This window comes from Convolutriloba macropyga, chromosome 14 (assembly GCF_964194025.1).
Source record: "Convolutriloba macropyga chromosome 14, txConMacr16.3, whole genome shotgun sequence".
NCBI lineage: Eukaryota > Metazoa > Xenacoelomorpha > Acoela > Convolutidae > Convolutriloba > Convolutriloba macropyga.
Window position 1 is genome coordinate 11814341 of NC_134481.1, and position 72089 is coordinate 11886429.

General features: G+C 33.1%; 2 protein-coding genes across 3 annotated transcripts; both read right to left on the reverse strand.

Moving 5' to 3' along the window:
- Window positions 1-11692: 11692 nt before the first annotated feature.
- LOC142353056 (cilia- and flagella-associated protein 157-like) lies at window positions 11693-59749 on the reverse strand. 2 transcript variants are annotated; one of them, XM_075405251.1, is made up of 9 exons: window positions 59316-59749; window positions 52004-52125; window positions 45739-45985; window positions 29980-30319; window positions 29427-29593; window positions 24840-25058; window positions 22382-22509; window positions 20315-20447; window positions 11693-12128 (listed from the first exon to the last, which is right to left on the reverse strand). In XM_075405251.1, the coding sequence occupies exons 1-9, from the start codon at window positions 59329-59331 to the stop codon at window positions 11806-11808; spliced, it is 1695 nt and encodes a 564-aa protein (XP_075261366.1). In that variant the 5' UTR covers window positions 59332-59749; the 3' UTR covers window positions 11693-11805. The 2 variants fall into 2 exon arrangements, with proteins under 2 accessions (XP_075261366.1, XP_075261365.1); XM_075405250.1 differs by lacking the exons at window positions 29427-29593; window positions 29980-30319 and adding exons at window positions 31727-31893; window positions 32633-32972 and having other exon boundaries at window positions 59316-59729.
- Window positions 59750-61667: 1918 nt separating this feature from the next.
- LOC142353309 (uncharacterized) lies at window positions 61668-66346 on the reverse strand. The gene is made up of 3 exons (XM_075405541.1): window positions 66250-66346; window positions 65351-65577; window positions 61668-62029 (listed from the first exon to the last, which is right to left on the reverse strand). Exons 1-3 carry the CDS (start codon window positions 66335-66337, stop codon window positions 61832-61834), a joined length of 513 nt encoding a protein of 170 aa, XP_075261656.1. The 5' UTR covers window positions 66338-66346; the 3' UTR covers window positions 61668-61831.
- Between the last annotated feature and the right edge of the window lie 5743 nt (window positions 66347-72089).

The window sequence follows — 72089 nt, forward strand, 5'->3', positions numbered from 1 at the left end:
GAGACCATTTTACAATTTCAAAAAGTTTTTTTTCGAAAAATCAATTTCACTGTTTCGACCCCTATGCTGCAAAAGTGAGAAATGTGAAGTCAGAGAAAAATCATTTTTAGTGCTCTTTTATAGTGCAAAATCCAATTGACATCATTTTACGGTTTCAAATTTTTCAAGTTTTTTTTCAAAAAGTTAATTTTTTAACTGTTTCAACCCTATACTGCACAGGTGAGAAAAATCACCTTTTAGTGCTCTTTTTTAGTGCAAAATCCGTTTCAGACCATTTTACGATTTCAAAACTTTTTCAAGTTTTTTTTCGAAAATTTAATTTTTTCACTATTTCGAACCCTATACTCCAAAGGTGAGTAACAAGAAGTCAGAAAAAATCTTTTTTAGTGCTCTTTTATAGTGCAAAATCCAATTCAGACCATTTGAAGATTTCAAATTTCTCAAGTTTTTTTTCGAAAAATTAATTTTTTTTACTGTTTCGACCCCTATACTGCACAATAGAGAAAAATTAAGTCAGCAAAAAATAACCATTTGCTCTCTTACGGTGCAAAAACCATTTCAGACCTTTTTAGGAATTAAAATTTTTTTCAAAACTTAAAAAAAGTTTTAAATTTTTCCTAGTACTTCTCACATGATAAATGCGTTGAATACGTTGAAATTATGTAAGATCTCGGCTAAATTCAACGAAAAATATGTAAAATCTAGGCTAAATTCAACGAAATATATGCAAGTTCTACGCTAAATTCAATGCAAAATATGTAAGGTCTACGCTAAAATCAACGCAAAATATGTAAGATCTACGCTAAATACAACGCAAAATACGTAAGATCTACGCTTTATAAGGATTTCGGCTCTTAAGGAAACCAAGGTACGGTGGCGCAATGGTAGAAGAGGCGACAAGTAAGCAGGAGGTCAGTGGTTCGAGTCCTACACCCAGAGTTCTACGCGTTGATTTTTTGTAAGATCAACGCTAAATTCAACTCAAAAACATGTAAGATCTACGCTAAATTCAACGCTAAATATGTAAGATCTACGCTAAATTCAACGCTAAATATGTAAGATCAGCGGCAACTAGCGTTGCCAAGTCGGAAAATTCACCGCCATTTCTTACATAATTTTGCGCTGAATGCGTTGAATTTTTGTCTTTAAATTCAACGCATTCAACGCAAAATTATGTAAGAAAATTGCGGTGAATTTTCCGACTTGTCAACGCTAGTTGTCGCTGATCTTACATAATTTTGGCCAAATTCCTCGGCCCGGGAAGGTACATTAAGCTTTGTTGTTTGTTGATATCGGCCTTACCCTTACTCCTGTTTACGTGGCCATATACTGGTTTTTTTAGGGTAAATCTGCTCGCTTTGTTAATATTTTCCAATCACATGTTAGACGGTTTGGACTACAAGCTTGTCTGGAACTTGGTTGCAGTACACAAACTGAGTTCTTCAGTAAATGTTCTTCAAGTTTGTATATGTCCGACGCTAGTTTCCTCAATATTTTACTTCGGGCTAGCCTGAAGAATGGTGACAATACTTCGTAACTAATTTACGCAATGTAAGTTACTGTCTTGACCTCTCTTCAATGGAACCGAAAAGGGAAAAAAGAGTGAAGAATATAATAATTTTTAGCTCATTATTTTCAATTTTTTTGGCTGAAGATAATTGAAGATCATACGAATAAAGTGGGATCATCGTAGCCTCCAAATATCGTGGGAGATCAAGTAACAATTTCTCCATGAGCCGTTGTGTTTGGGAAGGTTTTGGAGCTGTAACGGCTGCTCTCCCAATCGATTGCGCCGAGGAAAGTTTTACACCGTCCAGTTCGTTTCAGCGGTTCAAAATCTGTCCGGATACTTAGTTTTCGCAGTTCGCTTTTGTAACTATATACTCGCTATGTTCTTACCGTTGGATTAAGTTCTCAGTTTGTGACTATTGGCTAATATTAGCTTTTTCGATAGCAAATTCGACTGGGTTTGCCAAAAGTCACACAATACGGGATCTCTTTATGTATAGCAATTCAATCCGATACATGAAAGAAATCGAAGACAAAGATATAAGTCTAAGACCTGTTTATGCAAAAAAACTAAAACCTTAACTAATGTCGGTTTTGTCTTGTGTACTCAGGAGTTGAAGTACCAGAAGCTTGGGTTCGTAATAGCTGAATTACATCTCCAATAAATCGTAGATGCAAGACACAGTACCAAACATTATACTGCTCAAGGATAACTTTCAATCCAGGACACAGTAACAAATTACTGCTCAAGAAAATTTAGGTCAGGTACTGCTCAAGTCAATTTGATTTTGCAGTATGTTCTTTATTTTAATGAAAGAAAGCCGTTTTCTGTGACTTCTTTAGCTTTGTGTTTTTGTTTTGCTTTTTTTATTTCCACATTTGTCTCCGCATCACGTGACAATGACTGTTCTAGTAACTATAAATAAAACTGACACTATTGCGATGACTAATGGACAACTAATCCAAAACAGTTTACCTGATCTCAGTTTTTTATGCCGATGCATTTTCTTAAGCATGCTGTGACAGCTCAGCCTCAACAATGACGGCCCTGTTTTCTTTATTGAAAACATCTTCGTCAATTGGTAGTACTGGAGCGAGGTTCACAATAAGCCTCCTGTGGAACCCAACTCTCGTTAGATTTGTTGCTGATTGGACTGTTCAATCAGAACCTGCAATTTTTTCTGTATTTCGACCAAGTTTGTAAGGCCCTCAGTTGTCAATGTTTTCGATCAACCAAATGAGATCAGCTTGGTAGAGGTTTTTGTCTGATTCTCGTTTGCAATTTTTTCGCTTGTTGAAAGTTGGCAGATACTCCTTTCGAAATTTGTCCCAGATACGGTTTGAGTAAGCTTGTGTTTTTTGAAAGAGTTTTCGACAATCCACAAACTCTTCTGCGCACGGTGAGTATGGCTGAGAAACGTTCTTGTTGCCAAGCAGGAAGTGATTTGGGGTAATAGCTTCGAAATCATTTACATAAAACCTGACTGGTGTCAATGATTTTGCATTCAATGTTTTCTAAGAAGACACATCCTGTTTGAGAAAAACATCTTCCGTAATTGATCGTTTCCCCTACACTGGATATATTGCTCTCTTGCAATTTCTGACTAGTCGTTCCCGCACTCCACCAAAGTAAGGGGCTGCGGGTGGGTTTTGAACAAAATGTTCCCTAATCCTTTCTTGGTTCCATACTGCGACATACTCTTTGAACTCTCAATCTGCTCCAACAAAATTTGACCCCTTGTCACTGATCAATTTTATCGCTTAGCCATTCCGCGCTATGAACCGCAAAGATGACAACTGTCAGTATCCAGCTTTGGAAATATCCCTACATGCGCGGCTCGTACTATTAGTCATGTGAAAAAACAGCAAAACAACACCATCGCTTTTCTTTTCTGCGGCCAATTTTCACTGTAAGATGGCCAAAATAATGTACGTTCACCGTTTGCAAAACCTGCTGAAGCTTCTAGCCTTTTTGTAAGTAGCTCTGCCATCATGAGCCATTTTTTGCAATCTGCTTCTTCGGCACATGATACATTTATTCTTTATTGAACATAAGGCATTTCTCACGCCAATAATTGAGAATATTTGCTGAACTATGTTTTTTACATGTTGAGTCCCTTCATGGTTGTTTTACTTGTGCTCATTACGCAAGAATAACTCGACAACGTGATGTTTGCAACGTATTAAAATTTGATGCTTTGCACTGAAGTCCGATTGATTTTTTTTCATATTCTGCTTTCCGCACGAATAAATCCCTTTTGTCAAAAAAGATGTAAATAAAAAAACTTACTTTTTTAGAAACTTCTTCTTCAATTTTGAGAGATTTCATCTCTTCTGCAAACTGTTGTTGCTGTAGTAATCTGAAGATTGTTGCTTGGGCACTTTTCATTTCCTCAATGCGAATTACCTTTTTTGGTGCTTTTGTTTTGCTCAACGCCCGCTGTACGTATGCCATTGTATTTTCAAGCCGGCTGAATTTGCTTAATCGTTCCAATTGAGCGATTGGCCTTTTTCTTCATTTGGGGATATGAAAACAAATTGTTCGATGGTTTCGTCGGAAGCGAGTGTAAAATTCACCTGTTCAGGCCCTTCATTGTTTGGTTGCTTCAAACAGGCCGGCCCATAGTGCCACTCACTTTTCTTAAGCTCGTCAACTGTGATGGCTGTTGTCCCGATATCGGCTGAGTTGTTGATACCACTCACATGACTCCACTGTGAAATGTCAGTTGAGTCGAATACCTCAGCAAATCAATTGGAAAACAGTAGGGGGTGTCTGTCCAAAAGTTACAACTTTGAGTCTTTGATTTATGTTCTTTTATTATATCTTCCTTTAGTCTAACTGCCATGACTGCCGCTTGTAGTTCCAAACGTGGTATCAAAATGTGTTGCATTGGTGCGACTTTGCATTTTCCAACTACAAATGCTACGTCTGCTGAGTATTCCCTGGGCTACAAACGTAGGTATGCTACCGCACAATTTGGGTCCACCGATGCGTCAGCGAAGACAGGAACTTCCTTTTTGTTCTTGGTTGTGCTGAAGTATTGTTTACCAATGCTGGCTCCGGCAACATCCGGAAGCTGACCTTTCCATTCAGAAACTCCTCTTCTTCTTCAGGTTCCACTGAGTTGTCCCAATGTTTCCCCTTTTTTGTTTAGAAGCTCTTCACGAGGCGTCTCAATTGAACTCTGAAGGGTGCTAACATTCCAACAGGTTCAAACACTGAAAAAACTATAAACAAGATCTTCCTCTTGGTGATTAGTGTTTCAACTTTTTTGCTACTTACTATGCAAACCTGCAAATTATCTTCAGTAACAGTCGACTGAAGTCCAAGCACGGACGAACCAACCTTATAAGGTTCCATTTCAACTTTCTTCGTGTCGCTGATTTTTCTCAAGTCCTCAGAGTTTTCTTCAGTAAATCTACTGCAGTTGGTGAACCACGTTTTCAGTTCAAATCCATGTTTCAACAGGAAAGGCTGTAATGGTTAAAAACATTGATAGCTTCTTCAAGAGTGTCGTCTCACTTGATTAAATTCTCCATGTAGAGGTTGTTTTGATTTGCCTTCGCAGCAATTGGAAACTCGTCCTCATCGTCAATCGCCACTCGCTTCAGAGCGTAGTTTGCACATGTTGCTGAACTCTCTGCGTCAAAAACATGACGTTGATACTTAAAAGTTTGCGCATATTCAATCATTGTTTGTCGCCAAAGAAAACTCAGGTAGTTTTTAACTCGTTCAGGAACTTGCACTTGCAGAAACATTGATGCATAATCTGCGGATAGGGCTATTGGTCGTTCCCAAAATCAAAATGTGGTTCCGATCAATCCATGTAGTAGATCGGGTCTGGCTAACAACTTGTCATTCAGGCATACATCTTTGTAATTTGCTGCAGCGTTGCAAACATGGCGACCTTTACCAGGTTTGTTTGGGTTCACAACTGGCGAATACCATTTCTTTCTTTAAGTGCCTATGACTTCCGATTTAACGAGGATCTTCTTAAATAATTTTTAAACAATTGACTGTTGATACAATATTTTCAAATTTGGCTCTCGTTGGCATCTTCGTTCCATAGAGTAGAGGTGACCTAGGGCAGAGCCGTAGTTTGGAGGATTAGGTTCTGGTTTACTCCAGAGCAGGCCTACTTCGTAAAGGTTGTCGTGGTCTCTAGGAGCTTCTGATCTTGTTGCTCTTTCTTTGATTGATTGAACACGTTAATTTTGGAGGCATAGGTTTCTATGTCCCGCCACGATTGAACAATTTCGGTCATTTTTACGTCGTCTGTGCTGGGAAAATGACAAACTTCATGTCCCTTTTATCCGCACTTTGTTTCAATTTGTTGGAGTTTTAGTTGGTGTTCCACAAAGAAATCGACAGGTGTACAAACGCCTCAATCGAGTGTTCCCTTGAATGTATTACTTTTTTAGGCACCTTTTCCGACTTCAGATCGTTCGTTCCGTGTAAGCCGGCTATTTCAAGTGTTAACTGGGTGTCTTCGGCTTTCCTCTTCTCTTGAACGCTTAGATCTTTTAATCATACCGTTGATACACCATCGAGGAAAGCATGTGTGTTTGGTCGGTTATTGTCACTCTGGATTAAGACGGGAATAGTCTGAAGACAGCTTGTCCCTTCGTTACTTTGACTCATTAATGCAACATTTTTGTTGACAGCGTGATTGCCCTTGTCCACTTGATTTTTTTAAGTGTAGCAACTGGTTGTGCTGCTTTTAGGCACTTGCATTTAAAACACACGCGTTGACTTTGCAATCTTTGATTGCATGTCCCTTTCCCAGACACCCATAACATAATCTTTGCTTCCGTATAGACTACTTCCGACTACTTCTTATCAATTTTTAATACACATTTTCTTGAATAATGGACAGTTCCAAAAATGATGGGTGCCATCACCAAGCGGACATTGATCGCTTTGTACTTGCTTCGTTTCCTTTACCTTGGAACTTGCACTGAATTTTGATGTCTTGGAGAACCGTTTTTCACCATTTGCATTGAGTCAGATTTCTTTGCGCCCACTTTTAAACATGAGAATCCTTCATGCACGAATGTCGTTCCAGATAGCCACTTTTCAAACATTTTTATGTCTGGCCAGTCCTCGACCTTGCCATCGACAAAGAAGAACCACTTCTCTTTGAGTGTTACATGCGTTCTTCCAATTTTTTTTCTAGATTGCTGCAGGCAGCATGTAAAATTTTCCAGAGTATCTCATTCCAAAGACTGCTTACTTTGCTTTGCCTGTTAGTAAGGCTTTCAATTGGCTCATTTTTTGTTTGGGGAACCGTGCGTATATCCACTGTTGCCATAAACATGCTAGACTATTCAGTCCACTCAGGGGGTTTTTGCGTCAAAACCATTCAACTTTATTCTTGGCAATCTGCTACTGCCTGAATGTCCAATTTTTGTGCCCATACCTATTTTGCGCAAAACATCTTTGTCTTCAACACTTGATGAACAGTCCTGAGAGACTAGATGTCGTGAATAATGCCTCTCTTCACTCCGTTAAGGAGTGACATCAAAGCGTGTTTTTGGTCGATTTGATGTTTGTGTTTCGCTCATTGTACTGGCCCACTCCGAGACATCTCTCTTTTTTTGTAATGCAATTGAAAAGCGACTTGTGACGAGCTTTTGTTGACTGCGAACGTACATCACCCTTCTACAATGTTGTGATTTGCAACTTGCTTTCTAGCTCTTGCTCCATTTTCGAGGTTGATGCTGCATCTCCAATTGTTTCATCTGCATTTCCAAATCCAGCTTCTTTCTCTAAAATTGCAATTTTCAAGTTGCTTTTCTCTTGTGAACTCATCTTCAAAATCCCTCATTTTTCTCAATCGTTCGTTTCACTGATGATGTTTCCGAAACGTTATCTGTTTTTTGATTGTTTTTTGTTCATTTCGTTTAACGGTGTTCACTGTCGCGCGGCTTGTATTGTCATTTGCTTCTAAGAGACAACAATATTGATCTGCCAGCAATTAACCAGTTTCAAACGCGATAGCAGTTGAATGATTTTGTTAATTTGACATACTTTTCTGTCCATAAATATATGGTAACCGATCGTTTTTTGTGCTAATTTATGTTTGTTATTCTAATTTGTGTTCTAGTTTGTTGGTATAATTTATGATTGCTCTAAATTGTTGTTCTAATTTGATGTTCTAATTTATGATTGCGAAGGGAAATCATCGCTTCGTGTTTCACAAAACTGTTGAAGGTGGTTGTCAATTGCTTTTATCTGTTGATAGATTGTTTTGAGTTCGCTAGAACAATCCCCGTTTTGAATTATGTCTTATCCTTCTTGCGTTTTTGCTCGAAGTTGGTGTAAGCAGCTCTGATTCTGCTGCATTTCGAGATTGCTGCGAAGCCTTGATTAAGTCGTTTTGTGCCGTAATTTAGGAAACAGCTTGATTCTTTACTGATAACCTCGTGGTCTGAGAATGTACGAGTTGACTCACTCAATGAAATTTACAGAAGTTCATTTTCCACTCTTAGGGTCGGCGAACCAAATGTAACGGCTGCTGTCCCAATCCATTGCAATGAGGAAAGTTTTACACCGCCCAGTTCGTTTCAGTGATTCAAAATCTGTCCGGATATTTTTTTTGTTTTTTCAGTTCACTTTTGTAACTGTATATCCGCTATGTTCTTACCGTTGCATTAGAATTTCAATTTGAGAATATTGGCTAATTTTAGTTTTTTGTTATCAAATTGGACTGGTTTTGCTACAGGTCACACAATACGGGGTCCCTTTGTATATACCAGTTCAATCCGATACGTGAAACAAATTGAAGACAAAGATATAAGTCTAAGACCGGTTTATGCAAATATACTAAAACCTTAACTAATGTCAGTTTCGTCTTGTGTACTTACGAGCTGATATACTAGAAGCTAGAGTTGGTAACAGTTGAATTGCAATTCCAATAATTCGTAGATAAAAGATACTGTAACAAAGAATATGCAGCTCAAGGATATCTTTAAATACAAAACACAGTAACAATTTACTGCTCACGATTAAACTGAAAGAAAAACACAAAAACACGTTATTTACTGCTCAAGTCAGTTTTTTTGCAAATCTGCTGATGTATAGGAAGAAAGCCGTTTTCTGCGACTGCCCCATCTGTGTCTTATAGTTTTGCTTTTGTTATTTCCCCTTTTTCTCCACATCAAGTGATTATGACGGTACTACTAACTATATCTAAAACTGGTTATATTACTATGACAACTGAACATCTAATACAAACGAGTTTCCCTATCACTGTATTTTATGTTGATGCATTTTCTTAAGCACGCTGTGAAAGCTCAGTCTGAACATGAGCCTTGGTTAGCACTGTTTATTAAGTGTATGCGTAGTTTTTTATTCCCTGATCAAATAAGTTTGCATCCAAACCATTTTATTTCTCAGCTTTTTTTGGAATGGTTCTTTTACTATTTGAAGCCAATAGAACAATACCTAAAACATAATACTGTCATCCCGAAAAAACTCTGGCTTATAAAACACCAAGATGGCGCAATCTTGAAAGTTTTTTAAAAAAGAATATACATTTTTTTAAAACAATTGGTCCAATTTCTAATCAAAACTAAGCCTACTGTCAGACTAAATATAACAAGAAGCCTAATCGGATTGAATATTTCGGAGAAATTATATGAAACCAGGGCTTGAGAAAGTGTTTCTATGACTCAACGTGTTTAAACACTCAGTAACTGTCCATGTCCTCATTTTCCCCCGCAAGATATGGTTTAACAAATTTATGAGGAACAAATTTAATAGAAAATCTATTAGAAAATCTATTGCACAAATCAGAAAATCTATTCCACAAAAAAATATATCTATTCCACAAAAAAGAAAAACTATTCGGCAATAACTTTACTCGTCTTTAATGTACTAGCATTGAGTCAATTGCACTCCTCGGTAGTTGTTGTTCACGCTATTGAGCAAAAGCTAATAGTATCCTTGAAAAAGCAACTAAAGTGTGCATTACAGGCAACATATTTTAGACAAAGTTTTCAATCTGCTTAAGATAATAAACGCCGTCGGAAAATACTCACCATAAAACTCTTTTAGCGAACAAAAAGATTACAAATAAAACAGTTACCACATGTTTCTACTCCATCAACTGGACACCCATTAGACACTTGGAGTATTCATGAGTCTAACAGGACAAAAATTATTTTCTAGCAAAATTCAGAACTCATTTGTGAGATTGGCGTTACCAGATTGGAATGAACTACAATGGAAGGTTGCTTGTTCAATATGGCGTGACTATAGGAACATGGCATGAGTTGGAAACGTCAATTGGACATGCTGTTTTGGGGTTGACGTATAAAAAAGTATAATCTTACCGTTTCTTTTCGTTTAATTGGTGACAAAAGTGAATAAATTTAACTTTTTTGCAATGTTGAAGTAAAAAGTAATTTGTAAATATTTACACTGCCAGAGTAACATCAGTTGTATACTCCTAGAAGTGGTTCGGAATGCGGTGCTGTGTTTTTATATTTATATTGTTCGAAATGTAAAAGTCCCAGTTCATAGTTCAATTGCTTTAGGTCTTTCATTGGTTTGGCATCGAAATATCCTGCTTGCTCTAGCATCTCTTACAATAATAACACAAATCAGTTGAAACTCTTGAAAATCTGTTGCTTTTTCGAAGCTCACCGAACAAAAAACAAGTTCTGAAAAGAAAAAGGACTTTTCCCTTGCCCCCCCCCCCCAGCTAATTTGGTACATATGAATTGCAAGCCCTCAAAGCGTGCTATAATGCTATGATATTTTACTATGTAAAGTCACGTGTTCCATAACTAAGGGGTGTAATCGAGACGTCCAGTGAATATCGATCATGCATGTCGCTACTTTCGACAATGTCTCTTGGCCTATATTACAAAGTTACAAGTCATTACAAAGTTACTAAAAATAACAAGAAGCCTAATCGGATTGAAAATTTCGGAGAAATAATATGAAACCAGGGCTTGAGAAAGTGTTTCTTTGACTCACCATGTTTAAACACTCCGTAACTGTCCATGTCCTCATTTTCCCCCGCAAGATATGGTTTAACAAATTTATGAGGAACAAATTTAATAGAAAATCTATTAGAAAATCTATTGCACAAATCAGAAAATCTATTCCACAAAAAAAAATATCTATTCCACAAAAAAGAAAAACTATTCGGCAATAACTTTACTCGTCTTTAATGTACTAGCATTGAGTCATTTGCACTACTCGGTAGTTGTTTTTCACGCTATTGAGCAAAATCTAATAGTATCCTTGAAAAAGCAACTAAAGTGTGCATTACAGGCAACATATTTTAGACAAAGTTTTCAATCTGCTTAAGATAATAAACGCAGTCGGAAAATACTCACCATAAAACTCATTTAGCGAACAAAAAGATTACAAATAAAACAGTTACCACCTGTTTTTACTCCATCAACTGGACATCCATTAGACACTTGGAGTATTCATGAGTCTAACAGGACAAAAATTATTTTCTAGCAAAATTCAGAACTCATTTGTGAGATTGGCGTTACCAGATTGGAATGAACTACAATGGAAGGTTGCTTGTTCAATATGGCGTGACTATAGGAACATGGCATGAAATTGGAAACGTCAATTGGACATGCTCTTTTGGGGTTGACGTATAAAAAGGTATAATCTTACCGTTTCTTTTCGTTTAATTTGTGACAAAAGTGAATAAAATAAACTTTTTTGTAATGTTGAAGTAATAAGTAATTTGTAAATATTTACACTGCCAGAGTAACATCAGTTGTATACTCCTAGAAGTGGTTCGGAATGCGGTGCTGCTTTTTTATTTTTATATTGTTCGAAATGTAAAAGTCCCAGTTCATAGTTCAATTGTTTTAGGCCTTTCATTGGTTTGGCATCGAAATATCCTGCTTGCTCTAGCATCTCTTACAATAATAACACAAATCAGTTGAAACTCTTGAAAATCAGTTGCTTTGTCGAAGCTCACCGAAAAAAACAAGTTCTGAAAAGAAAAAGGACCCCCCCCCCCCCCCAGCTAAATGGGTACATATGATTTGCAAGCCCTCAAAGCGTGCTATAATGCTATGATATTTTACTATGTAAAGTCACGTGTTCCATAACTAAGGGGTGTAATCGATACGTCCAGTGAATCTTGATCATGCATGTCGCTACTTTCGACAATGTCTCTTGGCCTATATTACAAGTTACAAGTCATAGCGCAATACTTTATTCGATGACTTTCTACTAATGAAAACAACTATTTTTTCAGCACTCAGCCAAAATATTTCATAAAGTCTTCAGCAGGTTTTAGTACAACTTCTCCTTTATTTTCTCAGAGGAGCGTGAAATGTTAGTGGATCAACTTTTTTCACATTTGCCTCTTTTTCTTCATCTTCGGTGAGAATTTTTCTTCGTGCCATGAAAATAGCCTTAGGTACTGAAACAGTTTGACAAGCTATAGATCGCATAAGTACTGGTTCAACACCCGCCATCGTGCTTCGCCTGGTTGCCGAAAGGGGTTCCCGTTTTGTGCGGAATTCGGTTGCGCTGGCTCGTTTGGATCCCGGTAGAGGAACTAAGCCCAGTACTCCCCCTTTGTAGCCAGCGTATTGTCTAGAAGCTTTGGTTCCAAAAATGTTGCTCGTATCTAGAAAAGTCGAAAACTCAAAACAACTCTATTCAAAAAAATAATCGAGAAGTTGTTACGGCAGAGAAATAAATCGTCAAAATTTGTCAAAAAAATTATTTGTAAATTATATAAATATTTGAATTGAAAGTTTAAATTTTTATTATTTAGAGATCTGAATTCAGATGACAGAAGATACAAACAATTATCATGAAGCAGTAAATCAATTCACCACCTTGGACACCATACAAGTGCCTCAGGAGGTGCCGATTTAAATTTTCTAATGAAAATTATATTTTCCTATAATATTTTACTTAATGGTAAATTACAAAAACAGTATACAAATAATGCACAAGTTACTGTCTATATTTATAAAGTGTTGCAAACAATGGATTCTAGGGAACTATTTGAAAACAATTAATCATTTTCTAAATAGAAGTTGTCCTTTGACCGTGAAATGTCTTGTTGAACGTGTTTGACTCTGAATGCATGTTACTTTGTTCCAACTCTCGCTAGCCGGGCTAAGATTTCAAGACTTTGCCTTCGACCAGTGCATGCATACGCGAGTAAAATGCAAGTCAAATTGCATTTCTTGGAAACGCAATGGAGGATTATTTGGAAAAAAATTGCAGCGTTGAAGAAAAGTTCCAACGCGTTACAGTAGTTACTAAAATGTCTGCATCAGATAGTACAGTCCAGATAACCTTTAAACCATCAGTCACTTCAAAGTATGTTCAATGAACCAAGCATACGTCTCCTAGAAGCCGGACCAGGCGAAAAAAATTGAAGAAGGATCCGAAAAAGTTAGAGATAAAAAAGAAAAACTGTCGACAGTCTTATTTTTAAGCTCAAAAAAGTTCTAATTTGGTTAGCAATTTCTTTAGATTTGATCAACAATGTTAATTTAGACTCTTAACTTGACGATAAGCGTAAAATCAAAAACAGTTAAAAAAGTATTTTAATGAACTCTGATAATTTAATGCGCTAAGTCAAGTGTATAAACATTCAATTATAGTGCAGGGCCTTTTTGATTTATCCAAAACAATTTGATTCCGTTCTTTAACTTTAAACGTTTTCCGGTCAATTTGCCCGAGGAATTCTCCATTCCATTTAATCGAGAGAATGAGTGATGAAACGAAAGTGAAAATTGTGACAAATGTAATACAAAAAAGTTTATCGAAACGTAAAGTCATAGCCGGAATAAAGTCATAGTCGACAAAATACGAGAAACGACTCGAGCAGTACTACAAATTTATCACTAAACAAATCATGCCTAAATTCGAAATTAAAAAATGACGCATAATTCAATTACTAATTGCCAAATAAATCGATGGAACGTAAAGTGAAGACGCAGCTTTTAGTTAAAAATGCTAGCACCGCTTTTCTTTTAGGTTGTGGGTAGGTAGACGGGGACTGATAGGGTGTTAACAACTGAGAATGCAAGTCTTGGATGAGATATGGATAAATAGGCGTACGGATAAGTAGATTTAGGATGGGGCGGTAGGTTGATTGGGGGTAGGCGGGGTAGCTAGATGGGGCTTAGCTAGGTGAAGGTGGGAAGTAGAGGTAAATTGGTGATGTTTTTAATTTGAATAGGGAAGAGAGCCGAAAAATGTATTTTGAGAAGTTGACCGTGGCTATCAAATATACGATAAAAAATACGATAACAATGGCACAACTGTCTTTTCAGAAAAGTGCTATATAGCTGACAGGAGATGTCGGTTCCCACCTCTTCCCATCGAATTTCAGAGCCTTTAGTTATCAATGAACTTAGCAATTATTAAAATTTTGTGACAAATGACAAACTTTAGAGAAGGTTACGAGGTTTTCAAATGAAAAAACCAAGAGCTTTTTTGAGGGCCAAGAAACAATGTGGAGCAGATTTTGTTTTCTCCTCAACGAATTTCGTTTCGCAACTTTCTCCTTTAATTAAAGAGCTAGGATAACTGAATTTTTTGTTATAAGTTGTTGTGTTTAGAACAACAGGAAAAATATATGAGAGCCATAGGTAAATTGCAACTTTCAAGGTAAATTACACGTTTCCAATTAAAAATATCACAAGACCAAATCTTTTTCTTCTAAGTGTAAAAATAATGAGAAAAAAAGTAAAGCTTCAATTTATGCATCAAACGATTTAAGAGAAAATACGAGGAACTGCAACCTCTTTTTTTTAGAAATTTGCTATAAACGCAATCGTAGTTTAAGGATGAAAAAAACTACAGCTGCTAGTAAAAAAAAGAAGAACATTTTTTCCATTCATTCTTCTATAGGCTAGTTTTTTTTCAGTTCACAGCTCAAAACTCAATAATTGCGAACCATTTTTTTAATGAATAGAAATATTGTCCGAAAAAATTTTTTGAGAGCAAATAGTTTGGCTGTCTGTGGATCAGTATAGACCGTATGTATCAATATTGGGCTCAAGAGAAAATATACCCTCAATACAGTGTTTCTAATTTTTTCCTAAATGCAGCTCAAAGTCACTAGAAGGTTTTGAGAGCTTACCAAAGAAGTTTAAAGCCATCAAAAGTAACACCTAAGAATTTTTATACAAAAAAATTGGTTCCTAATAATTTTATAATATATTTTCTAGTTACTTCTGAAGAACTCATACTCTTGGTTTGATCATTGGCAAAAGATTAAATTAATTTGTTGCCGGTAAGGATACTTAAATTTCTGACAAATTTTTTGTTTTCTCATTTGATTTCTCACAGTCGTATCAGGCTTATTGTCTTCCTGTTCAATTGGACTATGGGAATTATTGATGCCAGTTGCAGAAAAATTTTACAATAGTTTCTGAGGCTAAAAGACTAAATAAAGGAAACTTTGAAAATTGTTCGTATTTTTTTAAGAAAATGTTTTAATTTTGAGATACAGAAAATTCTTTCCAGAGGGCATGAAATATGCATTTACCTATAGATTTGACTACTGAGGCAATTTTAAGATTTAAAAATTAATTAAAAAAAACAGTAATAAAATTTATTTTAAAGTTATATACAACAGAGTTTTTCTGAAAAAATTTTCCTAAGTCGTAAAAATGCGAAATTAACATTTTTGAAAATTTTTCTGATATTAAATTTCGAGTTTTGGGTCGCAACTTCTCAGACTAAATAACCCTTGTCTCCCGATGGTCTTTTTTGAGCCCAATTTTCAACAGTTGGTTATCCCCGATCCCAAGTAAAAATAACTAAAATTCCAATGTTTAATTTTTTTTATGATGAAAAGCATCCTTTTTCGAAAAAAGAGCACAAAAAAATGTTAACAAAACTTCGGGTAACCAATTTTGAGTGATACATGGTGGTAGTTTATCTAAGATTAAGAAATATTTTACCAGTCTTTTTCAATTTTTGATACTTCAAATAACCCCGGATGGAATATTTTAACGCGGACAAACTTTTCTGTGTCGTTTTTTTCGGTTTTATCAAGATATGGTCACAATTTTGCAGCCTCACTTTCCTTTAAGTGTTATAAATTAAAACTCAAAACATGGAATAGTGGTTTTCAAGTTGAGTCATTTTTTTCATTGGTAAGAAAATTTTCATAAACAAAAATTTTGATGGCTTCCAGCTAATTTATGTCAAAATTTATTTAAAAAATGCAACAATTGTTTTTTTAAGATTTTTTTTGCTAAACTAACTAATTTGCTACCTTATAGAAAAATCATGGGTTTTTATTAGACGCACAGCATTAGTGAGACTATTGTCGATTTTTACAATCAAAATTGATTGGGTCTGTATTGTCGCGCTCTCTTTTTTAAAATCAGTTTGTACGTTTTCTTAAATTTCTTTTGGAAAAAAGAGATAAGAGTGTTTTCATATACAAATTCAAACAATGAGAAATCTTAACTACGTTGAGATGATGCCTAATGAAAAAAACCGTTTTCAGAGAAAACCTCATGGTTTCAATGACTCCTACATTTTTTTTGCGAATTTTTAAAAATCTTTCAAGTTTTGCAAGAATGTATCATTCCTTTTGTGGTCTTTCTTCTTAGTGTTACCAAACAAATGTCAAAATTACTATCTTTGGAGTGAACTTATCACTTATGTAAATTATATAGTGTTTCCCGTTGATACCTATTACCACTTTGTATTTGTTTAGACTTCTTTCTAGAAGTTGTTATGACATTTTATAGCTATTGGGCATCAAAAAAATCAATTGAACTATGGATTTTCCTACTTTTTATTCTTCTTTTTGTTGACTAATTAACTAGGCTTGCTAAGGATTGTTCCCCTTTGCTTTGTAGTGAAGTAGTGAATTGTTTCTTTAGTTTTATTTTTATCTGTCGCTAATTTGATTTTTTCTTAATAAGGTTCTTTTAAAAGAAAATAAAAATTTTTGAGCGTAATTAAAATTTTCGTTGTTTTATTTTGCTGTTTGTCTTGTCTTGTATTCTCATTAATCGGCCCTCTTATGTCGCATTATTCAATTCATTTAATAGTTTGAGTCTAGTATTTTTTTAACCTATACATCTATTGCTTTCGTACAGTATGTGTATTGTCGCAAGTTTCTAATATCTTCCTCATTTGTTAGACAATTAAGTCAAAATGTGGGGTCAGAACGTTGTGCATGACACAATATCCCCAAGCCTCTTGTTTTTATTTGTAACATACGTTCAGAAGACACAGCAAACCTGGTGATAGCTACACGTTAGGCTACTAAAACTTTGTTGGTTTTTCACTTTGCGAACATTATGTGGTCTAAGAGTCATTGTTGGAAAATCGAAACTTAAATTGCGAATGGAAAATTATCCATTCACGTGAGAATCTGGATCTGAAGTACAAAAAACTCTTAATTTCATGTTGATTGAAAAAAACTTCAAAAGAGGGAGGGAGGATTTTGCCACATTTCAGCAATTATGCATGGTTAGTGTTTTGAACATTTTTCATCTTTCTTCGTATACAAGAAAAGTAATAATTTTGCTCATGCTTTATTAAATTTTCTATCTATGTTACAAGTTGTCGGAAAGGTTTAGATAAAGGTGGGGTATTATCCACGGTCGACTAATCAAGCCAATCGCCTTCAGACGTTATCTCTATTTTGTACAATTTATACAGACATTGAGAAATGTATTTTTGATGTTCCCTCAGTTCAATTTTGAGAGTATGGATGAAACAATAGCGTCGCGACAGTATTAAATTGCCGACGTCACAGATCCTGAAAAAGATGTATTTTTTGCAGTCAAGTTCAGTTTAATTTTAATCCCTGAGGTAGTATGATGAAATAGCACACGAGAGATTAAATTTCAAAGACGAAATGATAAATTTAATAAGCCTAAAAAAAATTTGCCCTCTGAACCAGAAAAATAGAACAAATATAGTATATTTAGGGAAGAAGTGCAATGTAGTTGCCCGCAAACAGAATTAGCACATGGAGCTGAAAATAACAATATCAGAATTTTTGAGGACTGAATATAGCGAAAGGAAACAAGAGAAAACGCAGTGAGATATTATATTTTTGCAAATACATAAATAAGATTTCATTTTGACTGCATTTCGAGATGCGCTTTACTAAAATTGGGCCAAAAGTTCTTTAGAAAGATCATAAAAAAATCATGATAAAACAAGGAGGCTCGGTAATGTGCGTTGGCACATAATATTCCAACCCCGCTCATCCACATTTTCGGCATAATTGTCAGCCAAATGAGGAATAGATAGAAAACCCCCAAAAAATCAAGTATTTTTCAAAATAATTGATGTATGAACGAAAAGATCGCCTCCAAAGCAAATAACTCAGAGGAGTAAAAAATGCCCTCATTAGATTGGTGAGATCTGTCACTTTAAAGAAAGCGAGTCAAGATGAACAACACAGAATCAAACAAAAATAACAAACAAAAATAATATCCAAAAATTATGTCAATTTTTAAAAAAAGAAAACGTACTAACAAAGCCAAAATAGCGTCAGTTAAAATTGAAACTGAACAAAAAAGCTTGTACTTCATTAGATAAGATATGGGACCAGTCCATAATGAGGTTTGGTAATAATAAGACAAAAAAGAACAAAAACAGCAACGTTTAAAATTTCGCTCAAATTTTTAAAAACGATAAATTTCAAAGAAGTAGAAACCAATATATATATATATATATATATATATATATATATATATATATATATCAACTGAAGACATTCAACACGCTTATGATTACCTGTGCCTTTAAAGGAGGGCATTAACTCATGTCACCATTTAAAATTTTATCGCGGTTACAAAAAGAACAACAAATATAACAACAAACAGCAAGAAGACACTGTAGCAGTATAACCTCTCATTATTGAGACTAGATTACATGCAGACAGAAAAAAAAGAAAAAAGTGCAAATTTAAAAGATAGTTTTGTATTTTTTTTTTGAAAAAAAAACTGTTTTCAAAGTTCTCAAAATCATCAGCTATGAAATAATTAAAATTTTTGTTGATTCGTCCAAAAAAGCCCGTGAGACTCTTAATTATTCATATTATGTCTTAAATCTGACAAAAAAGCGTCAAATAAGTCAAAAAATATGTTATTTTTTGCGTAAAAAGTTGAAGCCAGTAAAGTCATAACAAATTCTTTAAAAACATTAGATTTAGCAAAACTGCACCTTCACTTGAAGCCAGTAGTGTTGTACGTGATTTGTTATTAACGTGAGTAGTTAAAAAATTTACAAAAAAGAAAATGCGAAATAAAAAAGTGTTTGTTTTATTTTGGAAAATATTTGTTTGCAAAGACATGGAAGCCATCTGATATCTACTAAAATAAGAATATCGGCTCCTCTATTCCTCAATAAAAAAAGCAATGAGATTTTTTTTTATTTAGGAAATTTCATATCACTAAAGAGACAAAGTTAATACGACAGTTAAAGGCAAAAGTAAAAAATTTCAACTAAAATCATCAAGAGAGATGTGTCGAAGCTGTTGAGACCTTAATCTATATCTTAAAAGATTCTAAAATATTTAATTGTGGTTAATTTTGAACGCCAGGAATGTGATATGTGGTCTTTCCATAATTTCATGAAGTGACAAAAACGTGAAAAAATAAACGTGAAAAAAAATGTGAAATCTAGTAGTATCAAAACTAGAAAACCATAACATAACGCTTGAAATAGCAATAAATACTAAATTTTGTACCAGAAAAAAGAAGAAGCTACAAGTTGACAAAAATAAAAATAATAGTGACAAAGTTCAAAAAGCCATTGTTTATTTTAAAATTAAATTTTTTGAAAAGTTAAAACTACCATAAGTTTTCGAGTAAAAAGCTCGATGCATTTATTTGGAACTGCTTCGGAAGCCAATTGGACCCATCATCAATGAATTTCATTTGAATTGTTCTGTTCTTTGATTAATGAAAAAATATCAATTTTTTTTAAAAGTTATCAATTTTTATTACAATCCGAATTATTTTTGGATTTTAACAGTCCAAGCTTGGACCACGCAACTAGCCTTGCTATTGCTGTTTGTCTAATAAGAACACTTATTTGTTTCGAATGTTATAGATATAGATAACTTAATAGTTTAAAAACCGAAAATAAATTCTGCGTTTTTGATAATCATAGAGTAACGTTAGCAAAAAACGGCAAAATTTTAATTATAGAGCACTCTCAAAAAAATTTGAAGTAGGACTAGCCTTCTTTCGAGTTTATAAAGCTTGTGTTTGTGGTTTTGGGTGTGCCTTTCCGGCAATTTTACTCAAAATGGACTTTAGCATCTTATTTTGTGCTAATTTTGATGAAATCGTCTTAAATTTAAAATATTGAGCCAAAACTTTAGCCAAAAAATAATTAAATAAAAATCGCAACAATACATATTGGTCTCGAAAAATAAAATCAACACTTTTGTTAGCAATTTTAACATATTTTTGCAAATTGATTAAAATTTAGGCAAAAATTCCGGAAAATGTGAATAAAAATAACGCGAACTGGTCTAATATGCACAAAAAGTAAACCTCGATAACTCGCTTTAGAAAACAAAATCAGAAAAAATCTTTTTAGCTCCATTTTCTCCGGTGGACGGGCTTTTTAATGAGACCATTGACAACTCTCTACGATGAATATACCAATCGGTCACAATTAACTGAACAAAAGAAACCCATTTGAGTATAGTTCCTCCCCCCTCAAAAGGGGTCTGAACAACTAGATCCTCTGAATTTTTATGCATTAATATACAGGGGCTGCAAATAGGTGATCAAAATAGTAAATTCCACAATTTAAAATTTACTAAATTTTAAGGTTGTTCTTATGCACCTGTTTCGATGGTAGTCTGTGACTTGACAGTGGTGTACAATGTTGGTCTCTCCACTTGAAACTCAGCTGCTTGAGGTCCCACTCCCATGTTTGAGGCACTGTTTAGAATCCTCATCAAGTGATGAATCAACACCTGGAAATAGATCATACACCTAAACTGTGTTTTCCCGCGTAAAACAAAAACTTCATACGTAATGCCAATTGAGACGAGCAAGATTTTGCTTTTCGTGAAAAAACTTGCTTCAGCAAGATCCTTTTGTTCTTATCTTCAATTTTGTTTTTTAATTGGAATTTCTTGAGAAGTTTTATTCACATCCAATTATGTAAGCGATCTCGCAGTACGCAGTCTACTTCCGGTATGCAGCAGAAAATTTGTCGGCTAGTATCGAATTAGAATACAACAAACAGAAAAACTTCACAAAAACATTTGTTGTCATAACAATGTTTCAATGAATCAATTTGTTGAGCTAAAAAAAAACAGGGAAACTCAGCGACAACTTTCTGCAACATTCCAACCATGCAATCTATATTTTCCAATACTGCCATGTAGAATGGCTTGAAAAACAAGTTGTCCCCACAACGCTGAATTTTCAGCAGAATGTTGCGTGAAAATTTTGAACTACGAAAACTTATATTTCTAATGATTTTCAAAATTCTCTTATACTGCTCGTTTTGCTACTCTTTACTTCAGTTCGAAAGAAATCAAATTTGTATAAAAAAGAACGATGACTGAAAAAAATCAAACATGCACTTTCTGATAAGTTACCATCGAATTATCTATTTTTTGAAGAGTTGAAACTGAACTGCTAATAAAAGAGCCAATTTTTAATTTTCGGAGGTTGGCAAGCAAAGAGGAATGATTGAGAAATACGGAATTTTTATTCAGATTTTATTCATCGTTGAATTTTGATTTAAGAAACCGAGCCTCCTTGTGATTAGCGGCTCAGCAAAAAGAAGTGCATTCTTAATGGAAATTGTTTGCCATTGACAAAAATAATCATCAGTTTTGGACGGTTCTGCTAATTTTTGTTTCGTGGAAAGATTTTAAATAATCGAAGCTCAAACTGTAAGGAAACATGAGAGAGTTTTTGTGGCAGAAAGAAGAGTGAAGTTTAGGTTAGAGGTGCTGAAACACAATGTATATGAATATATATTAATCAATCTATTCGATAAGCTAAATTTTTGCAGTAACTCTTGAAATGTTTAGAATAAATTTTGGCAGAACAACTAAGTTAAGGCAGAGAGAGGCGTTTTCACTTTGTAGGGATTACCCTATGTTTTCCCAAAAAGGGTTATATCCGAATTTTAATAAGATTTTGAAATTTTGGATTAATTTACCGGAAGATTTACCTAAAAATTCAGTTTCTTCTAATTTTTCGGGTAAATTTTAAACTAACTGTCGAAATCTCCCGAAGTGCTTCAAAATCGTTTAACAGATTAGATTCAAAAGTTTTAGAGAGATTTCAAACAAATTTCTAGCATGTGAGATTTGTATAACTTTTATGAATTATCTGCAAAATTATAAATGAAATAAATCACTTGAAAAGTCTGTCTGGTATACCTGTTTAAATTAAAATTTTTATCTCTAACTATTGTGTTTACCATCCCATTACCTTAACGTATCTGAAAACTGCCTGAACTTTTTAACTCGCCATTAAGGGTAAACTTACCCTTGCAGAACTTAAACTTTTAGGTAATTTTACGCTGTCAGTAATGAAATAATCAATTTTATCGTAAACAAAGGAATCTTATCATTCTATAAGTTAAGATAGCTACATGGGTAAGTAAGTGTATATTCACACGTTTGTTGACATGGCGAGCCCTTGGTGTTTACTGCAAAGTTGAAGTTAGTTGATATAAGCCAAAGGTCAGATTTTCCTGAAATCTTTATTGAAAATAGCAAAAAAATTAAGATAACTAAACTCCGATTTTGTATCATAAGCAGTAGTATTGATAGACGATGAATGTCATCCCTTGTATTAGCGGACAATTTTTCTTGTAGAATTTATATGTTAAGATATGCAAAAAACAGCGAGAAGACTAAAAATAAGAAAGCTTTTTTTCTACCTCTCTTTGTCCCGCTGTTGCATAAGCAGCTTGTTCTTCGGTCAATTGATCATTTTCTGCGCTTTCGGCTGTTTGATCAGCCTTCTTCGGATCCGGAGGAAGGCTCATCTTGATGGTTTTGGCAGTGTCTGCATGAAAAAATAAAACGTCAAAGCATAAGTAGGCAAAACTCTTACAAAGTGGAAAGAATGTAGAAACACTTCTAGAACTATACATGCGTGCAAATTTAAAAGATTTATCATTAATATTTACCATACTCTGTAGAAAATAGAGCTGTAATATATACGACTAGGCTATCTTTGACAAATACAACTAACATTACGCTGCTGAAAAGGTACGTCAATCAAGACAGCAGATATAAAGAAGCCCTTCGAAGTATGTTTATCATTTTAGCGTTTCTGTCATTTTTCTGATAATGACCTAGAACAACAAGACAACTATGAGTCCCATGGAGGACGCCGGTAGAACTGAACGAGCGCAGAGCAGAATGATATAAAAGAGATTTTAAAACCAAATACATTCCGTGCTCTGATTGGTTGATCTTAAACTCAATTCTTTAGAGGCAAGTTTTTGTGATAAAATACATACAAAATAGCGTAACGAAGGTTTGTATATTGTCGCAAGCCCTTCGCTCTCCCTGGTTGAGGGTTCGGGAAACGGAGAGGCCGGGTGGAGCGCAACCAAACCGCACACTATATATAATCAAGCGACGACAGCGACAACTAATTAATTCGTCATTTTTTACATTTGTTGTAGTTTAATTTAAACCAATCGAATTTTTTGACCTCACAAATTTAAAAATTTGGCACTGGTTCTCATTTTTTTGCGTTCAACTGTGCACCCGATCAGCTCTAATTTGCAGCCGACCACAGAGAGTTGGGTCCTAATTTTATCAAATTTAAGCATAATTAATCTCTTTATCTCTAGTGTCAAGTATATCGAAATTCGATGTAGACCAGCCTACTATTTAGAAAACATATTGGGATCTTTTCAAAAGTTGACCTCTTTGGTACCTAGTAAAGAGTCGCAACCCCAAACCCCCTCCCACGCCTTCTGTGTTATACTTTTCTACAATATTACTTGGCCTGCAAGTTTAATTGTCCAACTTTCAATTTACTTGCATTTGCGGACCGCTGTTCACGGTCATGCCTCTCATGCGCTGTGTGATGTGATTCGTAAACCTCGGGTCGGTAATGTGCATGTGTGGAAAGTTTTTAGTCTTCTCTGGTGTGTTAATAAATTGCTCTCTTAAACTCTATTCAAGAATGACCCCTTTTTGTAGAGTGGGCAATTGTTGAAAAGATTCCCATTTTGCATTTTGTGGCAAATCAGAGCTTCCAATTTCTTGAAGTTCTATATTTTCAGATTTTACTATTATAACAATTTAAATAAAATCTCATAATATGCAAGTTTGTAGACTTGCACGACCATTTGCCTATATCGTTCAAAAGCAATTGAAAGAAAATGCCTGACCTGCAAGGTTTTTTGGGCAATAAGTGTTGTTGAAAATCAGCGTATGGTTTATTTATATAGAAGATCTGACTACAAAAGCGTCTTTGCGCAGATCTGTTGATAGATAAGTTCTTTGCGTATAATTCTCCATAGATAATGTCACCAGACAGGTGCTTTTAGTAGGTTTTTACACAACAAAAAAAACAATTGGAGGGATGGTGGTCAAAGCAGGCGTAGTAACATCTGTGAAAAATCTGTGACTGGATTTGGATTTGATCCAGGAGTTTTTATCTTGCAGGCCTTGTGTACTGCACCTCTGTACCAACTGTCCGTAAGTGGTCGAACTTGGGTATCTCTTAACAAATGAAGGCACTTCAATTTTTTCACGCGTAGAGTTCTACTCTAAACTATTACAAGCTTATTATTTTCAAATATCAGTCATTTTGTGAAGATTTGTTTCTATGTACAGAATAATAAGGCTAATTTCATACCAAAGAATCATAAACATTCCTACTAAATAGAATTTTTCACTGGAATTCTAATAAACCAATCATTTTCTACTAAAATGCTACCTAATTGCTTACCGTAACAGAATAGTAAATCTTTTAGAAACAAAAAATTAATTAAATGCCCTGTCACAAAACAAAACTGGAACAACCCTAAACTTTCAAACCCTTCAGTTAAGTTTGTTCAAATTGTCTAGTTTTAGCCCATATTTTTTAAAAACATTTTAGTAAACCAAACATTCGTCGTGATTTCTACAAGTTTTGTGATTTGGTTTCAGTTGATTATATTGAAGGATTGACTGAAAATGTCTTTCACCAAATTATTTGAAAACAACTTCTTTGTTCGGCGAGCAGTAAAATGCGAATAGCTCTATTAATCATTTTCTTTCAAATCACGAGAGGGCTGTACCTAATTTGACGTTCTAAACAAAATTGAATTTTTAATGACTGTTAATTTTAATCTTTTTTAAAATTTTTTTCCATGGACTGGTATAACTAACCTAGAAGTAAATTTTCAAGCTTTCTTCTCGTTTTTGCTTCGGCTATGTTAGATTCACGCATGTTATCGATTCGTTCACGCAGTTCTTCGTTTCCCGACTCGGCCGAGTCGTGTCGTGCCTTCAATTGCTCCATGCCGGATATGGCTTCTCTGTGTTCTTGAATCGCGATCTCAAACTCCTTCGTCTGTGTTTCGTACTCATGAATCAATCCTTCCATTCCTAAAATATGGAAAAGATCACAGTGATCGAAGAATTGAATTATCTCTCAAGAAACCTGCAAGCAGTCGTAAAAGCGGATACACACAATATATATATATATATATATATATATATATATATATATATATATATATAAATGCATTTATTGCAGGAATCTTGTGCAAGATTTGAATTCAGTCAACTTTTTTCCTGGAAAACTGACTGCTTTCCGCGGTCGGTGGAGCTCAAATAATTAACCATTTTACAATAAATGGATTGGATCGGAATCCACCCACCACTAGGCCTTGCTAAAAATATGTAAGGAAATTGATATGAATCATTATATGCTTTTAAGTGACGCAAATTGACTGATTTTTGTGTAAGAACAAAAAACTGGTAGTAGGAAAAAAGTTAAAATGTAATTTTATGTTTTTACACGTTTGGTCTCTGGTTTCTCAGTTCAATTTCTACAGAAAAATAGCCATTGTACCCATTTTGCTCAATATTTTAGTCCTGCTGCAAGCGATATTCGTCGCATTATCTCACCGGCAATTTGTCTCAGATATCTTCAACTCGCTTAGTTTAAAGTCGCTACTTAAGATGACTATCATGGTCATTAGTAAAACCCCAAATATTTTTGTAGAACCTTGTGTGAGCAATTTTGGCCGGTCGATATATTCATCGTAGACAGTTGAGACTGGTATTATTAGAAAGCTTGTCCAGCGTAGAATATGGAATTAAAAAGATTTTTTTGATTTTCGGTTTTTACAGGGAGTTATCGAGGTTTAAACTTTTGAGAAAATAGAGTGAATTCCGCTGATTTCATTCACCTTTTTTTCGGAATTTTTGACCAAAATTTTGCCAATTTTGATAAAATTTAATAAAATTTTTCAAGAAAATGTTGTTGATTTTACCTTTAAAGACAAAATATATTGTCGGCTATTTTCATTGAATTTTTTTTGTCACAAATTCCAGCTAAATATTTCACAAAATTCATACTTTTTTTATCAAAAACAGCACGAAATAATTTTCGTTAGTCCACTCTGATTAAATTTGCAGGAAGTGCACACCCAAACACCACAAACACAGTCTTTGTAGACTGAAAAGGGGGCTAACTTTACAGTTCAACTTCCGTTGAGAGTGCTCTGTGAATAAAACTTTGTCGATTTTTGCTAACTTTATTCGTTGATTATCAAAAACGCAGCAATTATTTTTGATTTTTCAACTAACAAAATATCTATATCAATGACATTCCAAAAATTAATTATTTTAAATGTTCCTAAGGGACAATCAGCATTAGCAAGACTAGTTCTGTACCAACATTGGACCGTTACAACCCAAAAATAATTCGGATTGTCGTCAGTCGGTTTTTTATTAAAAAAAATTCGATCTTTTTTATATTAATTAAATAACAGAACATTTCAAATCAAAGCTCACTATTGATAGGTCCTATTGGGTTCCTAATTAGTTCAAAATTAATTTATCTAGTTGATTGCTTGAAAGCTTATGGTCGTTTTGACTTTTGAGATATTTGATTTTTAAATAAAAAATGGCTTATTGAACTTTGCCTCCATTTTTCTCTTAATTTGGTCAACTTGTAGCTTGGTGTCAGCAATCAAAGAGTGCTCCTTCTTTCTGCTGAATTCAAATCTAGTTTTATTGCGGTTTTACGCCTTAAGTTATGGTGTTCTGGCTTTGATACTACTAGATTTCCCAATTTTTTTTTTAATTTTTAGGTATTTCCCCATTTTTCATGTTTTCTAGTTTTGTCAAATTATCACGTTATTGTCAGTTCATAGATCAAATTTTTTGCGTTACAAATAACGCACACTTGATAAAATTTGAATCCTGAAAGATAAAGATTGTGGTTTTTTACCGCTTCGACAGTACTTTCTCGAAGAATTTAATTGAATTTTTTAATTTTGTCTTCAACTGTCGTTTTTAATTTGTCTTTTTAGTGGTATTTAATTTCCTGTACAATCATCCGGTTTGATTGGTTTCTCCTGGAAGAGTTAATGATCCGATGTTGTGATATTAGAAGATAGATAATGGCTTTCATGACTTTAAAAACAATTGTTTTTCAAAATAAAAAAAAACATTTCAACTTCGAAATTTTGTTCCTTTTATTGTCTGTTTGTTGCCTGGTCTCGTTTTTTAAAGGTTAAAGATGACATTATTTTTGTCAAGGGAAGGTGTCAAAAGGGATTGGTGCCTCAAAATCTATTGTTTTTAAAGAAGTTGTTATGACTTTTCTGGCTTCGACACGGGTTTTTCACAAAAAAAAACTAAATTAATTTTTCATTTTTGTCATATTTGACGTTCCTTTTGTAGACATATGACTTGTTCTAGATAATGCAGGTCTCGAGGGCTTCTTTTGGAAGAATAAACAAACCTAATCAATTTTTTCATTTTGTAATTAATGGCTTTCTTGTCTTTGGAATTAAATTTTTTTCGATAAAAACAAGTATTGCATAATATTGCTTTTTTTTTCTTTTTGGTCTAATTGTTACCTACTTTCATTAATGAGAGGTCACACAATTCATTTCAAAGGAAGGTGTCAAAAGGGATTGGGGTCACAAAATTTATTGTTTTAAGAGAATTCGTTATGAATTTACTGGCTTCCACACGGGTTTTTCACAAAAAAAAGTAAATGAATTTCTGACTTTTGTCATATTTGACATTCTTTTTGTTGACGCTAGACATATTCTGGATAATTGCAGGTTTTAAGGGCTTCCTTTCGAAGAATGGACGAACCTATTCAAATTTTTCATTTTGTAATTAATGGCTTTTATGTCTTTGGAAATAAATTTTTTTTCGAAAAAAAAAACAACTTTTACATAATTTTGCATTTTTTTTCTTTTTTGTCTAATTTTTGCTTTTTTTCATTAATGAGCGGCCACATAATACAATATCGGTGTTTGACGAAGGTGCAATCGAACATTTTTGGGCGCCAAAGTATGGCTTTACGGCTTCCAAAGCAATTTCTGGCAAGTTTTAATTGATTTTTAGTTTGTTGTCTATTTGTTGTTCTTTTAGTAACTGCATAAAAAATTGAGTACCAAGAGTTCTTAATTGCCTTCTATAGAAGCATTGGTAATTGTAAACCTATGGGATATTTTAGTTGATTCCTAATGGTTTTCATTACGTTGAAGCTAATTGTTTTTTTTTTAAATTCAGCGAACTTTCTGACTTTAAAGTTTCTGTTCATTTTTGTCTAATTGTTACCAAGCTTTATTATGAACTGGTAAAAAACCATTTTTTTGGCGAGTTTCAAGTTAGTTTTTTTATTTTCAGTTTTATCTGACGCTATTTTGACTTTGTTATTGAATTTTGTTTTTTAAAACGGACATAAACTTTTTGATGTAATTAATGTTTGTTGTTGTTGTTGTTTGATTTTGTCGTTCGTTTTCGCTCGCTTTCTTAATGTCGGCATTTCTCATCAATCTAATGCATCATTTTTTACTCCACTGAGTTATTTGCTTTGGGGCTATCTTTTCGTTCATACACCAGTTTTTTTTTGAAAAATACTTGAATTTTTTGTTTTTCCATCTGTTCCTCATTTGGTAGACAATTATGCCAGAATTGTGGATGAGCGGGTTTGGAACCTTATGTGCGATCGCACATTACCGAGCCGCCTTGTTTGTCGTAACTATCTCATTTTGTAGACATAGTTATTTTATAAAAAAAGTTTCCTAAAAATTAAGCGGTAAAATTTTGTACGAATTTCAAAGAAATCGGTGGAATTTCAATGCTTGCAATGACGAAATAGAATTTCTGAAGCGGGGAACAAGTCTGATGCATTTACCGCTAATTTTTTGTTTGCGGCTTTAAGCGGTGATTTTTTACATCCTATTTTATTGCGAAAAACCGCACTCCTCACTAAAATTAACCGCATTCATTGCAACACTTGCATTGCTACCCACCATGAGTGTTGATAACCTCGGTTCGTGAATACCAGGGTCGACTATCATACAAAATTTCTGGCAATGTGACAAAGTCATAGTTTTTTTCTTGTCTTGAGATACTCATTCATTTGATTGTTGGTATGAAGACATACACTGTTATCTGTATATAGATATTCATACATCCATCCCACAGGGTGAAAAAAACAGTTCACAAGTGCGATTTCAAATGCAGTTTAGTTGCAATACCAGGATTCACACCTCATTAGATATATTCTATAACATCTATAACATGGAATATCGCATTAAAATGATGCACTGGTATATACCGAGGTATAAAGTTGAAACACTAGCAAACGTTTGAAAGTACGAAAATCAAAATTTTTAAACTCGCAGATATATAGGCATATTGATTTTCATATGCATGCCTAGAGTTTTTGAAAATTCGCTTGCGTTATTTCAACTTTATGACAATGGTTATAAAAACCTTTGCATTTGTCGAGCATGATTCGTATCTGTTGAACATTCTTGTTGAATTTTCTGCTCAGTTCCTTCTCATTAAACTCTAGCATCTCAACTAGGAGTTGGTTCTGTTTTGCTCTGTACTTGTACGCGTCATTTTCTTCTATCAACGCCACAGTTCTGTCCGAGTGTCTGAAATGTTTTTGAAAATCAAATAAATCAAGTTTGATTGAAAATTTAAACTTCGTTTATATAATCAACATCACAGTCAACTATATTGCGTGATATGGCTAAATTGTCAATTGAATTGTATTGATATATGACATAAATATTAGTTATTTGCTTTTATGTTTTTTATTAAGTCTTAATATAAATTTTAGCAAGCACTGGCGGAGTTTTATTAGTTCAAAATTGCTTTAGTTTGTGTTCACACATGGTTTCTCGAAAAGAAAGATTTTTGTTCAGACAAAAATTTTAAACACTATTATTACGTCATAAATATTGCATCACGTTTAAGCCAATCAGAATGTTTTTTTTGTTTTGTTTTCTATGTAACAGAGAAAATATGCAATAAATACCTCTGCAAACTTTTGTTGAGCTGTACATTTTCTCTCAACGCCCGTTTTTTCGTATCCTCCATCTGTTTATCAGACACTTTTCTAAACTCAGTCGCCAAATTTGTCACTTTGTCCGCTGCCTCTTTCCTCAATCTGTCCTTGTCAACAACCATCTGTCGTTCAAGGTCATAAATGACTTTCTGCTGTTCATTTAACTGTCGGTTTAGTTCGTCTTCAATTTTGGTGAATTTCGCCATCAACTCGGCTCTTTGGACTTCATATTCCTTCATACTGCCGAGTTTGTTGCTCAAGTTTTCTTGCTCGGCTGTTAGGGCAAATTTCGTTTCCTGGTACTCCGATTCTGTAACAATTTTTAAAGTTTAGCCACTACAGTAAAGCACAGCGAACCAGCCATAATTAGTTTTATTATTTCAACACTCCATGAAATGGATATCCGGAATTTTACGATAGGCTGAACTTTTTTTGTTTGTTGAGTCAATTTTAGGCCGACATTACGTTGAAACTAATTGTTTTTTTTTTTAAATTCAGCGAACTTTCTGACTTTAAAGTTTCTGTTCATTTTTGTCTAATTGTTACCAAGCTTTATTATGAACTGGTGAAAAACCATTTTTTTGGCGAATTTCAAGTTAGTTTTTTTATTTTCAGTTTTATCTGACGCTATTTTGACTTTGTTATTAAATTTTGTTTTTTAAAACGGACATAAACTTTTTGATGTAATTAATGTTTGTTGTTGTTGTTGTTGTTTGATTTTTTCGTTCGTTTTCGCTCGCTTTCTTAATGTCGGCATTTCTCATCAATCTAATGCATCATTTTTTACTCCACTGAGTTATTTGCTTTGGGGGCTATCCTTTCGTTCATACACCAGTTTTTTTTTTGAAAAATACTTGAATTTTTTGTTTTTCCATCTGTTCCTCATTTGGTAGACAATTATGCCAGAATTGTGGATGAGCGGGTTTGGAACCTTATGTGCGATCGCACATTACCGAGCCGCCTTGTTTGTCATAACTATCTCATTTTGTAGACATAGTTATTTTATAAAAAAAGTTTCCTAAAAATTAAGCGGTAAAATTTTGTACGAATTTCAAAGAAATCGGTGGAATTTCAATGCTTGCAATGACGAAATAGAATTTCTGAAGCGGGGAACAAATCTGATGCATTTACCGCTAATTTTTTGTTTGCGGCTTTAAGCGGTGATTTTTTACATCCTATTTTATTGCGAAAAACCGCACTCCTCACTAAAATTAACCGCATTCATTGCAACACTTGCATTGCTACCCACCATGAGTGTTGATAACCTCGGTTCGTGAATACCAGGGTCGACTATCATACAAAATTTCTGGCAATGTGACAAAGTCATAGTTTTTTTCTTGTCTTGAGATACTCATTCATTTGATTGTTGGTATGAAGACATACACTGTTATCTGTATATAGATATTCATACATCCATCCCACAGGGTGAAAAAAAAACAGTTCACAAGTGCGATTTCAAATGCAGTGTAGTTGCAATACCAGGATTTACACCTCATTAGATATATTCTATAACATCTATAACATCGATTATCGCATTGTAATGATACACTGGTGTATACCGTGGTATAAAGTTGAAACACTAGCAAACGTTTGAAAGGACGAAAATCAAAAATTTTAAACTTGCAGATATATAGGCATATTGATGTTCATGAGCATGCCTAGAGTTTTTGAAAGTTCGCTTGCGTTATTTCAACTTTATGACAGTGGTTATAAAAACCTTTGCATTTGTCGAGCATGATTCGAATCTGTTGGACATTCTTGTTGAATTTTCTGCTCAATTCCTTCTCATTGAACTCTAGCATCTCAACTAGGAGTTGGTTCTGTTTTGCTCTGTACTTGTACGCGTCATTTTCTTCTATCAACGCCACAGTTCTGTCCGAATGTCTGAAAATAATTCAAACTTGTTTGACAATTTACACTTCATATAATTTATAATAATAATAATTGTGGTTTCTGCGTAATCGCAGCGGAACAGCATTAGGCCTACAGTAGCCTGTTTTCAGCTGCCCTTTTTCTGATTATTCCCCACATTTCAGACTGATCTTTTTATGAGCAGCATTGCTCTTTTTTTGGTGACTATAACCACTTTTTTTTGCGTCTGAAACTTTCACGTGGTACCATCATTGCAGCCAACATTGGTCAAGCTATGGTCATTCTGAAGCTATGGCTAAGTAAGAGCTCATCATCACACAGACAGCTTCACGGAGGCAGAGGATTGAACTCTCAATCATTGACGTGTGAAGCACACACCTTACCTCTCGGCTATCACGCCACTATGATATCAACTATGTGACATGATATGGCTAGACTATTGGAGATATAAGAAAAATTTTAGTTATTTTTTATTAAGAAAAAAGTGAACTTATTCATAAGTTTACTTTTCTACAAGTTTTTCTTCTGTAAGTTATATAATAAAACTTTAAACAAACACCCGCGGAGCGTTATTAGTTCAAAAATGCATGAGTTTGTTGTCTTCAACCATGGTTTTTTTTTGAAAAAAGATTTTTTTGTTCTTGGAGACAGTTCCGAACACTATTAGGTCATAAATATTGCACTAAGTTTAAACCAGACACTTTGTAAGTTTTTGTATCTTTTGTCGCAGGAAAGTTTGCAAAAAAAATACCTTTGCAAACTTTTGTTCAGCTGCACATTTTCCCTCAATGCCCGTTTCTTCGTATCCTCCATCTGTTTATCAGACACTTTTCTGAACTCCGTCGCCAAATTTGTCACTTTGTCCGCTGCCTCTCTCCTCAATCTGTCCTTGTCAACAACCATCTGTCGTTCAAGGTCATAAATGACTTTCTGCTGTTCATTTAACTGTCGGTTTAGTTCGTCTTCAATTTTGGCGAATTTTGCCATCAACTCGGCTCTTTGTACTTCGTATTCTTTCATACTGCCAAGTTTGTTGCTCAAGTTTTCTTGCTCGGCTGTTAGGGCAAATTTTGTTTCCTGGTACTCTGATTCTGTAACAATCTTTGAAATTTAGCCACTACAGTAACGCACAGCGAACCAGCCATAATTAGTTTTATTATTTCAACACTCCATGAAATGGAAATCCGGAATTTTACGATAGCCTGAACTTTTTTTGTTTGTTGAGCCAATTTTAGGTCGGCAATAATTTTCTGTTTTCTGGAGATATACAAAAACGGTGTTTAAAACGCCCCTGAAGTACTAAATCGCTCCCTGAGAAGGTATATTTTAAAACTTTGATTTCCCGAAAAAAAATATAGGGTTTCAAAATTTCAAAAACTTTTCATTTGACTTCACCTATCCACTTTTGTAAAGGCTTTTTAAATACACCATTCAAACTCAATCCTGGTAAAACATAAAACCATTTTTTTTGCATTTACATTTTTGTAGATTTCCAAAAGACATTTTTGTGGCTCTAAAGCTATGGCTCTACAAACATGGCTATAAGTGTGGCTCTATAAACAGAAACCAGTTTCAATATCTCTTCCATGAAAACTTAAAAAACTTGAAAAATGAGAGCAAAAAATTTCTTTAAACCCATACTTAATTTTATTCATCACTGAATTTTTGATTTTGACAATTTTGTGTGCTGAACAGATGAGGTACATTATGTTGTATTTTAAAAAAATCAGATTAACCTTATTGGGAATTTAGAAATCACTAAATGATATATATTTAAAAAGATATTATAAACACATTTTAAAAGAACCTTTTTTCTTTCTTTGTTAATGTAGCAGTCTTAAAAAACGACGTTTTTTAAAAAATGTTTGTCTGATTTTTCCAATATTACTCTTTGATAAACCAAACTACCAAATTACGTTTAAGTAAAATTTTTGCCAGAAGTTATTCTAAAAATAACGAAAAAATCAACAAAAAATTGCATTTTTCTTGTGAACGTTTGCTGGTCAATGATTACATGTTGATCAATTCGGTAGATATTTTATTTGATTAGGCAGTATGGAGTTCAATTGAAACAATTGCAATAAAATTCCGCTTTTTTAAATTCTTAACGTAATAAACAATTTCAAGCGATGGTTTTCTGCTTCTGTAATCTTTCAAAAAAAATTGAAATTTTTTGGATAATATTTTTTTTGTTTTTTCAATCAATCTCTTTTTTTTTGTCACAAAGCACGCCTTTTTAATCATCTCTATTGAGTCCGCAAATGTTTTAAAAAATTATTAAAATATAAATTTAGTAGATGGAAGACAGATGTCTATTTGCTCTTCATCTTAATTATTAAGAAAAGTTTACTTTTTTTGACAATAGGTTCTTTCTTTTAATCGCCGTCAATATGAAACCAGGAATGGCAAATTGTATTTACTCCACAACTTTCTTTTTATTTGTCTTGTTGTCATCAAGATGTTTTAGACAGAACGTTTCATATTAAATAGATTTTTTTTCTCTTCACATTTTGTGATTTGCTTAGAAGTGTGGGGTTGGAACATCAAGAGCTCATACAAATTTCCTATCCATCTTTTTTTTAAATTCAACAATTGTTAGAACCGATCAGTGTCTATTCCGATATGTCTCTATTCGCATCACAGTGAAACAAAACTGTTAGTCATTGTCAAGACATGCAGATCATTGTCAAGACACGCAGATCATGATCAGGATTTTCTGCTCTACTGTGGAAAATCATGATATTGTGATTTCAAAAATCTTTCCTGAAAGGGAGGTTCTTACTATGTGGAGACAACTAACATTTTCCACTCAACCATGAAAACACGACTCTAAACAAATTATCAATTTTTTGCTTTACAGCAATTTTAGAAAAAGTATGATGGAATAAAAATTTTTGACTTGAAATCTTCTAATCGTTTTTCAAAGCTTGCTGATAGCAGTCAAACTTTAACCTAAAGTTTTTTGTTCATGACTTTAAAAAGTAATGCAATTGAATTCTGTGTATGTCTTGGTCTTCTTTTGAACCGAGTTGCATCCAAAAAATTTTGACAAAGCCGATCAGATCAACAAAAAACTGATTCTGTAAGTAAAAATGTTATCCTGTAAAGTAGTTATTGAAATCATACACTGGGTGGAATTAGCATAGTTATCAGACGTCGTAATAACATTGCCGGCAGACTGCCGGAATAGCTCTGATATAAACTTACCAGCACTAGAGTACAGATAGAAACAGACCCAGAAACGAGTATATGAAGTTATTGAAGCCGCATAAGAAGTTATAAACCACAAGTAAACTTAAATTAAAAAGAGTTTCATTTTGCAAAAGTCAATTTTGTTGAGTGATGTAGGTCGCTTACAATCAAAATCTATGGGCCCAATTGACCTAAAATTTTATCTTTAGAAGTAAAAAATTTACAAAAAAACTCATGTTATGAACAAATTTAAAACAAGGAATGAGAGTCAGACAATGAAGCAAACAATAGAAGGACAATTCTGATTCACAATCCAAGAAAATGAAAAAATTTAATACTGAAAATTATCTTTTCAATAGGAAAGTCTTTGATAGTCAACAGAAACACCTACGTTAAATGCACGAAATTGAAGGAATCAACGAAAAAATTAAAAAACGAAAACATAGTCGATGTCATGAAATTCAGAAAGTTTACAATAAACTTGAATAAAACTAATATGCCACAAACTAACAAAAATTGTCAAGAGCGAAAATTTGTGTATATTTTGCTAATCTTTTTATAATAGGTGGAATCAGAGTTCAAGAAATAAAATTAAAATAATCAAAATCACAAAATTTATTGCCCTTATATGAAATAGCCTATCTTTCATCAATAGCCCAAATTGACGATTGATAAAATCTACAAATAAAGCAGGATTCCATTGAAACTTAGAACACATATATTACTTTTTATTAGCATTAGTGAAAACATTAAGTGAAATAAGTACGAAAACAGATGTCAAACTGCCCCAAGTGAAACAAATTCTCCCTAAAAAATTTAAAATAATTTTGAACACCGATTTGAGACTGGATCTTGACCACAAACTGGAGGAAATTTCACTCCTTCAATCTTCGCATAAAGAGCTGCATTCATTAATCTAGCATGATTGAATGCACGACTCCGATTTCATTTATCTGTAGACAAACAATAGGAAGGAGAGCAAACATATCAAAAAAAACGAAGCCAAACAAATTTTGATATATAATTTAAGGAAATGAAAGAAAAACACAAAAAAATGTTGTACTGAGGAGCAGTTTCGTTTAACTTTACGAGCCAGAAAGACAAAATTTATTATCTAAAATTGGAGGACAAATTAAATACTACAAAGGCTTCCGCTGAAAAAATGTAACTTGGATAAAAAGGCAATGGCGTTCGCACATGATGTTCCGACCCGAGCTCATCCACATTTTTGACTTAATTGTCAACCAAATGAAGAGATAACAAAAATAGTTGTTTGAGTTTAAAACAAAAGTTACAGAACTTATCTACTAATTGAAACTCACAATGCCATGCCTCATTACATCACCAACAAAATCTGACATTAAAGAGACTACGAGACAAAAAAAAACAAACAACAAAATTATCAAATCAAAATTTCCCTGCAAAAACTGAATATCAAAATTTAAAAGCACCTAGTAACAACATCAAAAAGCAGTGAGATCAAATCTTAACTACTCAAATTTACTTTCTCTTAACAATACAGCAGATGAAAAGTTCTCTCAATGAGACAAGATAACAAGTCGACAAAGAGAACGAACAATAAGGCGAAATTCAAAAATTAATCAACATTTTTTGAACCAAGAAATTTCAAAAGTCTTGAAAAACATTAGTTTTTAACTAAATAATCCCTGATAAACTACTAAAAACTCATTACAAAACCAAAGGCATCTGTCTTTGATTAGACTAAGCCATAGAAACCTACTAAAGAAAAACTCAAAAAATTAAAAGCGAAAACACAAACTATTGCTACCATCAAAATCATTAGCTATTATCAGAATATTACATACTTTTCATTCAATTGTTGTTTCGACTAACTCAGCTGAAGAATTTATTCCGAGAAATTAAATAAGTTTACTTGGGCCACATTTGAAAAATATTGGGATCTGTTATTACGCGACTGTTCTGAAAAAAGAGAAAAAGAAACACAAAAATTGACCAATCAAAAAACGTTTATGAAAGCGCATATTGTCCAACAAATAAAACATTAGTGGCAAATAATATTGGTAAATGTGTTATTTTTTGAAATATAAGAAATCGGATGGGACCTCTCATTGATGAAAATAAGTTACAATTTGACGAAATGAACAACAAAAACTGAAAAGACTATATCATAAACTTCAAGACTATTCGCTATAAACTGACTCCTTTGGGTAACATCTTTCATTCAACCCTCAATTACAAGCTGATGACCTCTCAGCAACTTATGGCTACCTAAATAACAAAAACAGGCAAAAAGAGCAAATTCAAGAAAAAAATTGAGAAAAATGTCGAAGGCATTTAAAAAAGAACTTTTCTTTAAAAACTTTTCTATTTTCAATTACTTTTTTACAGCAATGGGTTCCTGCTTTTTATCAAAATAACCTGATAAAAACAAACAAAAATAAACAAATACATTAGAACAACGAAATCTTTGTGAAAACTCGTAGTATCAACGCAATTAAATTCTTTAGCGTTCAACGTAAGCCAGCAAACACGCTAAGTTATACCTGAATGGGACAACCAGTTTGTTTGCCAATCATATTTCATCCATAAGACCTTACAACAAGTTATTGATTATGAAAACAACAACAAAGACAGGCAGAAACAAAAAATTCGATCGAAAAGTGCCAGAAGAAAGTGTCGATGCAATTTAAATCATAAGCTCTCATCTGAAATCTTTATCTATGATCCATTGAACGTCTTCGATAAACCAATGAGAACTATTAGTAATAGGACAATGTGATAGGATTCCAAAACAATCCAAGAAAAAGATAAAACACCCAAAAACTAAAAAAATATATATTGAAACTCGTGGCATTGAAGTTTTAAAACTAATAGATAGAAGATAAAACCGCAAACCAGATTATTCTTGGCTTCAATAGAAAAGATAGTGATTCTGTCAACACTGAGACTTACTAACGAAACACGAAAAAAGTTAGGATTGGTTAATTGTCAAAAAAAACTTTCGAAAAATTATTTTTAAAGTCTTAACAGCCATTAAACTCAAAATTTTCCAACGGAGGTGAATAATGACGCACAGATAAAACCCTATGGGAGGAGAAAGATGTTTTTTCATGCATAGACAATTAATAAGACATCCGAATAAGTATTATGACTATGAAAAGAACAACAAAAACAAGTAAAATACAAAATTCAGTAGAAAAGTGCAGAAAAGTATAATATCTGCATAACGTGATAAGAGTTCAAAAGTAACCAATAATTCAAAAATTTCCAAAAATTTTATGAAGTTTTCTGGAATTTTGTGTCATTGAAGTCTTAGAACCACAAGTTAGAAGATAAAACCACTAGCCAGATTAAATTTGCTCGCAGTAGGAAGGGAGAGGATGCTGTCATCACTGAGACTGACTTACACTTCAGGATAATACGTTTATGATTGGTTATTGGTCAAAAACATTTATTGAAAAGTTATTTTCAAAGTCTTAACAGCCACTAGCTGTCCACTCAAAGCACTAGATATGTTCACTTAATGCTCATTAACGAACATATTGCACTGTTAGTCAATGACTCAAAGCCAAAGGACTCCGATAAATTAGTAAAAACTCAGAAAGAAATTCAAATTTTCATTTAAAATTACGAGAACTCGGAGCCAAAACCAAAAAATAATGAAAATTACCTTAAAAACGATTTTTTTTCTTCATTGGGCTTCATTTGACTGTAAAGTAGATTTGTCATTAACAGAACCTCGATGTGAAAAGTGACTTGTCTCTAGGTGACCAAAAAAGAAGAGTTTTATAAAAAAGAGCTCAAATATAATTCGAAGACTCTTTGATAGTGAAGTTTCCTATGCGACCAAATTTAGTCTTTTCATCGCCTTTTGTCTATTAGGAACACAAAATTTGTTCATTTTGTGGCGTGAAATTTAATTTTGAAATACTAATTTTAATAGAAAATATCTTAATTTGAAGAAAAATTACGCTAAAAGTGAACAAATATCCCGTGCTCACACTAAACTTCAATTCTCAATAAATCCTCGAAAAAAATGAAAACCAAAAAAAAATCTTTTTATTTTTGAATTCTGCGGCTGGACCAGCTTTTTAATGATACGCTCACATTTCTCTGCGATGAATATACCGATCGGCCAAAATTGTCTGAACAAAAAAACCATTTGAGTATATAGTTCCCCCCACAAGGGGGGTTGGGACAATTATGGCTGGCGTAACAGAAAATTAGAGGCATCCAGAAACAACTTATCCTGTCAAAAAACTTCAAATTAGCAAAAAAAGTACTAAAATCATTACTAAAATTGTAATGCTAATTTTTACCAAAGAGCCAAACTGCAAGATCACAAGTTCTACTTGAGCTTTCAATAACCAAAGCCACAGAAATGCCAAAAAAATATCGAGAAAAATTACAATAAATGTAATTAATCCAATTGTTCAATATTTCACCACTTCACCAAAAGTATTCGAGACCTTCAAACCAAATTTTATCTTTCTAAAACCTACAGAAAAACTAATTGGCAGACTGACAGACTTCTTGTTGGCCTTATTATAAAATACAAACAGATACAAGGAGGACAAAAATGTTCAAACTTGAGAAAGGAGCCAAAATTGATATATTTCATGAAGCAATTGTCGCAAAGTTTTTTGGTTCACCTAATGCTGACCCGAATTCTCACACACAAGCTTTAAAAACAAGTGTTAGTGCCCCCGAATTTTGCAAAAAATCGAAATTTCAACAAAGTTTGAAACCCGGCAACAATTTATTGTGTTTATGTCAAATCAGAGGTAGGCAAAAACAACACAAACAGTCGGAAAAACATTACAGATTGAATAAATGCTCGTAATGTGAAGATCTCCCAAATAAAATTGAAATGCCAAAAATACCTAAAAAGCCAGAACTAAGCTCTGAAGACTTTTTATTGATCGTTTTAACTAAATGAATTGACAAACTAGATCAGCTAAAGAACTCAAAATTAATCTAAGATTTTTGAAAATTTTGTATCGATTCTCATGTTTTCAAAAAAAAACTACAAATTGCCGAAGTCTACGATGTAACTAAAATGCAGGGCGAAAAAAACCTGGTTGAGCAAAAAAGAAATAAACAGACGATAAATGACCAGAACCTTTAAAAATTTGACAACATTTGCAAAAAATGTCAATAAGTTGAAATTATTAAAGCTAAAGTTTCCGAAACAATATCTGTTCTCCTGAAATATGCCAACTGAACAACTCTCAAAATAACTTATTTGAACCCAAAAAAGACTTAAAATGACAATTTTCTTTAACAATTATAAGTAAATCGCAAAATTCACTGCATTATTTTGTGTGCAATTTGGAAACACGATTGCGTATACGTAAAACAAGAGACACAAAAACATCAACTGAAGATCCATTTAAACAAAAACTCAACAAGGGTAGAAATGCCACCCTTTTAACTCTCCAAAACTATGTAAGATGACTTTATAACATTGAAGTTTGGCTTTCCTAGCATTATCTCCGCAAAAAAAACACAGAAGCGGCAAAATCAAACGAAGGCCTTTTTAAGTTTTGTTTAAATGGATCTTCAGTTGATGTTTTTGTGTCTCTTGTTTTACGTATATGCAATCTTATTACCAAATTGCACACAAAATAATGCACTGAATTTTGCGATTTACTTATAATTGTTAAAGAAAATTGTCATTTTAAGTCTTTTTTTTGGGTTCAAATAAGTTATTTTGAGAGTTGTTCAGTTGGCATATTTCAGGAGAACAGATATTGTTTCGGAAACTTTAGCTTTAATAATTTCAACTTATTGACATTTTTTTGCAAATGTTGTCAAATTTTTAAAGGTTCTGGTCATTTATCGTCTGTTTGTTTCTTTTTTGCTCAGCCAGGTTTTTTTTCTCCCTGCAATTTAGTTAAATTCTAGATTTTTCCAAAGTATCTCATTCTGAAAGCTGAAAGTTAACAAAAAGTAGCTAAATTCATCTTACAAAAATACAACGCCAAACAATCCAAACTTTTTGGATTGTATTAAAAAGATAATAGCGAAGAACCAATACAAATCGAATTCATTGTTTTTTAAAGTGACAGCTTTCAAAACCAATGTAACCGCAATGTAGCTAAGCTTCGCTATTTAGTCACCGTTAATTGAAAAACTTCTTGAAGTTATTTATAAAACAACTGTTTTGAAAAGAGTTGTATGAAATAATGTTGATCATTTTTATAATTTTTGAAAATTTAGGAAATTATCGTGCAGAGGGAAGACAATCTACAACAAAGAAAAATTTCATTGTTAAATGCTTGGTAAAGATCATTGTGATATGAAAAAATGTTATCATTTCTCAATTGACATCTGTTTTCTTGACATACCATAAGTCCTTTTCAAATGTAGTAACCACTTAATAGATTATAGAACCCATAGAATATAAGAGATGTAGGAGAACAATTTCAAATTAATTCCAAATAAAATTTTTTAAAAAAATTGACTGGCGTCATATGTTGTTTAGCGACTACAGTGGAAAACATAAACTAGTCAAATCTTCAGAAATTGTCTGCAATTAGGTTTTACAATTAATGAATCTTCCTCCTCGCCCAGATACTTTGCATAATAAATCAGTTTACGCGCTAAAAAACAGAAATAATATAAAAATTACATAAATCAATAATAGGAATATATTTCATTATGAACGCTGATGAAAAATTATTGTTTTTTTGTCAACTGCTGTTCTCTGTTTTCAAGAAAGAGTTTTTCATTTGCAGTATTTTCCAAAAAAAATGAACAGATAATGAACCCTCAAAAGTATAGTGAATCTTCAGTTTTTTCGTGAAACATTTTCACTATAGATCATCCATCTGTTGTACAATTGTTTAAACAAAATGTCAACGGAAAATTTCTAACTGCATTTTCAAAGTGTGAAAAATAATTGTTCCTTTCTTTACGAAAGCAAGGAAACTAAAATTAAAACAAAACAAAGACGGATACATTTTAGTAGAACAAGAGTCATTATAATGTTCGGAATAATTGAAAACTCCAAAATGATAAACCCTAACTAAATTTCTTAGTTATTTTCTCGGAGTTACTCCATTAAAATCCCTTGAAACAATGAAACTTTTCAGAAGGTGTAGATTTAAACTGTTGCTTTGTGGTTTCCACAAATTCTCGATAAAAACACTGCAGCAGAGCAATATTTCGCTATTTTTTTGCAAATCACAATTAATTGCATCATCGAGTTTGCTGGTAGAGTAATCGAACTCGTATCATTTGAAGAACGTAATATTTGCTGAACAAAACCGAAACTATCCCCCAAAGCTCTTAGATTTCAATATCGACACATCGAGTTTTTGTCTGTGATAGCAGTACACCTTCATTGCTTTTCATTGCTATCATAAAATATTTTCAAACTAAGGGCAATTTTGGGGCGTCTTGGCATGGGGTGATTTTGGTTTCTGCTGAGCGGGTGCTACTTACACAAGCAGTTTGTTTTCTTTTCCTTTTTTCTTATAATTAAAATTAAAACTAACATTATTCTCATACGCTCAACAACTTTTCGTACATGAAAATGTTTTTCTTGCTGCACAAGGTTACGTTTAACTTTTGGAGTAAAATGTCAGCAATTTAAAAATATCAATTATGGATTTTAGCCAATTTCACTACAATTAAATTTTCCTGTCTCAAAAACAATATACAATTTCCGAACAATTGTTGCGTTTCCTTTCAAATTATGAGAGCTTGAAAAAACAAGAACTGTTTTCTAATTTTCCTTTCAGTAAAACATTGTTCTAATAAATGTCAAGAAATAATTGTTGCTGCAAATTTTTTGCGGTTCTTTAATCTCTTATGGTTCTCAAACATATTTTCATTAAAAACTTTTTAACCAACCAATATTTATGCAAATTGTTTAGGATCTGTAATCAGTCAGCTATAGTGGGTCTAAAAAAGTTTAAAAAAGCGAATGTTTCAAAAAATATTGAACAAAGTTGAAAGGTCAAAGATCATGTAGTTTTAAAGCATGTAGGAAAAAAGAAGATGAAATTGCGCTTTAGGGGGAAAAGTTAGCTCTTAAATGATCACCTTTCTGCTCAACTGCATGTTTGGCGTTCCAAAAGTTTGATTACTTTAGTTTTCATAGGATACACTTAACTTTATTTAAAATAAGTCGCTTTTTGCGAAAAAAAGCTGAATTTCTTTCAAGTTAAATTAGCTTTTGATAGAATAAGTTAAAATATCTTCGTTAGCTGGAAGAGAAAAACAGTTCACACGAGAAAAATGGCTGCTACTTTTCGAACGGAATTTTTTTCACGGAAACAACATTACTGATCACGGTAATTCAATTATGTATTTCAAGGTTAAGCATGGCCGTTTTCAACGGACGATTTGTGGTCCAGATTTGTTTTCAGCGGACGATTTGATTTTACAGAAGATTTTTCTAATACGGTGCACCTTAATATTGTCTGAGTATCACTTTGTGAAAAAGTTTGAAATTGAGAAAATATTTTTGCCCGCCGTTGTGTTTTTAATTACTTCATAACTTGACTTCTTTCGTGATCTGGCGGGCAGCAATAAATTTGTCATAAAAAGCTGAGGGATTCTTTCCTAGTGATGGAAGCCATTTTCTTTTAAGATATTTCGCCAAATTTTTGTGAGATACTTGAGTAATTGATACCCATTTTTTTCTCATTCAAACAGTTAACGTTTTAACCAAAAATGTCCATCTAATTTCAAAATAGCCAATTTAGCAATTCTTCATATTTCTCTATTTTTTGTAAATTTGAATTACAAAAAATTGCCCTTTTCACATAAACCACCAATTCCAATTAGCTGCCGCTGCCAGCAGTTGGCAAAATCACTGAACATGGATAGTTCTCTTTGGGAGATTTAAATGCAAAATGAAATCAAATTCCAACTTTCAGTGTTCATGGGACAAGAACAGTACGGTAACCCTATAATTTGTATGCTGCATGATTATTTCTCTCTTGTTTTTATCAAATATATTCCCTATCGACCTCTAGACAGTTTCTAACATTTACGTCTCCCAAATATACGAGCTAAAACTTTACATCAAAAAAATAGTGATATTTCAAACTTTTTCACAGAAGAAAAAAATATTCCTAAGTTTTTTGTATCAAATTTTAACAAGATGTGAATGTTGAACAGTTATGTGGAATCTATTCTATTAGGCCCCTATTTTAAGCCCTGTAGTAAGCCAACAACTGTAACTCCTCCAGGTTCACTTGGTATTTTTTACACAGCAAAGTGCTATGTAATATCTAATAATTCGTAATTCCCGCAAAAAACTCCGGGACAAAACAGAATAGATCAAAAATATCCTGAAACTTAATAAAAATTACTCGGCCCCCTGTGGATTTTAGTTTTTTGAGGTCTCTGTAGAAACCGACTGGTAATATATTTTGGCGGCAAATTGCAAAAGGCAAAACTTACGTTGTTTTATTATCCACTACACTATGGTTCGAAAAATATTTGATCTTCCTGGTTTTGCAAATGAGCAAAAAGGGGAATACGTTACTAAAAGAATCATCATGTCACCTAAACGAGATTATCTTCACATTGTTCCGCGGCTTTTAAAGGCTCTTAAACGGAGAGACGGACGCAATGATAAAAGAGCGCTTTTGATTATATTATACTGTGATCTATTGTGCTCAGATATAAAGTGTCCTTTCAAGCAGTCAGAATTGTTTCGCATTAGCAAGCAAAACAATAACATTACCAAAAATCTCCTCGACAAAATAGTATCAAAAGTTTCACTTTCTAATTAATTAGAAACCAGTTTCAACAAAAATTGCGCACAATACTCAGTTCTTGACTCATTGCTTGACGCATTTTGTTATGATAATTGTAACTTCTCTTTCCTTACATTGCGAAAATAAATTTACCCGAGTACATATAACCGGCAACTTGCTGCTTTACGCATGTATTTTACCCACATGTATTGAGATCAGGAGAGTATGCGAGTGGGAAAAAGTGCGATATGCTCAAATTTTGGTATATGTCGTTTTTGTATACTTTTTGCAATTTACATTGTGCGAATACTAGCGACAAGTCTAATTGTTTCTAATGCGTTGATCTCGTCACTCTTTTCCGCACGTTTGATGTCCGCGGCTCCCATCTTTTGTGATTTTCTTTTTCAGAAAAGAGTTTTGTGTTAACTGAGGGATTTTTATGAATTTGTTAAGTCGGAATAATTTATAACCAAAACGTAACAACTTTAAAATCGAATAATTAGTAACCACAACGTGACCACTGAGATGACAAACGACTGGTACAAATTGGCGCGAAAATTAGCGACGCGATTTTGTGGATTAGTCGCCGATTTTCGCAGTGCTATTGTCGCTAGAATTCGCTGTCGGAGTTAGCAACCAAGGAACCGAAATTTGATTTTTGCTTTGTCGCCGATTTCGGCAAATTTGCTAAAATAAAAAAACCAACGAAATGTTAGTTTCCTCATTTTGAATTTGACAGGTTGGTTTGCTTTTGCGATGATAAACTCCATTTTCATCGACTGATTCAGATTTCGCTTTAATTTCTTTTACGTTGGCTTACTTGAAACGGAAAACAGCCCAATTACAGACATGTTTTTCAAGGGTGTTGATGCTTTTTTGGTTTTCTTTTACTGTAGATTCCACGGATTAATAAAATGAACAGATATTTGAGGCCTAGGATAAAAAAATAAAAAAAATTCCTTACCCAAAGAAGCAAGTTGTGCCTCATACGACTCTCTTTCGGCATCTTTAACTTGTTGCAACTCAAACAGTTTCCGAGTCAGTTCTTGAAGTTCTGCACTTTTCTCCTCTAGACGTTTTGCTAAGTAGGCGTGAATGTCATCCTTTTCAACTCCCAACTGCTCCAGACGGTTGACCTTTTCAAGGTTATTGACCTCTAACAGGTCACATGTTTTCTGGTAGTCCGCAACTTGTCTGTCAAGGTCATCGACCTAAAATGTACTTGTTAGTTAAGTTCATTTTTCCTTGGTTTCAACTCGAATTGAATAACAAATTGTCTGCCTTAAAGACAATTAGTTTCGTATTGCCTTTTGGTTGTTCGAGCCAAATAAATCTATAACTTTAGGATTTTTATTCTACGAGAAATTAGCGAATTTTAGAAGCACGAAAATTGTCATAAATTCTTGCTGAATACGAACATAATACACAGAAAAAGTCAATAGCGGCTATCGGAATATTAAATTTTTCGACTAGTGGGGGGATTTTTGGTGTACGCGGGCTAATATTTTAGCACTGGAAGAGATTTGGAAAGAACCTAAGTAAGATTTATAGAAAGAAAGATGTGGATTACTTGATTCTAAAACAGATACAGACATTGAACAACACCTGTGGGATAATTATGAATATGATTAAAATCTGTCCAACTAAAATCTGTGTTTTTTTTTTGAATAACAAATAATTCGAATTTAGAATTCGCTTGCATTTAGCATTTGTCTAGCATCCGTTACGCACAGCGCTAAACCAAAACTAAATTTTAAACATTTGTTGTTATTTTAATCGTACTCAAAACAAATTTATTATTATTTTGCATGTTTGAGCACCGATTCAGAGCTCAGCAAAAAAACGATATGTATAAATGATTATATGCTTGAGATATTATTTTGAAAAAAATAGTCAAATATATTTACTTTGAGTCGTGTTTTAGCACACATCAACCTCAGAAAAGTTGAAGTGTATAAAGTGTCTTCAGCTTTAGTCATACTTTCTTAGCTCCAGAAAATTTTGATGAATTTGATCTTCATATTTTTTGTTTAAACCAGTTAGTATTTCGGCGCTCAACTAATATTAGCTTCCAATAATTTGTCCCCAAATTGTAAGTCGCTTTTTGTTCTAACTCATTTTTTCGTTGTTGCAAACCCCTTTTTGCATCAAATTTCTTTTCTAATAAAAAAGACTTGTAATCGATGTTATTAACAAGTTGAATTATCATAATGCAGCTTTAAACATATCAATATGCGGAAAGGTGTTTACTTTTCACTAAAAATAAATAAGGTGACGTCATATTTAAATCTATCTCAAATTTAAATAATTAAGGGAGTGACGCAATTACAGGTTTGCGTTTTTTTTTGCTTCAGCAACAAACTATTTATAAAAATTATTAAAGAATCGCATTAAAAATATTGCCGCTAACTTATTGGCAATATCACTCGCCTCTTTTTAATGACATAAAAAGGATTATAATAAGTAATCAACATTTCCCAAAATAGTCTCCAACTTATAAATTTGCACAATGCAAAATAACTTCGAACAAAAGTGAAATACCAGGCGCAAATTGAAGGACATTATATCAAAGTTATGCAATACAAGGTAAAAGACAGGCGGGATAAAGGTTAATGAGCATTTGCAAAAAAATACAATGGGCATTACACGTCCAGCTCGAAGCATTTTTTATCATTTATTCTTTTTTACCGCAAGTGATTAGCTAACTTTTTAAATAGGAACTTCCCAAAAATTCAGCGCCAATTTCTGAACATCAGATCTTCTGTGTAAACAACTGTTAACTGATGAAAATTAATGGAAAAGAAGTGCGGCATAACTCAAAAAGTCTCTAACGTCTTTAGACAAAATTGGGGTCATGATCATAGATAAAATAGTTTTCTTCTATAATCTCTAGAGCTATGAATCAAAAGGAAATATGAACAATTCCTCAAAAATTTGCATATTTTCACAACAAAATTGAGAAGTTCATAACATAAATGAGAAGTATTTTTTTACAATTGATGACATTAAGAACAGAAATTGACTTACGCATCAATAAGAGCGAATTATTCCTATTGATAAACCCATCAAGAGGCAAAATAACGATGATGACAACAAATTTGAATTAAACTTTGAATAAAACTACTGTTTTTCAAATGCAAATATTGTGGAAGTTGCAAAAAACAATAGTGTTTCAGCGCCGTTGAAACACACGCATTACCTCACATCAGCATTCGGGAATCAAGAATAAAAAAACAATCTAAAAAGTCTTTTATTGCTCCTAAAACAGAATTCTCTCTAAGATCCGAAATATATTCCAGAAAAAAACCCAGTTTGCCCTTCAATTTACATTTAATTTGAAACAATAATTTCAAATAATTGCTGTTTGCATTTCTACTGCCTACAAGTGAATGAAATCACACCTTTCGACTGAAATCTTAAAAAGAATGACCATTGCAAAATGTTATAAAAAGATTATGGGCACCATTATAAACCTTATCTTAATCGCTGGAACAAAAACGTTTCCATATTTTATCCAAATTTCCAGCTGATTTCACAAAACATTACCAATTACATTTCCTTCTATCTTTTGCTTTTTAAATGCGTTGTTTTGAAATACTTTTTTAATCTGCCACATGTATAATTTACGATAAACAGCAGCAAAAATCTTAAGCTTTTCTCTATTTTGAAATTTTCCCAATTTGAAAAATTCAAAAACTTTTTTGAAGGTTTTTGTCAACTAAAATGTGCCAATCTTAACATAGGTTCCTCGGAGTGATCTTTTGTCAGTAGCAATTAGGTTGATTTTAGAAAAACGTTTTACTTTGCTCAGTTTTTGGATTTTAAAATCGGTAATGGGAATCAAAAGAGACTTTCAATCATATTCAATGGCACAGAACAGGAAAAAAATTTTACAGTTCTATAGAAAAGTACTTTATTTGAAAGTTTGATTAATTTGAAAAATTTTTCATAGTCTGGTCACTAATTCAGATGGCTGATATTCACGCGTGTTTCGTTATCAGAATCCAAATTTTATCACTAATTTTGCACTTTTCTGCTTTGTGAATAGAATGTGTAATTTTTGGTGTATTTCAAAATGTGGTAAATTTGTTAACAATAAAAACATTTGATGCACGTATAATGTTTATGATGAACGTAAATTTTACATATTCGTAAAAATAACATGTTTGTGAGGAAAAGACCATTTATTTTTTTTTTCGTCTGTTTATTTTTTTTCTTTTTTTCCTCAATTTTTTAATTGGTTAATATTCTTTTTCATTTATAATTATGAATAATTCCTCATCTTTGAGTTTTACGTGTAATATTACAACGTTAAAGTTTACATCGGGCATCATCTTTGGGCATTTATTTGCAAAGATTACTTTTTTATTCGTTTCTGGTCCGTTTTAGACCAAGGTTTTGTTGTTGGGCGATTAATTTATTGAGAGCAACAACATGGATCAAGCTACTCTTTGCTTAGGGCAGTTTAATCCAATAAACGCAACAAGCATGTCAAAAAAATCTCTTTGTACGGACATAAAATATTCTTCATTGCAATTAAATTTTTGGAACCACTTTTCGTTGTTTATAAGAACGAATTATGAATACTTTAATAAATTCACTTGAAAATTTTAAACCCGTCAAGAAGATATAAAAATAGGTCCAGATCCAGAATGTACTGTTATATATAGTGAAAACTAGTGGTTTCCCAGTGAACATTGATACTCATCAGACTAAATTAATAGAAAAAAAAGTAAAAATTAGACTGCTTGGTTCGAGAAAAAAACCTGATAGAAAACCTAATTATACAAGTTGATTGATAAGTTTTCATGTTCAGATTAACAATTCAAAAAAGTCTTCTTCTTTTTCTCCATTTTTCTTGGACTTTAAAAAAATTACATAAAGTCTTTCATAATTTTTTGCATAAAAAACCATTTTATCAATTTTATTGCGTCACTTTGTTCAGAAAACAATGTAACATATGGCCACAAAAGTAAAATCAGAATTGAATAAATTGAATTCGGAGAAAAAACTGATTTTATAAACTTTTTAGAATTATTTTGGCTAAAATAGTTATAAGAGATAGAAATCAATAAAATTAGATACAAATTTTTATACAAGAACAAAAATTAAGTTAACTGTATTGGTTTTGTAACGGGTCATTAATCGTACAGTGCTGTATATAGAGACAATTGTTTCGTCAAAGTAAGTTTCCAATGAGAAAAAAATATTTTAACGTTAAAAGTATTTTGGATAAATTTGATAATCTTTTATCTAAAGAAATATAGTAGACAGATTCTCAATCTAAAGGATCTCTTAAAGCCAATATAGAGTAATTCAAGAAGTTTCTTTGGTCAATCGATATAAAAATGGCAAAAGATATTTTAAACAACCTTCATTATATCAGCTAAAATTGAACAAAAAGTACAAAAGAAGCGGAACCCATTCTTACAGTGGGATTGTCTAGCGGAAATGGGCATTTTGTGGTTGCTTAGCCGGTTGTATAGTGGGAAAATAATCTGTTCAAGAGCTTCAATATGGTGCCACTTTTCCTCGGAGGCACCAAATAAAGTGTTGTGAGTGTCACTGAAGCAAAAAGAACGACGGCTGTTTTTATAATGTTTCAACAGCTCTTTGGAATTTATAAAACATTTTTCGTTACTTCTTATACTCATTTTTGTACAGTTTGCTGTCCATGATGAAAAATTTAGGAACAAAATTTCGGAAGAATTCGGGCGCATTTTACAAAAAGATTTTGCATAAATTGTATTGTTTTATAATCTTAGTTCTATAGTATGTTGATTCACAAATGTTTACTTTCTTTTGTGATGATTAACTTTTCCAGTTCAAACGTCGTCTTTTTCAAACGTAAGAAATTCTTTGGTATGTTTGGTTTTAGTTAGACAAAATTTCTTGGGTTTTGTCTTCGAAAACATTGGTATTCTCAATTTCGAAAACTAGAAAAAAGCCGTCGATATGTTCGGTTTCTTAGATTCGTTAAGTTCGGTTTAAAACGCAAGAAAATGCTGGTAATTCAAATTCTTAGATTTGTATGTTTGGTTTCAAACGTAAAAAAATTGTCTGTATGTGTGGTTTAAGACGTACGAGAATGTAGGTACATTACGTTAAAAAAGGAAAAATCTTCGCTAAAAGCAAAATACGGCATCCGAGAATATAAACAGTTAGATATAATGCTCAACTCAAATCAAATCAATAATCAAATTTCTAAAAAGCTAATCAATTATATAGCCTACCGGTTGGCAGTAATATATCTCAAAATGGTTTTAAAACTTTTTGTGATAGTCCTTTGATTTTCCGGTGTGGTCTACCTCCTTTTTTCTCATCCGGGCTGGGGACTTGATGAGGTGGAGTGAAAACAAACAACTCTATGATATTTAGCTCAGGTGAAAGGCGAAAACCGCGCCCTATAACACAACAAAATAAAGCAGAAATTAAATAATATAATACATGCAAGTTGGAAGATTTTCTCAATTTTATCATTGAGTTTTTGAAGCAAGTCAATCACTTTGCTTATTTTCGTAGAATTGGGTGCGTTTGAGACTTCTGCAATTAGAAAGCTATCATAACATTTGACTACATTCTAAACAGCTGACAAATTCTTACGTTTCAAACCAAACATTCCGAATCTAAAAACTACATACCCTCAATACTGAAGAAAAAAGTTAGGGCATTTTTCGCTTTTGTCTAATTAAAACCGATTATTTTTTTTACGTTTACAAACAACAATTTCTCATCATTAGGGTAACCCATGGTGTTTTCTGCGCCACGCCCTGACTCACACGATCCATAATCTTTCTTTGTTAATCGTTCTTTACCTTTACAAACGGCTTAGAAATAGCCCCAAATGGCTATGCTTATATTAATTGGTGTTGCCATGGTTAAAATATATTACAGGATGTTTATTATAAACAACAGAAGAATTAAATGTTACGGATTTTTATTTAAATTTAAATCATAAAGTCAAACATGAAAGAAAACAGTTCCATAGACCCTCACTAGTGGTATTTTTAGGGTACTTTTGTAGCTTTCTTTAAAAAATAAAAAATATTCAAAGACCTTTGATTTGGGTTAGATAAAAAAAAATCGAGACAGTAGAACAGCACGATTCTTTCCCGTGTTACCAAAATATACTTGAAAATTTTGTGACCTTCCATTATTATGAAGTCGGTCTGTGTGAGGGTGACTTTGACGTGCGTGAACAAAAAGAGAAAGTGTGAATGAATACTCACTTGTTTCTGCCAGAAGTCTTTGCTGTTGACATCAAGTTCCTTCTCCTTCCCTGGCTCGCTAATTGCACTCTTGATAGACTTGGCTGAGGCCTTCCCCGATTTCTTTTTGCCCTTTTTCCCACCTTTGACAGGAAACAAAAATAACAGTTCTATCCGTTTTCAGTTAACCCTTTATTCTTTCGGATAATTTGTTCACGTCCCATTAAATGGCTATTTTCTTTGGCATAGTGAGCGTTATAAACACGCTTCTAACAATTTTAAAGAGCCTGAAGGTTTGGTTATAGATGAAAAGAGACCTCTTGAGACAATTTATACGCAGCCTATTTTACTTTTTTCTCAAAATTTTAGGAATTGGAAATTCATCAAAAAGACGGCATAAATAGGTTTAAGTACAAAACAACTTTATTTATGTCGAAGAACTTCAAATTCTCAAAAATCTGAGACGAAACAAGTAATTGCAAAGGCTAAAAAAGGTTTTGCTATGCGTCATGTACAAGTATATTTATTATTAGTTCTACGAGGAAATATACAATTGGTTCTTAGATTTAGGAAAAAATAATTAATTCATGTTTACAATGGTTTCAAATGCTACTGCTAACGAAATCTGATCTAAATAATCCAAGAAAAAAATTTAGTCATGGTTTGCAATGATTTGAAAATTAGAAAAGTTTTCAGTTCAACAAGATGACAAAATTATCGAAATTTTTTGACGAGTAGGAAATAAGATAATAAAAATAATTTCTTCAAGAATATAATACAAAATGAAACAAATGTTTGCCTTTTTGATACTCAATTTTTTCTCGTCGATGAAGGTTTCTTGTGTTGCATAAAACTACTACATTAAAGGGTGAACAGACAAAACAGTCCCAGACAAAACAGTCCCGGACAAAACAGTCCCAAATAGGAAAATATTTCCAGACAAAACAGTCCCAGACAAAATAGTCCCACAAACCAGACAAAACAGTCCCAGACAAAATAGTCCCAAGGCCATTATAATAGCTCTCACACGCATTAAAGAATTGAGCAGGGCAAATAATTACCACTAAAAAAACTACTCCAGACATCTTTTCGCCGTAGGGGCTTTGTATGCCAATATTGAACAATTTTTTATCAACAATGCAAGTCTGACGTGTACTATAGTTTAGTCCATTCTTCATCAGACCTATTAGAGAACGATGATCAAGAACAATTGCGTGAATTTTTTTACTTCCAAGATTCATTCTGTGTAACCCCCCAAAATATTTCTCTAGAATTAGCCTTGACGCAAGTCTGACAGCCTTATGAACTATTTTAAACCAGTCTTTAATTGACGCTTAAACTGAAAATGGAATACCCTTGCCAGTGTTGATTTAGATATGGAGCTTGGACCTGTACAAATAATACATAGAATGTTTTATTTAAAAACACAGAGTATTTAAAGAAAACCCTTGCGTTATGAAAACCCGGGTTGGAGTCCCACTGATCCCCACTTGCGATCCACTATAATTCCACTAACTTCCACTAATGAGTGCATCACTATTGTTTCATTGCCATTTTATAGTGGGCACTATTGCATCACCCGTGGAATCATTACGGAACACTAGTGGTAAACTAGTGGGCCACTAGTGGAAATATTATTCCAACTGAAACGGGACCTATTTCATCAGAATCGCTGTGAAATAAACTTCTAAAAGTTAGCCGAAGAGCGTTCCTAATTGATAATTTCAAATAAAATTTTTCAGATCTCTGGAATATTAGTGAAACGCTAGTGAATTTTGCTCTCAGGGAAACTCTAAGGAATTGTTGTTTATACTGATCAAATTTTGTCATAATTCAGTCAAACACTGTTAATTTCTAGTAATTGTCCAATGAAATGTCAAAAAATTGCATTCCAGAAACGCTAAAGTTTTCACCGGAATTGTTAAATTGTCACGTGTCGATCTTTTCACAATTTTTAAGGGCTACTTTCTAAATCTCGGATGTGCTCATGATTGTAGTCATTGTTTGCATTTACTTCTGATAAACTTCATGAACAAATAAATAACGTTAGTCAACAATATGCGTTAGGACAAAAGTGATGACGTAAGAGTAATCTAAGAGCAACCACCAAACTTAACTATCCAAGTTAGCTGTCCTCTTAACCTGAATTAAAACTAAAATAGCCCATAGTATAAAGACGATAGGTAAATCATCTTGCTTGCCCAATTTTTTTATAGCAAACGATCGGTTCCATGGGCAGCCAACTAACGTTTCCACTAATTGAATTTTTTGACAAAATTCCTTTGGATTGAAAAATGGTAAAAAAACAAGGTTATAATGAGCAGAAGTAGGATAACAGTGGTTAAGGAATTCAGAAACAAATTTTCTGCATATAAAGAAGAGTCAAATTGAAAGAAAATTTAAGAATATGTCCTATTAATATTAGTGTTTTCTAATTTTTATCCAAAATTTTTTGATAATTGAAGTAACCACATTTAACTAAATTAAAACATTTATACTTAGTCCCTTGTTTCTAAAATCATTAACAGTTTGCTCACTTGTCCACCAAATCTGCAGCTGAGAAACTTTTTTGTTTTTACTGTAGCCGTCAATTTTTACGACGAGCGTTTGATTGATAAACTAGTATTAGTTATTCGCAGAAGGGTACGCTTCTTTTTATTCATGATTAATCAGTTTAACCTTTTTAGTACTGTGATACTCTAACTTCCCCTCTTTATTATTAAATTCATTTGAAAAAATTAAACATGATCATTAGGTTGTAGGACCTAAAATAAAGAGAACCGATTGTAATTGTCTGTAAATTATTTGAATCTGATCTTTAATTAATTAAAATCTAGTTACACGCTTTTTAGTGTAGAGTAAGATTTTTCGTTCATTACGTCGAGTCCTTTATGATCCATTCTCACTTTGACGAAACTTCAAGTTTGGTATCCCCAGTGATTCTGGAATTTTCATCGTGTAAGATCTGACAAATTTCTGACAAAACCATCTTGATACTAGCCTGTAAGGGGATGCATCTTCTTATCAGATCTGATACGACGTTTATCAGATCTTACACGATAAAAATTGCTCTTATAAAATCTTACACGATAAACATTCCTCTTATAAGATCTTACACGATAAAAATTCCTCTTATAAGATCTTACACGATAAAAATTCTTTTTATAAGATCTTACACGATAAAAATTCCTCTTATAAGATCTTACACGATAAAATTTCCTCTTATAAGATCTTAGACGATAAAAATTTCTCTTATAAGATCTAACACGATAAAAATTTCCTCGTATCAGATCTTACACGATAAACTTTCTTATACGCCAAAAATTCTTGAAGTATGGCATGTTCTTCATATTGAAGACAATTCAGAGTTACTCTCAAGCACTAGCCAAAAAACTACAGCATGCAACACTTAAGTGTCAGAGCAACAAAGAGAAAAATATCTTATACTGTCTTTTAAGACTTATAAGATATTGTAAAAACGATTATTTGAGAGGCAAGAGCTTTCTCCGGAACGGTGATTATCAAACTAAGCTGAAAAATTTTCTTCAAAGACCAAAACTATCTTGGACCGCTAAGTTTAGCCATAGTACCCAGTTAAGACTCACAATAAAACTGCCGCCAAAATAGAATCAATAAGCATTTTTTGTATCGTAAATGGTTAGCTGATCGATTATTTTTTACTTTCATAGGATCTTGACTACGTTATACGGTTATATTGAAATCATTAAAGCTTGTCGTATCAGATCTTACACGCTAAAAATTTCGTCTTTCCAGATCTTACACTTTAAAAATTAAATTAAAACATTTATACTTAGTCCCTTGTTTCTAAAATCATTAACAGTTTGCTCACTTGTCCACCAAATCTGCAGCTGAGAAACTTTTTTGTTTTTACTGTAGCCGTCAATTTTTACGACGAGCGTTTGATTGATAAACTAGTATTAGTTATTCGCAGAAGGGTACGCTTCTTTTTATTCATGATTAATCAGTTTAACCTTTTTAGTACTGTGATACTCTAACTTCCCCTCTTTATTATTAATTTCATTTGAAAAAATTAAACATGATCATTAGGTTGTAGGACCTAAAATAAAGAAAACCGATTGTAATTGTCTGTAAATTATTTGAATCTGATCTTTAATTAATTAAAATCTAGTTACACGCTTTTTAGTGTAGAGTAAGATTTTTCGTTCATTACGTCGAGTCCTTTATGATCCATTCTCACTTTGACGAAACTTCAAGTTTGGTATCCCCAGTGATTCTGGAATTTTCATCGTGTAAGATCTGACAAATTTCTGACAAAACCATCTTGATACTAGCTTGTAAGGGGATGCATCTTCTTATCAGATCTGATACGACGTTTATCAGATCTTACACGATAAAGTTGCTCTTATAAGATCTTACACGATAAAAATTCCTCTTATAAGATCTTACACGATAAAAATTCCTCTTATAAGATCTTACACGATAAAAATTCCTCTTATAAGATCTTACACGATAAAAATTCTTTTTATAAGATCTTACACGATAAAAATTCCTCTTATAAGATCATACACGATAAAATTTCCTCTTATAAGATCTTAGACGATAAAAATTTCTCTTATAAGATCTAACACGATAAAAATTTCCTCGTATCAGATCTTACACGATAAACTTTCTTATACGCCAAAAATTCTTGAAGTATGGCATGTTCTTCATATTGAAGACAATTCAGAGTTACTCTCAAGCACTAGCCAAAAAACTACAGCATGCAACACTTAAGTGTCAGAGCAACAAAGAGAAAAATATCTTATACTGTCTTTTAAGACTTATAAGATATTGTAAAAACGATTATTTGAGTGGCAAGAGCTTTCTCCGGAACGGTGATTATCAAACTAGGCTGAAAAATTTTCTTCAAAAACCAAAACTATCTTGGACTGCTAAGTTTAGCCATAGTACCCAGTTAAGACTCACAATAAAACTGCCGCCAAAATAGAATCAATAAGCATTTTTTGTATCATAAATGGTTAGCTGACCGATTATTTTTTACTTTCATAGGATCTTGACTACGTTATACGGTTATATTGAAATCATTAAAACTTGTCGTATCAGATCTTACACGCTAAAAATTTCGTCTTTTCAGATCTTACACGATAAAAACTCCGTCTTATCAGATCTTACACGATAAAACTTCTGATAAGAGGAATGTTTATCTTATAAGATGTACTATCAGATCTTACACGATAAAAATTCCTCTTAACAGAATTTTTATCGTGTAAGTTCTGATAAGAGGAATTTTTATCGTGTAAAATCTGGGCAGATCTTACACGATAAAAATTCTTAGTCAGCATCTTATCAGATCTTGCACGATAAAAATTCCAGAATCACTGGGGATTGAACATGCGGACATGATGTGGGAAAATTTTTTATGCGATTGTAATGGTGTGCTATGTACTTTGGTTTAATATATTAAAGAAAGGCAATGTGTCAATAGGGTAATCTCAGAAAAAAAGAGGCAACAAAATTATTTTTCAATCGCTATAATGTTGAATGAGAGTTTTATCTGAGGTAACAGTTCTGCGGTTTTATTGCGCAAATAGATCTTGTAGAGATTTAAATTTTGAGAGTTGAAAAGATATCTATCGATTGTCATCATTGGCCGCTTATCTATTAGTAATTGATACTATGCAAAAACGTATTGCAACAAGTTTAGTATCAAGTAATAGAGAAACTTCAGTCCTTTTTTCCTCAAAACAGAATAAACATTAAAAAATTTAACATGACTGTTTTAAAACGTGATAGTTTTACTATTTCAAATGAAGTGTTGGCTCTAGCTAGCTGTTAAAACTCTTTCGCCTTGACAGCAAGTTTTTTGTTGTTAGACAATTTTCTCCAGCTGAAATGCGTTATCATTTGTATGAAAATATAATTGGTCATTCTATGCGTACTAAAAACGACAACACGGGAAATCAACATCACACTGCATGCTTTAATAATGTGTCGTCTGTATTCGTAAACTTTTTCTAAATTACACTCATTGACATAAGTGGACGCAAAAAAACGTACTTTATTCACTGCCTGTCTGAGAAGTCATTTTCAGTCAACAATGCGAAACCTTGCTTAAAAACATCGAGGCATAGGCAATTTTTTCTGAAAGTAAACTTGTCTCCTGATCCCATGTCCGAACTTTTAAACATCTGATGATAATTGGTCAATTAATATAAAAGTCATAAGAAAACAAAACTATGTTGACTAAAAATGGCCCTAAAACGGGCAGTGTATCATGTAAAATATCATTTTATGCGCGTTTAATTTTGTTATTGAGGATATTGAATTGTTTTCTCACTGTCAGTATTTCTCTATCAGACTGCATAGATGAGTAGCGCGTGTTTGTGCATTGCTAACGGTTTGCCATTTTGCGCATTTATAAAGTAAGAACCTAGCAAAAATTTTCATACACCTCCATAAAGCGGTAAAAATATTAATTAATAGCTAAGAGGGAGGGGGGTATACGTTATATGACCACTTGGTAGGGGGAGCTATAATGGGGAAGACCCCGTAATTCTCAAATTTTGAGGTTCTGATCAAAGACCGCCCCGCTCTGCACTTGAACATACTCATAAATAAAAGGCCTTTTTAATTGTATATTTTAAGCATTCCCTAACCATGAAATTGTGCAAAATGTACCTGCCCACTCAACCCGTTTATGACTTCGGGAATACATTAAATTCAACTGAACACTTTTGATGAATCAAATTTCAATTCTGTTGAAGATTTCAACACCTGTCCACTTTTCAAAAAAACCCTGACTAAATTTTTACCCAATCACTGTGAAGTGCTTACTTACTATTGAGCATACAAATAGAAAAAAGATGTGTACTTTTCAGGCTCTCACTCTCACATTTGGTCAGTCATTCCCATTACCCCCCCCCCCCCCCCCACCCTCGCGAAATTGTTTCGCCTCCATGAAATTGTCCCCCCCCCCACCCATTAAGATATTAAGATATTAAGATATTCATTGTGATTGGAGGGAGGGGGCTATATAGTTATGCTAAGGGCAGGGGTTTATAATGGGATATGGTCTTACCCCCTCCCCTTGCTCCCTAAGAAACTATCCCCTCATTATGGTACATTTACCCTAACGGGGGATACGTTTTCTGACCACGAAGATGGCGGGGAGGGGGCTACAAAGGGAAAGACCCGTAGGAAGACCCCCTCAGCTAGGTGGGGCTAGAAGCTAGATCGCCCTTTCTGCATACTGTTGGTGGTGGTGGTGGTTGGCGGAGGGGGGGGGGGTTTACAAGGACGGGAATCAAGCTTTTTGTACTAAAAATTTTAAAACAAATAAATAGAAACTGACCTTTCTTTTTCCCCATATTTATTTAATCAGTTTCTTCCTTTGTAAGTTTGATTTGAACTAGTAAACAACTAGGCTTTTATAAACAACTAATTTTGGGCTTCAGAGATGAGAATTATCATAAAAACAAGTAAATTCTATTGGAATATTTGAAAAGCACCAAAACAATACAATACATTGATCGAATAAAATAACTATCAAGACAAAAAATATATATATTGTGGTATATGTTTTAAGATAGCAATGTGATTTTATTTTTAAAGCAGTGATTTTATTTGGTACAGGTGTATATGGTTTAAACAGAAACGTAATAAAACACTCAAATATACACAGACACAAGAAAGCACGTGCGTCTTTTCATCTAGTGTACAGTTAGATTTATTCAACAATTTCCACTTTCAGAAAATTTTCAAAATGGTTTTTACCATAAAGGGGGAAGAAGGTAGGATCCATCCAAATCTGAAATCTATCAAATCTGAAAAAATTGATAAACAAATCATTTAATTGCGGTAAAAAAATCAATTATTTATTCTAAAACTGGCCGCTGTAGAAAAAACAGTGAATTAAAATTAGGTATACAAAAATGAAAAGGCATTTCATTTGATTTTTTTACTCATTTATTTTTATACGGATAACAAGCCGTGAACACAGTTAACTTAGTTGAAAGAAAAGAAAAATTTAATATAGAAATTCGTCGTAAAACAAACGTGTATCAAATTATTGCTCCAGGCTTGCAACTAATTCTTATCTAAATTTGGCATTATATAAAGAACGTTATCTAGAAAAAGCAAACTGATGAGCGCAAAACTCTACAGGATGGAGCGTGCGAGAATTTCACAAGTTGATCATCTGATTTGTAGCGGTACCGAACTTAAACTACTTCCAAAGAATGTGGCTGGAGCTTCCGTTAAAAGCGGGAAACGATTAAATTTTTTGAAAGTTGTTTCCACAAAGCAATTAAAAGTCTTAAAATGAAATATAGGGTCAAATAAATGTGAAAAAGTTCTTACTTTTGGCTGTAAGGGCATTTCACAAAATTCTTGTCCTTTTAATCCTTTTCCCGCACAATTTTACGATTTAATGTTTTAAAATGACTAAAATGAGGGATTATACTTCAATTAACCTGCGGCACAATTCCTTGCGGAACTCGCTTCCCTCAAATTTTTTTTTCGGTGAGAAGCAGTTTTTGCTTTTCAACTTCCAGCTTAAAAATTAGAACTACTGAAAAGAATTTCCATATAAGGAACGGCTTTTTCTTCCGCAAAGTGCTGTTTCACAAGCTGTTTCACAAGCACAATGTAATAACATAGGAAAAGTGAAATCTGGTAATGAAAACGAGTTAACTTACTCCAAACTTGGTACCAGTAGATTGCTCGTAATGGCAATCCACTTTAAAGTTCTTCCAAGTTTAACCTCCAATTTCTTACAAGTTGAACAATTTATGTGAGAAGCCAGTAAAATCTTGAAAGATAACTATCCCGTCTCGACTCGGGAAACCTAACAAGTCGTATTTGGATTTTTGAATTTGAGAGTTTCGGGTCGACCATTGATTTTTCTATTTGATACTAGCTGCATCAAAATTTTCGGTTCATAAAGACTTGATCTTATCTCATTTTTTACCATATCCATTTTCTGTTTCAGCCCGAGTCCTTATTGGGAATATAGCGTTTACACCCAATGAGCACGTACTTTTTTGACACACTGCAATAGGGCTATGAAACTAGATATATTTTAAAACAGGGGTTAAGAAAGTACGCTTCAGGGCCATAAAAGGCAAAATTTTACTATACCGATAAATTCTATTTTTAATAAATGAGCTGTAAAGCTTGTTAATTAATGTCACGCGATGTAAATCGGAAACATTTTGGTGATCAACTGTTTCCTGTTTAGCACTTTGATCAAATATTGGACTGTTTTTTGAACAAACTGAATTGCGCTTTCTTGCCGAGATAATGATTTTGCAGCTCAGTTATACGAGCTAGCTTCTTTCCTTTTTAGAGAAAAGAAAACCAATGCTAAAAATTTCCAAAAAAATCATAGAATGCATCCAAAAACTTTTACAATAATTTTGTTCTGTATGTACTCTGATTCACATTGTGTAGTTTTACAGTATACTCTGATCAGACTTTTTCTCAGACTAAAATTTTTCACTCTGATTTTATTAGAATCATAATAAAACTACCACCACCACAATGCGGACTAGAGCCTAGCGCCTCAGCCTTATTTTGAAAATATAGCAGCCCTTTTCGGAGTGGAGGAAGGAGAGAGAGAGAGAGAGAGAGAGAGAGAGAGAGAGAGAGAGAGAGAGAGAGAGAGAGGTGACGGGGTTGGAGTGGGGGCGTGGTCTGGGGGGATTTCAATTCCTTGACCCAGATTACATCAGCCTTTTCGAAATCGGCAAAGTGTAGAGGATTTTTTGTTTGGAGCGAAATCAAAGCCAAATGATGGGAATGGGGACGGGGGAGGGGGAGAGGGAGGGGTAGGGGTGGGGTGGGTGTCACTTCTAATAATTGCCCAGATCAGACTGATGTGGTATGTAGAATTTCGGGTGGATCAGTTTGGTCCTCTTTTTCATCGGATACGTTGTTGTTGTTTTGTTTGTGTTCTTCGTTCAAGTTGTTCAACTCTGTCTGAGCGTGGTGGTCAATTTGCTGTTCAGCCGATATGATATGTGACGAATGGTTGATATGATTGTTCTTTGACGGAAAGGGCAGCGTCTGAAAAAAGAAGCTCTTGTATATGAGTTCCCGATTTAAATTCAAATCTGTTGGATTTGAATCGCCATTACGTAATTGACTTAAATTGCATTCACAAAATTTAATTTTCTGATCGTGCATTCTAACCATTATAAACTTATGCTCATTATTCCAGGATTATTTGGTCCAATTTTTTTTTATTGCGATGAGAGTAAAGCGTCTGCTCAAAAATATCAGCTCAAATCTTTCCTGAACCGCCTTTATAGTTAGCAATAAACTGACAAAAAAATGACAAACTATCAAAATTGCTACATACTATCAAATTATCAAATTGCTACATATTGCTCTTGTCACTTTTCTTCTCATGACCCTATAATAATAATGGTTAAAAATTTGGACACTTTCTGTTCGCATTCGTTCTTTAAAACACGTTCTGAAAGCACTTGCATTTATTGTTTTACAATGGCATCAACATCACTGGCAGTAAATGTAATTTGATGCAATAGACCATTTAACTCTTCGAAAAAAATTAACAATATTGAAGTTCTGTTCTTGTATGCAGTTGTTGACAGGTGCTAAAGTGATACAGGTTCTCATTGCCAAAAAGGTTACATATACTAGGAAAAATGTTATATAAATATTATGCAATTTTTTTAAATCTGTAAAATGCAAATTCAAAATTATTTAACCATAACAAAAGTTTGGTTATCCATTTACATATAACAATCACTTTAAAAGCTTATGAAAAGTCTGGTCCTTAAATTACTATAAAATACTAGTGAAAGAAATTTCTAAAATATTGTACTTGTCTGTCTATTGAAACACGTTCATGTAATTTGAACAACTCTTTAGTTATTTTCTCTTAAACTTATTTTTTGTTTTTTCTTTCCGGATTTTATTTGCAAGTTGTTCCCCTCCTGATAAATTTTAACTATTGGTCGTTCACTCCAAGTAGAATGATAAAAAAATTAACCGTTAAAACTGGGCATTTCGGGAAAACAAGTTTTTTTTTAATGAAAAGCTCTGCAGGTAAAATTTTATCTATTATTAGAAGATCCCTTGCGCTGTCAAAATTTTGACACATATGACAAAGCTTTATACCCCAATTTATTTGTCTAATCATTTTCAGAGGTGATGAGGCTGGCAGAGATTAGAGAAAACTTGCACCAAAATTGAAATCTGTCAAGACAACTGATTTAAAAAGTCTAATTTATGCATTTAACGGTATCAGATGTCTCACTTAGCGGATTGATCTAATGGTAGTTTCCATTTTTATCGAAATTTTGTCTAGTTTTCAGTCAAATTTAAATTTTGTCAATTTTTAAGCTCAAAAAACGACAACTGGCCTTCGGTTTTTTATGATACTATCATTCAAATGAAATTACTCGGAAGACGGCTGATCTTTTTTATGAAAAAAAAACAAGTGATTCGGTTTTATCTCTGTTCAATGTTAACAAATTTTGTTTCATATATTTATCAGTTTCTTTAAAAAATACTGCTGGTTTTTGTATGAGATCCTTGATTTGGTTTGATTAAGATATTTCTTGTATCATCTGCGAGTTGTAAAAATTCTTCTTTTTCAATTTTTTCAGGGAACTCGTTAAAATTCTGTATTAAAATCAGGAGACCGAGGACTGTTTCTTGAGGGATATTGTGGTCAATTGTTGTCTAGTCATATTAAATGTTTACATTTTCAACGCATTGTTTTCTATTGGATAGAAATGTTTTCAGCATAATTTTAGATCCTGTTCCGAAACAAAACTTTGCAACTTTCGCTAGAAAGATTTCGTGAATTATAGTGGTGAACACTTTTGCTAAGTCTAACAAATTACCAATAATGGTTTCATTTTGTTCTATCAGTTGGTTTATACATTCCGCTAATTAAATGACAGTTACTCGACAAATTACAGGAAATCCGAATTGATATTATAAATTATTTTTATGTATTATCTCATGCTCCTCAATATGTTCTAACACTTGCTGGAGTGGAATCCTTCAAATAGTTGAGCAATGGTTAGTTTAAATGAAATTGGCCTGTAGTTTACTAATTCAAGTGGCTTACTTGTTTCGTAAATTGGAGTTGCATATGCTTTTTAAGGACATCTGCAGAGACATTGTTCGAAACGCTTTCGTTAATTGCAAATTGTAGAAGTGTTTCAATAGACATTTTACTGCATTTGAACGACCATTCAAGGAGGAACCCTGGACTTGATGCTTTGTTCTGTATTAGTTGTCCATCATACAATTTTCTTCTCCTTATAAGTCTGCATGAAAAAAATTCTTTATCACAATATTTGGTAACTCAGTTTTTTCTTTTACCCATTCATATGCATCTAAACTGAAAAAACAATTATTTAAAGTGTTATTCACTTGTTTTTTTACCTTTTAAATCGATATTTTTGTTCCGAATTGGGGAAATGTTGTTACTTTTTACCTGGAATTTTGTGTTTATGAGTTTCCATTGCTGTTTCAAATTAGTAAGCCTCTAAAACTTTTTTTGTATACTCTTTACTTGTTTTTCCTAATTGACGATTAGTGGGTCATCTGATTTTTTTGTATGTATAAAAAGGGAAAGATCTGCCTTTCCCTTCCAAATATTAAAAGGTCGACGGTTTTCGTTAATAAGTTTCAATATTTTCTTAGATACCCACTTTTCTTTGTTTGGACTTTTCGTTAGCTCTCTTTTTTATGAGCTAATTTGATCAACAAAATTTCAAACAAATCGGAACACATTTGAAATGTGGAATTTGCATCTTTTTGGCTATCCGTTGGGGCAGTTTTTTTATTCAGTACAGCTTTTGAAAATTTTTTGGTAGTTTTTTTGAAGTTATTGCGCTATCATTTTTTCGTTATCGAAATTCAAAGAAGAAACAAACACATGAGAAAAAGGATCATCTCCAAACATTTGTTTTAAGGTTGTTGTATCGAAAATTCGATTTCTTGTGGTTAAGCAATGATCAATTAAAGTTTCATTGTTCCCATTTGTCCAGGTTGGCTGACTTTTGCAGACAATCTCTAACCCATTATTGGAACTGACTCGGTCAAAAACGGTTTTTAATTTTGCTGAAATTAATTTCAGATCGTAATCTCCAAAAAATTGTTGTCTGTCAATGAATATATTCTTGAGAGTTCTGATGTCAACTCATCCAGAAAAAATTCTCCCATGTTCTTATTAGAACAAAATAAAACGTTTTTTTAGTAGTTTTTGTTAAATGAGTCAAGTATTTCAACCCATAAAGATTCGAAAAAGCTTCTTTTAATTGAAACTTAGTATCGTCAAATTAATAAACTTGCTGTCTTCTATTACAAAAATTTCTACAAATTTTCTTAGAATGTACAAACCATGGGAACGGCGGGTTGACTTGTAGGATGGCGATTGGCAATATGAAGGTTTGAAGTGCCGATGGCGTGATTGGAGGTGGTGGGGTTCGAACCCCCCGTGGTCTGATGTGAGCTGACAACTGCTACACTCCTGACCATGAGGTGTTTGGTTGAGAACCAGAAAAGAAACGCGTTGAATACTACGCAACATTTGGCAGAACAGCTTGCCATTACCCACCACGAGGGTCCTGCAACAGGAAAGGATACTTTATCAGGAAAAAATTGGGAAATTTGCTATGTCATTATATGGTGTTCATCATGTCATTGAAAACATTCGATTTTAATTTGCAATCACATTGTAACCCCGGTCAAGGTTTTCGTTTGTCCTCGTTTATGACGCAGACCATTTTGAACGCACACAGGGGGAGCGGGGCGTTCAAAAAATACACGGTCGGGGATTCTTGTTTAGCGAGCAGCATAAACGAGCACGGACAATTAAATCTTCACACTGGACATAGAAAATTGTTCATAAAATTTTTAAGCTCGCTTTTAATAATGTAAGGTTAAGTTATTGAAATAACTAATTTAATGCTTTTTTACTTCTACATAATTAGATATTCTTAACTCTATATTGCCTCTTTACCATGGCATTTCATTATTATATGTATTAGAAGAAATTAACATTGTTTATTTAATGATGAATAGCCAATTTTAATTTCAACACGGTCAAAACCAAAAAAAAAATTGTGACCCTAAGAGTTTAAAAATAGCTTCAAAAATTGCCAAATTTTGTCTCTAGTGGGTGAAAAAAGAATTTGCATGTATCCCGACAGATTTTTGGTTTTACAAACGTCACAAAAATCCATAACATGTGGGCATGTTTTATCCGATGGATCGATTGTGGTTAGAATGGAGTTTACCTGGACTAAATCCGAACACTTGAAAGAATCCTAGAGTGGCGTAGGGAGTCCAGGATGCTAGGAAAGTGAGGGAACTGCCCATGCACATCAGGTTGATCTTACAACACCTGTAAATATTTAAAAAAAACGGGCAATTCAGTCAAAAGGACAAACATCGATTTTATTAGTAAACGTAATAATATAAATCTTATTAACAATAATGATACTTGTAATTAATCACCGCAACAAAAAAAGTTTAAAAGACCTGAACGATACTAAAAATCTCGAGCAAAAACAAAAATATTCACCTGAAACATAAAATAGTAGCTATCATTAACCTGAATGAAAACATAGAACATTCCGTGACACGGTGGCAGTGGTAACCCATGCCGAACTCCAAGTGTAAATCAGTACTGGGTAATTGTATATGCAAGTATCCCATATATTATATTTTGCTCGCTTTCTCGCTTGAAATTCGCTTCTTTCAAGCGTATATTAACGGCACCAGTAAAATTGCACCAGTCGTGATGGCACAGAAAGGAGGCGAAACGGCTAGGGAGCGGCACATTTTTGGTTCAATCACCGTACGGAACTTTATTTTTACACTTTGCCCAAGTCTGAACATTGTAAAATCAGATTGAATGAAAGTCTGACAAGTCAAAAAAGTGACACGAATCAGTCTGTGATTCAGTAATGACAAGGAATTGCATTTAAACTGGCCCAGTACTGAAACGCACTTGGAGTTAGGTACGGAAAACCCAGTATAATTGTAGGAACTGGAGTTAATGCTGTGAATTGGTCTAAAATTTTGAGACGAAAGCGATGAAAAAAATACCGCTAAAAACGCTATTCTCAACAAAAATATCACCAATTCAACAGCGATCTGCCACAATTTGCCTTTTTATTCTTTTTTGTTTTTACCTTTTTTAGTCTTCTTTCATTTAGCTTTTTACTCATTTTTGGAAAAAAATAATTTTAAAGTTTTACTTCATAATTGATCATAATTCATGGCAATCTTGAAATCAATAAATAAGGTTTTGACTGATGATGTTTCACTGTCAAAAATTTTAGGTCACAGTCCCTGTGTTTTTCAACTGAACTATTTTAATATTCTTCATTCTATTCTGTGTCGTGAAAACCAAGTCAAGAATTTCTTCAAAAATTTCGTTAAATAAATTATCTACTGAATTGGTGAGCTATAACAATTAATTAATTTACATTAGAATTGAAGCTATATAGAGTTAAAATTGATATAATGATGATTGCGTGGTTTTATTGATGAAATAATTTGTATGTTAACTAAAATGCAAAGATCTTGAAAGTATACATTGAATTCAAAAATTTAAAATAATTTTTTTATCACTAAAATACCGAAGCAACCCATTAAAATTAACTATGTTTATTTTATACCGAATAGTCTTAATGATAGTTGCCACAATCCTTGATTTTATTCGGAGGCTAACGATTGCATGCCAACACAACGTTTTTTAGTGAGTCAACTTTGGCGGGCTTATGTTTGATTGCCAACAATTACAGAAATACATGGCTAGAGAAGCCAAACTCAGCTTAATTTTTTCTTAAAACCCAATATAAGCATCAGAAATTTATGATAATTATTATGACAAGGCTTGGAATTTTGATTAGATAAACTATGAAAATGCTACATTGGGAAAGTTTATTAGAAATTCGTTAATGGCATCCCAAAGGTTGGATAATTTAAAACCAATTTTTGGAGGCAGAAAGGCAAACTTTTTAAAAATGAGGACCAGTTCAAGCTATTTTAAACAAGATTGCAAACACATTGGTTTACTCAATTCAAGCAACCAGTCAATTGGGGACAGTTTTTCCAATAAATGACATAACTTGAATTAATAAATTGGAAAAAATTGTTCGATAAATTTGGACCTCACGTGTTATTGTCCCTGTTGTGATCAAATTGGAATTGCTCGAAAAAGATAGTACTTTGCTATAGACATAACATCTTTGGGATCTTTCTGGCTTCAACACACAGAATGAAAAACAGTCTACTTGACCTTATTGTGGTACACGGCTTAAAAGTGTTCTACGGGGATCTGTGTACAACACGTACAATTTGGTGAACAACAATTGCAACATTTCGTTGGTACTTTTCACAATTAAATTTTCTAGCTGTACTTATTCATTCAATCAAACCTAATTTGATTTCACATTTTACTTGCATGATTTACAAAAAAACCTTTTAATGCTATTTGCACATTTTTTGCCTTTTCATACTGTTTTAACTGTGTTGAACAAACGCAAAAAATGAGTGAAGTAAAGAAAGTGTTTAAAATTTTGTTATACTTTTTTTTCGATACATTTTTTACAATCATTTTTATGAAAAAAAAAGAACTCAATTGAATAGAAACAATTAAAACCATCACGCTCAATTTTCTTAAAAATGATTTTAGAGATTAATTCGGAACTGAAAAAAAATTATAACAGTTTGTTAAAAGATTATTTCCCTATAAGATTGAGCTTACGTTAGCACCCCCGGTAACTTAAAACATTTTCATGAGGTAACTGTTAAATTGAAACGACATGTCACATTTGAATAAATATCATTGATTTAAACCTAAATCAGAAAAAAATGTCGCAATTAGAAAGCAGTTCCCGTAGTTTGATTGTCACCAATTCTTCAGCAGAAAGAGAAGCTCACTTTTATTTTAAAAAAACTTTGAGTTAATTTGTTAAAAATTTCATCACAAAATGTTGCTTGCTCAAACCTCAAGAGAGTAGTGATGTTTTTGGTACGCAATTGATAGCAAAAGACAACTTGAAATTTCAACATTTCCGACCCCACTTGGGGGGGGGGGGGGGGTGGGGGTGACTATATACTCAAATGGGTTTTTTGTTCAAAAAATTTTTGCCGATCAATTTAACCATCGCCGAGAAATGTGAGTGGTATCACTTTGAAGCTCATTCAGCGTAGAGTTCGAGAAAAAAAGATTTTTCTGAATTTTGTTTTTTTTTCGGGGAGTTATCGATGATAAAAACTTTATGTGAACACGTGATGTTTGTCATAACATTGTTCACTTTTATCGTAATTTTTGTTCAAATTAGAATTTTTTATCGAAAAATATTTATTGCAAATCAAATTTTATATTAGAACTGAAAATTTTTTTGTCTCTAACTGAGGTAAAGCCGTAAATAGACTAGTTTCCATCTCATAGGGAAGTTTAATATAAAAAAATCGGTTTCTGCTTGAGAGCGATTATTTTAAATACGATTTTTAATATGTTTTCAAGCCACTTAGAGACTGGCCACTTTTCATATTAAAATTCTGCTGATAAAAAAACCTCAATTACATTCAAATGGTGCCCAGTGAACAAATAAATCATTTTCAAGGAATCGCTCATTCTTTTGTGGCTCCAAATATGAGTTTTCGTAATTTTTTTTAGATTTTGATTTTCTTTTCGAGATTTTGGTAAAATTTTTTGATCATATGGCATAATCTTGTCAACTAAAAGTGCAATAGGTTTCGCTTCCTAAGGAGCTGTAAATGAGCATATTTAGTAACTTGAGTGGACAACTAATGGCTGTTAAAGCTTCAAAATTAATTTTTCGAATTTTTTTAAATAATATTAATGTGGTTTCTGTGAGCTGTAAGTCAGTTTCACTATTGACAGGGCCCCTTTCCTTCCTACTGCAAGCGAAATAATCTGTTGTGTGGTTTTTTCTTCGAACTATTGTCTTTATGACATCGATGTTAAGACTTTTATAAATTTTTTTATTTTTGTATTTTTTTTCATAATTTTGGCTCCCTTTGAAATCTGATCACATTGTCCTTTTATTGAAATTTCCAATTGGTTTACAGACGTTCAATTGATCATAGATAACTTTTTTTTCAGCGAAGAATGTACGGTATTATTAGCTTCGACACTGTCTTCTTGCACTTTTCTTCTGATTTTTTGGTTTTTTTCCTTCGTCTGTTGTGGTTCTCATAGTCATACAAATTATTGTGATGATTTAATGATGGTTTTAGAATGAATCAAAATTTTGCCCTCCCTACGAGGCATAATATCTTATAATTTATTTGCTATTGACTTCCGTTGAAAGCTATTGAATATTATGGCTTTGATATTGAGGATTTTCTCAAAAATTTCATGGTTTTCAAACATTTCTTCTTATTTCTTGGTTTCTGAAAGCGTAAAATCACAAAAAAATATTTCAATTGTTGTTGAAAAATTGTTTGCAAAAGAAAAATTTTCTACTGAATAGTTCATTTTTCAACGGCGTCGACAGATTTCTCTCTCAATCATTTTAATCAATTTGCTGTTTTTGCCTGTTTTTTTTTCTTTTCATTATGTAGTCATAAAACGCTGAGAAATGTCATAAATTTCTAACAGGGGATCGAAAGAACGAATTACTCAAAATTGTGAACTTATGGCAAATAGCTTTAAAGTTTATGATAATATTTCCTTTTTTATTTTTCAAACTTTTTAGTATTTGTTGTTATGTTTGTCTACTTGTATCTATTTCTCATCATCGAGAGGCCACAACTACTTCTTTTTTATTCACATATTATCGTTTCTACAGATATATTAATTTTTTGTTTGTTCGCGAATATGTGATTTAATAAAAGTTTTGTTAGTGGTCAATATTTGTGTTCCTTTTCTCTTCTATAAGCACTCTAGCGTAATAATAGATCCCAATGATTTTTAAATGAAGCACACGTGAACATATTCAATCTTTCAGTATAGTTTTACTTGATTTAGTTTAGAAACTATTTGAATTAAAAAAACAAAAAATTCAGATAACAGTGAACGATTTTAATGGCTTCACAAATTTTTGTTTTTGCAAATTGTTTGAAACATTTTCATCTTTAGTCCGTTTATGTGGCTTAGTCTAACCAACAACAAGTCCCATTGGTTGGTGTTTGACATTTTGGTGAATGTATCTCGGACTTTTTGTTAGAAGCTAGTGTCTTTTAAGACGAATTGAAAACATTTGGTTTGAAAAATTTTGGTTGCGTTTTTGAATTTCGCCTCGCCTCATTACTTGTTCTTTTGGTCATTTTGTTGCCTAGTCTCTTTAAAATAAAATGCTATCTGCTTTGTAGTAACAAAAAATAAATTTTTGTAGTTAAGGTTTTATCTGATTGTATTTCGACGTTGTTACTAGGCGCTTTTAAGTTAGATGTTGATTTTTTTCCGTGCAAAGTTTCCTTGCTCATATTTTTTTGTTTTTTTTTCTCCTGTAATCTTATTAATGTTCAATCTCGTGAGCGTCGTAATGAGGCATGACATTATTTAACTCATTTATTAGTTTGCGTAACATTTTTTATGAAATTCAGAGATCTAATTTTGATTTTCGCTTCATTTGGTTCACAGTTAAGAGAAAAATGTAGAAGAGCGCGGGTCGGAACATCATGTGCAAACGCACATTAACGAGCCTCTTTGTTTCTTTCACAATTCTTTTAAATTTTTTGCGAATAAGTGACTGCAATCAATACGAAAGCAACAGGAGATTCAAACTAATATACAGTCATTGATTTATTAGTATACTAATAAATCAATGACTGTATATTAGTTTGAATCTTAGTATATTAGTTTGAATATTAGTTTGAATATATTTTTGAAATTATGCCAGTGGAGCATAAACAGGTTTATAAACCAGTTTATGCTCCACTGGCATAATTTCAATGAGATATTATGACGAGGATAAATGACACCGAGAATGGATATTATGTTTTCAATATTTACATATTGTCATCATTCGACGCACTGGGGCATTATTTGCAAGCTCACGTTACTGGCTCTCCTTGTTATTACTGTACACCGTCAAGGAATCTTCCGAACCGTCGTTTTTTCTAGCCAGAAACGACAAAAGTTCCTGCAAAT

Excerpts from the sequence above, each read along its gene's own strand:
- LOC142353056 (XM_075405251.1), bottom strand. Across the intron at positions 29,594-29,979 it reads CTCAACAAAAGTTTGCAGAG|ACACTCGGACAGAACTGTGG; the intron begins GTATTTATTGCA and ends AAAACATTTCAG. Across the intron at positions 22,510-24,839 it reads GCTTGAAAATTTACTTCTAG|ACACTGCCAAAACCATCAAG; the intron begins GTTAGTTATACC and ends TTTTTCATGCAG.
- LOC142353309 (XM_075405541.1), bottom strand. The coding sequence starts at position 66,337 with ATGTGCATGGGCAGTTCCCTCACTTTCCTAGCATCCTGGACTCCCTAC. Across the intron at positions 65,578-66,249 it reads AGTGTTCGGATTTAGTCCAG|GACCCTCGTGGTGGGTAATG; the intron begins GTAAACTCCATT and ends TTCCTGTTGCAG. Across the intron at positions 62,030-65,350 it reads GTCAACCCGCCGTTCCCATG|ACGCTGCCCTTTCCGTCAAA; the intron begins GTTTGTACATTC and ends TTCTTTTTTCAG.